Source organism: Echiichthys vipera (assembly GCF_963691815.1).
Source record: "Echiichthys vipera genome assembly, chromosome: 12".
NCBI classification, from domain to species: domain Eukaryota; kingdom Metazoa; phylum Chordata; class Actinopteri; order Perciformes; family Trachinidae; genus Echiichthys; species Echiichthys vipera.
This window is the reverse complement of record NC_139837.1, coordinates 4443070-4515158: the sequence shown is the minus strand read 5'-3', so window position 1 is coordinate 4515158 and position 72089 is coordinate 4443070. Positions and strand designations below refer to the sequence as shown.

General features: G+C 42.2%; 4 protein-coding genes across 4 annotated transcripts; 2 read left to right on the top strand and 2 right to left on the bottom strand.

Annotated features, from left to right (window-relative positions):
• Window positions 1-35343: 35343 nt before the first annotated feature.
• Window positions 35344-39260, bottom strand: pcare1 (photoreceptor cilium actin regulator 1; the record flags this gene model as incomplete). Its single annotated transcript, XM_083924506.1, has 2 exons — window positions 35344-35467; window positions 35899-39260. 2 exons carry the CDS (start codon window positions 39258-39260, stop codon window positions 35344-35346), a joined length of 3486 nt encoding a protein of 1161 aa, XP_083780632.1.
• Window positions 39261-43930: 4670 nt separating this feature from the next.
• Window positions 43931-46255, top strand: spdya (speedy/RINGO cell cycle regulator family member A; the record flags this gene model as incomplete). The annotated part of the gene is made up of 6 exons (XM_083923853.1): window positions 43931-44183; window positions 44310-44368; window positions 44446-44531; window positions 44652-44823; window positions 45005-45359; window positions 46108-46255. The coding sequence occupies 6 exons, from the start codon at window positions 43931-43933 to the stop codon at window positions 46167-46169; spliced, it is 987 nt and encodes a 328-aa protein (XP_083779979.1). The 3' UTR covers window positions 46170-46255.
• Window positions 46256-47273: 1018 nt separating this feature from the next.
• On the bottom strand, window positions 47274-51086 carry trmt61b (tRNA methyltransferase 61B; the record flags this gene model as incomplete). Its single annotated transcript, XM_083924397.1, has 7 exons — window positions 50243-51086; window positions 50016-50118; window positions 49306-49496; window positions 49004-49095; window positions 47558-47754; window positions 47404-47472; window positions 47274-47308 (listed from the first exon to the last, which is right to left on the bottom strand). The coding sequence occupies exons 1-7, from the start codon at window positions 51008-51010 to the stop codon at window positions 47274-47276; spliced, it is 1455 nt and encodes a 484-aa protein (XP_083780523.1). The 5' UTR covers window positions 51011-51086.
• Window positions 51087-52698: 1612 nt separating this feature from the next.
• Window positions 52699-68781, top strand: wdr43 (WD repeat domain 43). Its single transcript, XM_083924895.1, has 18 exons — window positions 52699-52907; window positions 54283-54417; window positions 54688-54809; window positions 57021-57141; window positions 57279-57397; window positions 57525-57627; window positions 58302-58366; window positions 59373-59532; window positions 60049-60135; window positions 60305-60421; window positions 61463-61612; window positions 61926-62012; window positions 62187-62218; window positions 62430-62493; window positions 63718-63831; window positions 65579-65648; window positions 67154-67215; window positions 67730-68781. Exons 1-18 carry the CDS (start codon window positions 52701-52703, stop codon window positions 67874-67876), a joined length of 1962 nt encoding a protein of 653 aa, XP_083781021.1. The 5' UTR covers window positions 52699-52700; the 3' UTR covers window positions 67877-68781.
• Window positions 68782-72089: the final 3308 nt, after the last annotated feature.

Genomic DNA, 72089 nt, shown 5'->3' with positions numbered 1-72089 from the left:
ACAGTACCGTCACATCATATCCGGTCTGGCCTTCTGAGATTTGTGACTCATTACTGCTGTTACATTCGCATGTGCTCTGTGTGAAATGAACATGATGAGATTTAGCACACTGGAGATTCTGGCATAAAACTATTGTGACCTTTATTCAACAAGAAAAAGGGTCTGCATACCTGATAGCTGTATTAGCTTGACTGGGGGTCATCCCTATGTTCCCTTATTCTTATGCTATGCTATGACAAGAGTGTGTTCTGGCTGATTGGCTAACTAGCTGGCTAATTTCTAATATCAGTGGCATCTCCTGGGGGTCATACCTATGTTCCTCGGGTCCTATGTTCCCCTGTTGCATAAGCCTGTGCCTCTGCTGATTTAATTTAGCATTTTGTTAGAGTTTACTGTTAAGGTCAGAGTTAGGGGGCAGTGTTAGGGTCTACATAGGCCTATTTGCCTGGGAATTCGGCACTGATTGTGGAAAAAATAACAGACCGGGGAACATAGGACCCTTTCTGTAAAAAGCGGGGAACATAGGACCTTTTTCTTCAAAAGGTTAGGATAATGAGAAACCATTACTTTTCTTGTTATTTAGTCTAAGACAAAAACCGAGAGGATCACCAAAATCACCAGAGTCTGATAATATATATTATATATTTTTACCAAAATTTGTGCCCTTCCATGATGTAGATGGAAAGAGTTGTTTACCTACAGATGCTGCTTCATGAAAAGAGAAGGGATCATCAAAGTCATTAATTCATCTTCTGGCCACCAAGGGTAGCAAAATGTCATAGCAATCCATCCAAGTTGTTGAGACATAAAATAAAAGTCAACTGTGTAGCATACCAGAGCTATCTTGCCCTTGCAAGATACAGTAGACGTCCTTTGAGGTGTGTTTTAGGGGTGTGTGTGTGTGTGTTTTCAGACGGGGCGTGTGACGAGCTCAGTGCAGTCGTGTTCGAGTAGAAATAGTTGCTGTAGTGCTTGTAGTTAGTGCATAGTGCATGATGCATGTCACTTCTGCTTGCTATCACTAGTGCTGATGAATGATGGACTGACCTACGCCTCCTTTGCTCGACCATGCACAGCCTGTCCGCATCTATCCGCCTGATGCACAAACGAAGGCAGCAGAATTGACAGACCCATCCAAGGCTTAACATTGAGCGACTGGGAGTAGCCACCTACCAACAACAGCTGCAGGCAGCCCTCAGCGCAGATTTGACAGACCAGTATCCACAGGACATTGAAATGCATTGGAACATCCTCTCTGCTACCTCAATCAAGAATTCATGCAAAGCCATCCTTGGTCACAAGAAGCGGAAACATCAAGACTGGTATGATGAGAATGATCAGGAAACCCAGCGGCTTATCAACCAGAGAACCAACAGCTTGCTGACTCTGGAGACACCAGGGGCTCTTTCTTTCAACAATATGAAGCAAGCACTCTACAAGAAAGGAATACAGTGCGACACCTAGGGCATCTTCAACTTATAATAGGACAGTTATAAGTTGTCTCTCCAAGTCACCTGAGGTAGTTAAAGCATTCTACAACTGTAACTTATTTTATTTCCCCTCCATTTTCCCCACTTGACATTATTCTAAGCAAGCACAGTTGTGATGTTTGTATTACTACAGTCGGCAGCCCTTACATTAGAGGAGGTATAAAAGTAGGCAATACAGAAAAAACAAAGATTCTGCAGCTAGTCGTAGTTCAGAGGACACGCATAAAAGAATACTATTACATACTTGTTAGTGTGCTTCTCTTCTTGTACTTTCCTGGGAATTCATGCCTCGGGGGTTTGCACTGCCACCACTTCTGTCCTTGTCTTTCTCTTCTTTTTTTATTGCAGCTACAGTACGGTCAACTTGTCAAGCAGTGGAATACACATGGGACACTTCAAATGTACAGTTTCTGACCTGGAATGTAAGAGGGCTCAAAGGTCCAGTTAAAACGGGGGTGTAATGGTACCTAATGCATTTGATAATGCTTACAACTCATAATTACTTTGAGAAACCTAAAAGGCTGCTATGCAAGGTTAAATATTGTATTTTATTCAGTGCAGAATACGATTAAAAGGAAGGAACAAGCTCTGCTTATTAGCAGCATAGCAAAATTAGATCAAAATACTCAGTTTCAATCTCCTGGGCTGTATAAAGAGAGGTCAGACCTGATGGTACAATACAGCCTATTTTCCTATTTGAGAAATCCGTTACATTCAAGTGGATTTGATAAAATCTATGAAGCTATGACTTCATCTGCTCTATAAAATGAAAATAAGTGAGGTTACATGGCTCATGTGGAACAACATTTCTATAACTTCCTGTGACAAAATTTGTTTCTCTGCTGAGAGTTTATGAGCTGTGTCTTTGTGTGTGTTATTTAGTAGTGGTTGAAAACCCTTTTAGCCCCTTAAAATGAAACAATATCCACTTGCGGCCTCATATCGTAGGCTTAATACGCCCACTAGAGGTGAGCAATGATTCAGCCTCTTAAGGATGTTTCATCTGATTAATTATCAGAGGCCCTGGAGGCTTAAAACGATTCAATACTTTACCAGAAAAAGAGCAAAAGCTGATACCTGATAATTTAGTGCAGCAGAAATCTGCTCTTTCTCTCCTCTTCCATTTCTCATCTCGTGACCACTCTTGGCTTATCTTTGTGACCCTGTTGGGGGGCTTAAACTGCAGCTTGTCTACCACTGATTTAGATGCTTCAAGCTTACTTTAGAGGTCCAAACAAAAACATGGCAATTGTGTTCCAACATAGATGAAAGTCAGGTCTAACTGGGTAACTGTGATTATGTGATTGTAGCAATCAGGAGGAAGACGTCCTTTACGTTATGCACAATCTCGTTCTATTAGACATTTAAAGTTGTGTCATGAACAGTGCAGGGAATAACACAAAGAATCAGACCCAAATGCAGACGAGGACACAGTGAACGGTTTAAACGAATATTTAATGTGTCCAACATTCAGCCTTTTATGGAGCAGAGCAGGTCATCAGTGGAATTGGATAGAGCTGGGTGGAACCACGCCTACCAGCTCCAGACAGACAAACACCACGAGAGGAGACACTTGCAGGGAACAACAGACACAGGGAGACAAACACAGGCACAAAAGGAAAGGGGGAGGCTGGCAGAACAGGGATCCTGACAAGTTGCTTGGACACTTTACACTGGAGGACTGCATTTGGCTTGGAATCATGTGGGATCAATCAGAAATCTCGAAAGAGTGGTTGGTTTTAATGTCGCTGTGTGGGAGTAGGCGGTCGGTAGAAAAATAAACAGCGGTTCCGAGGATTTAAGGTTTTAATCCATTAAATTTGAGATACCTTGTTTCTAGCGGCCTCTTTGGGGGTAAGATGTAACTTTAGACGAGCCTGTTCTTCCAGAGCCCTCCATCTTGTCACGTTTGCAGTCGCTATGCTTCTCGAATGTTCGCTCTTCACTTCAATTCGTTTTTGTTACCTTTTGTTTGGACTGGAAGTTGAACAGTCTTCTTTCTCTGTCCTCTGATCCTCCATTGTGAGTCAGCAGTAATGATCGATTGGGTTCCTAATGTCTTCTTTATTTATATTAAATTAAGTGTTTCTTATAATCAGACAAACTAATTCTTTTTTGGTAAGGAAGTTCTCTTACCTTAGCTTAGCTGACAGTTTCTGTTTTCTTCTGGGTAAGAGGTGTTTTAAAAAAAACAGCTGACCGGGTCGGGGAACATTACTTTGAAGTTTCCTGGCCCGGTCAGCTGTTTTTTAAAAACTGTCTGCTAAGCTAAGGTTAGAGAACAACCTTACCAAAAAATAATCAATTTGTCTGATTAGAAGAAACACTCAATTCAGCAGCAATGAAATAGACATGCGGCGATCAGAGACATTACAGGTAGCAAGTTCCCGATTTCCAATTACAACGAAACGCGGCATACGCTTTAGTGACTGGCTCCACCTGGGCGGACCAACTGCTGCTGAGTGACATAAAAACGTCACTAATAGAGTGGTGCATTTGAAAGTTGCACGGGAATGTCGCCACCGACACTCAAATGTATTTCTGGGCAAAGCAGCAAATACAAGTGCTCTCATTAGCGGGTCATTTTAACCATCACCGTTCTTTTAACTGACTCTTTGATAGATAGTAACTTAAGAGACATTTAACCAGATGAAAATATTATAGGTATAGGGATTATAACGTTAAAGGCGCTGCTCCTGATCAATGGGTTAAAAGACAAAGGAAAGCAAAACAAACCCCAACAAGCCAACAATACATACAATGTAAGTTTGCCCTTATTGCATGATAGTAACTGCAAATATTTCATTTATTTATAATGTAGTTATTAAGAAAGCATTGACATGCAGGGCTCTACTTTATGCCCATCCAATACGCCCGTCACACTCAGTATTTTAGAAGCCAATATGAAAAATAGAATGACCTGATATTACCCTCTCTTTCTCTCACACACACACACACACACACACGAATTTCACTATTATCATTACTTTAATTAATTAAACTTCAAGAGGCTGGCACCTCTGAATAAGAGAGCATACATTTACAGAGGTGAGTCCTAAGACGTGAAGTGGAATTAGAAGTGTAGAAGTGTCAAGGCTCTGTTATCGGACTAACTGGGCTGCGGGTGCACATTTAAATGGACAATTGTTATGACTTTTTCTCTAAAATAAGTGCCCATGTTTTGTTTTTTGTTCATTTCTAACTTTGTTCTAACCTTCAGCTCTCAGTCGTAAAGTCGTAATCAGTGAGCGATAGAAACCTTAGAACCGAATTATTTGTTTTAAACCAAGACACTGTCATTCAACACCTTTACTTATCTCTCATTCGCCACTTAACGACTTTCACGCTACAATTCATCTCCTATTTGAACTCGCTCTCAACATGACGGCTTCACCTTCAGCTGACAATTCCAATGCTATGCGTGTAAAGACCTCACCTGATACTTGAACTCTCAGACACTTTAACTTCATTTATCTCTCACGGCGGTGATATTTCCACTGTCATACCTCAACTGCTCTCAGCGACCAATGCTTTGTTTCCACTGCATGGTATGGCTCTGCTCTAATCATAATGACTCACTCTCTTTTGGCAATTTAGCAATTTTTTATTCACTCACCCTAGGTTTTTTTCTAAATGGCAACCCAGCAAAAACCACGCTGCACAATTGATGAAGTGCAGACGTTTCCAGTGTTTGGCTGCGGATTAAAGGATTCTGCTAGTGTCGCGTTGAAGACGATATCATGGCGGTTTCAGGATCAACTGGGAATGCCATCTGTAATATCTGTAGTGGACCTGGTACTTTTCACTGCTTACACCTGAAATGGAACAATCTTCTCTCAGTTTTTACACTTGAGCTTATATTCTGCATGGGTAATATATACAGTATGGACACAAAAGTGAACCAAATATTCTTTATGGACAGTGTTACGGCCATAGGGCTGATGGCCTCTGCCCTTAGAGCTCCGCTCCTTTGTCCTGCTCTGCTTCTTGTTTCTCCTCCTCCTCTCCAGTGCTCCAGGTGTTGCTGCATGGGACAAATCAGTGGGGGTGGAGTCTCCATTTATGGTCTGTCTCTGGCTCTCTCTCCCTCTGGATCTCAGTCTGTGGTAGACTGCTGGCGTGGCATGTCTTGTTGTATTGACAGGGGCACTAAGTAGACTCGGCCAGGGTTCCAGCCTCAAATACTGACAGTAGGCAAAGACGGGGACTGCTGTTTTGTGCTTTCGGTTTTGTTTTAGAGAGTTAGTGTGAGTCTCTTTGTTTTCCTGAATTTACTACTGTTATCTGTTTTACATTGTTTGAGTTAATTAATTGAATGAGGGTTGAGGTTAGTCTGGTTTAGTTTAGCTCTTTTGTTTCAGTTGGACAGCTCCACCTCCGGTCCATTTCTAGCTGATGTGTTTCCCTTTTGTTACTTTTTATATTGACAACTGTAAAAATAAACAGCAGTAGACAAAATACCAACTACATCTGTTTTTTTTATGTGCATCCCTTTTCCCCAGACGAGCTGGGACATAACACACTGATTCACTTAGACTAGAATGAATGAGCACTCAAGCTAACAGGAGCTTCAATGACTAACGATTTTGGTGTGTTCTTAGAACAGCTTCATTACAGGCCACTGAATAGAGTCCAATAGGGTTACTTTCTTTTTGTACAAGGATAAACACAGCAGCCAGCCAAGCAGCCAGCCACATTCGAGGTGTGCATTTATCTGTTCACCTGTACAAACAATAGAAGCAGATTTATTGATTTACCATGAATGAGGCAGGGATAAGCACATTAGAAATGGCATGCTTGCAAAAACCCTGACAACATCTAGGTAGTGACTTACACGCATACTAAAATAGAATGCCATACGCATGCACGCACACTATAAGTCAGTGCAATCAAGTTGTCTTTTCAAGCACACGAGGGATCGGCATTGTGCCTGTATTTGAGCCAAAAAGAAAGATAAGAGAAAATGTATCTGATTTATGTGAATACGAGGAAATATATCAAAGCACAAGATCAGCTATGAGAAAAATATCCATTCACCAGTCTAAAATTTACAATGAGATGTCTTTTTTTATTTGAAAGCTTTTTCATCATAGGTTTTCATCACTCTCATTCTAGTGTCCTAGCAGAGAAGGGCATTCTTTCTTCAGCACAGTGGTGATAGTGTCTAGACCATTGGCATGTCATTGGCACATGCTGAGTGCCACAGTGCATATGGAAAAGATATAGACGGCTTAAATAAGCTATAGTATATTCACTGTAGTGAAATAGCACATTCACTGGCCATCATGTTGGAGGTCTAACTCCAAAAAATGGCTGTGTTTGTAAAATTACAACCAAAAATTTGAACTCTTTAATCCATTTTCCTCAGCTGAGGGATGAAGTAACTGTGGCGGCAAGAGAAAGGTAGGCTGTCTTTCTCCCCACCCACATCCTAATCCTTCTCCGGAGGACTCCCAGGCCTGATGGGAAATGTAATCTCTCCAGGGTCTGGGTTTGCCTTGATTCTCCTGCCAGTTTGACATGTTGAGAATACTGCCAGGTGCATGAACAATCTCAGTTGGCTCCATTAAAAAGGAAAAGTGGTTCTACTCCATGCTCCTTCACATGTCCCTAACCCAGGGAGGGGATTTCATTTTGGCCACTTATAGCTGTGGAATTCTATCCCATTCTTTCAATCAACACCCAGAGCTCATGAGCACAGAGCAGGGTTGGAAGTCTCTTTAGTGTATTAGAGCAAGACTGGTATCTGTCGGGCTTTATTGCGTATTCATCTAGTTTGTCCGTAGAATGCTAGCTTAAATACTGGCTTGTAGTTGGTTGCTGACCTTAGCAACATTAATAAAAAACCTTTCCATTTAGCTGAGGGATGATCCCCCAAAATGGAACTTTGCATTCAACTAATTTACATCAAACATATCAATTCTTTTTTTTTTTTCTTGGACCATATTGTATGGTTGAGGTTAGGTAAAGATTGTGGCCAATGGCAAATCAATTATGGTTAAGACATTAGGTAAATGCAGCAATGTGAAGTTTAAGGAAAAGATGGTTACAAGCAAATATTGGCACAGAAACATTGGCATTGGACTTAATTTGTGTGGTGTGGAATGGTCCAATATTGTCATAATTACTGGGAATACTGAACTGAAAAGCTTCAGGTCAGTACATTAAGTATGTTGATATATGTCGTCTTGATTTAAGCACCACCACTTCTCCACTGAATCTTTTGGGCTCTTTATGATGAAACTGCAAAGTTCCCATAACTTGTCAAGCCGTTGAGAATTCCTAGGCGCCTGTTCTGCGTCGTCCTGTTCATTAGTCTGCTGCTGGCCATGCAGAGATGCAGGGCCAGGGAGACTCTCTTGACAGCTGAGACTGTCATGGCTGCACAGAGAAAAAGTTGACTGGAGCTCTGCTATAATATCTTCCCCCTCATCATCTACTACATCTAAAAGCACCACTCTTACTGCTCCTTCCGGTGGTAGTTCGCCCTTCTGCATGAGCTTGTCAGTGAAGAGAAGTTAGTTCTTACTCCTTAGGCCACCTGTATTTCCATTCCCTGCAGGCTATCATTGTGTGTAGTGTGTGTACATAGTTGGAACGACTGATCAGAGTTGAAGGAGAGAACGCACTTCACATCAAATGCTCCACCTGATTAAGACATTATCAGCCTATTGAATGGGCACTATCAGTTGTTATCACTACCAAAGATATGAGGCAGTAAGGCCCTACGCTACCTCCTAGTTGGCTCAGTAGGCTGTTATCATCTATGGGTAAGAGCACCCATCTGTGTCAATATTAGACAGCGCTTTAAGATGAAAGAGAGTCATTAAGCAGGAAGGTTGGGGTAGTGGATGGATAAAACATATGCTTTCACCTGAGAGACCAGTGTCCATGTCCCATGTGAAACAAAAAGTCTATATTAACTTTTTTAATAGGACACGATAACTTTGTTACCTAATGTTTCTTACGAAATGTTCTTAACTAACACTAAGGAACATAAGTATTTTAACGAAAACCACAATATTTTCCTAAACCTAACCAAGTAGTTTTGTTACCTAAATCTGACCAAGTGAAATTTGTTTTGTTTGCATTCACAACGAGACTCCCAAAGCGAGTGATTCTAAGGGGTCCTACCAAGCTAAAGGCGACTGTTACCGTGTACATAGATAATAATGACCTATGAAACCCACTATAAGTTGTAGCAGGCCCATTCTAATCCATATCTAAGAGGCTTGACAATGACAAAATATGTTAATGTCCACGCCCTATATAGCAGTGGTTCTCAACCAGGGGTCCTTGACGGAGTTCCAGGGGGTTCCCAGAAAAATGGGTAATCGTTTATTTTCACTATTTAAGAAGTGAGCCTAACCTGATTAAAAGTCTCCTCAAAGGTTTCACATCCTCCACAGTTATCTTCTCAATTGTAGTTGACAACTATAGAATTCTGATCTTAGTCATATCCAACAACCAAAATGTTCTCAGATGGAGGTCCCTTAAGGGAAATCTAATCAAATGGGGATCTTTGACCTAATGTGTATCAATTTAGGGGTCCTTGACCTAAAAAAGGAAGAGCGACACATGGAAGTGTCTTATAATCTAACACCCCTATCAGCCGGACAACATGCCTGGGCCTTCCATCGCTGTTCTATGATGTGACAATGCTATGGTTCAGGTTTGGTTCGGTTTAAGAACAAAAACAACTTGGTTAGGTTTTGGGAGACAGCAGGGTTTATGTGAAAATGATCACTTATAATATTCACTAATAACAATAATAGAATAACCCCTTGATTAGGCTTGGGGAGCAATTATGGAAGAATAGCACCCCCTGGGACAAAGTCCCTAGTTTTCCTGACTCAGATATCCGCCCAAATCTCCTCCCTCTGTGGACTTTATCATTCTATAATAACATCTTCCAACTTCCTCCTTTGCTCTGTGTGGACAGGATCATAATAGCTGGCTTGGCTGTAGTTTCGTCTGCCAACAGGGATGTTTGTTGGTCTCTTGTGAAATATGATGAATTCAGACTCTCACTAAAGTGTGTTCTGTATTCAGGAAATATCCAAAAGCCTTGTCTGTACCTGCTGATGCCTCTATTGCGGCCTCCCCATGTTTTCTCGAGAATCCTATCTCTGGGTTTGGTGGTAGTTGTCTGCCTCACATAGTGAGGTCACATAGGGAGTCATTTTGGCAGCTCCTGCCATCAAAGCTTGCCAGTCCTTTTCACATCGATTTGTACACGGTGCCAAACCGAGAAATGAAGCATGTTATCTGTGACTAATACAGTCCACCTCTGCTGTGGGATTATCTGACATCTCAGGCTTGGCTCTGTGCTGTCCACTGTGAGAAATGCTGCTGATGTACCTGAAACATCAACAAGCTGAAGCCAGAGCAGCTTTAAACCTGTGTGATATCTTAATAAACAGATTAGGGCATGGCACTGCAAGACACTAAGCTTCTTGGAGAGTTTGGTAAAATGTTGAACCACCTGCAGTCCCAGCAGGAGATACCACTGAATATCCAGTTTGGTTTGTATGATGAACAATAAAAAAAAGTGATGTTCTTGACATGGTGCATATGATATTTTGACCGAACCATTTTTAAAGGGACCTCACACGGGCAGTTGTTGTTTATATGATCCTGTATAAAACAATCTAAAATCAAAACCATTATAGCTAGGGCATTCATTCTTTACACAGCAGATAGATTGATCGATAGATAGATTGATAGATAGATAAAAACTTTATTGATCCCACAGGAAGATCAATAAGTCTCCTGTCTCTACTGTCATCAGCTTTGTGCTCATAATGAGGTAATCACATTATGTTATAAACTTTGTAAACGTTGACGTGTAAAAACCTCAGTTTCGATCGCAGTTGTAATTACCGCCATATTGCTAATAAAATATAGCATATCCCAGAGACTAAAAACTGTACATTGTACAGAAATTACAGCAGAAATAAAGCTGCTGAGAAAAATGTATAAATCTTTCAGATGAATGTTTTTTTGTGTTTATTTAGTAAAATCTGATGGAAAAAACAGGTCCAATTTTTGTATTTTCTTTTTATTCATGACACTATTTCAAAACTTGTATTTCTTATGATGGTTTACTAACTTAAATGAATGTTAGGGGTATGAATTACAAGAAATGACATCACAATAAGCAAAAATACCAATGTAGGCACTGGCAGACCATTCCCATTGCATAGTTCAAAGGGTTAATATGATAATGTTTAGACTATGGATGAAATGAGACATTAATCACATTGTTCTCATTTCAACTTTGATTTAAAGCAGAATTCTCTGAAGGCCCGCTCATGTATTAATTCATTTAAGGCACTCTTTTGTCCACGAGTCACACTTTCTCAGAGTCAGCTGAACCAACACAAGCAATATCTCCATAGACAGAAAACAAACACTCATGTCTTCCAACTATGCAGTTGACAAAACTGCAGATCTGTGGGTGTCAATTTATTTACAAAACACATCTGAGTTTAAGCTTGGAGTCAAATAGACTGTCCACGCTTACAGTTTGTTCATGCCCTGGGGGAGAACTACGCCGTTGCTCTATTATTATTATTCGCTCTGTTATTCCCGTTTGTTTTCTGCTGCTCCAGGGCTAAAAGACTAAAAGTTTGAATATGGAACAGATCACAGTTTGAGGAGTTAGAGAGAAGTGAATTTACCAGACCTCTGCAGCTCGCTCCTCATCTCGGCTTTAGGCTGGACGAGTGTCTCCAGCCACAGGCGAAACACACTGTCTACACTGTCTAGTTGCATTGTGGGTAATGTAAGCAATTGGTTTTGACAAGGAAGAACAATGCGTGTAACAGAAAAGTCTCTGGTTGTGCCCCATCACTTTTGATTTTAAACCGTCCATTGTGTGAGAACGTCAATTTTCTGTCACCTTCTCTGTGTTGTGAAAGGCGGCAGCTGTGCTTTCCCTCACAACTGTTCAGTGTTGAGCATGGACACGCTTAAGAGAGTGCGTTCATTGAAAATGTTAATTTATCCGTAACGGTGAACTGAACATATCAGTTTGCAACTTGTCTGACTTGCCGAAGGTACAGTGCTGAGATTTTTGCAAGGGCACCATCCTAAATTTGAAACGACACTTCGAGTTGAAGCATCCGACTTGTCTTGGAGCAGCTTATTTAAATAATAACAAATGTGAGGTAATTCACTCTTTTGGGACCATGGCCTTGGTTCAAAATTCAAAATTGTGAAGTGTTACGTAATATTTCATTTACCCTAGACAGTTTGTGTTAATGTTCAATCCTTCTGTTTTATAGTGGACAGCTCTTCTTACAGGTCTTTTTGTTAGATTAGATTACTTCCTGGGTCAGTTAGGTCAGTTAGTCTGTCCTGAAAACTCTCTGGAGCCGGCCAAGAGCATATTTCCCTCTTGGCGTCTCCTATCTTATTTTTTGCGAGTCCCAGACACACCTGCAATCTTAGAAGACAGCGTTCACTCTGTAACATGCTGCATTTCCTAGCTGGGGTGAATCCTTAATGTCATGTTGATGCATTATAGCCAATGAGATGATAGCACATCTCCTCTAATCTCTACAAGAATCTGAGAATGGAGGTGGCTTCACGCACTACTTTGTGTTGACGACTCTTCTGTTCTCCTTGGTCAAGTTATTAAACTCCTTCAGTATCAGACTTACAGGACTCTGGCGTTTTGTCTTCTTTTCTGGCACCACAATAAATTCTTCCCTAATATGAAGTATGAACGTGAACTAATTCATTTTAAGAGCACTTTGAGCTAGCTCTTCATTGTCGCCCCCCTCTACAATAATCAGAGAAAAAATTTGGGAGGGGATCACACCATCCATGACAGCAAGTTTGTTAGAGGCGACAATGGCCTCAACTGTATGTTCTACCCCCCTACTTCCGGCGAAAATCTTTGAATTCAAGTTTCGTGATTGTATCTTGCACAGTTGCTGTTGCTATAACTGTGAGAAAATCTGTCCACTGACAATAAGAGAGACAGACATAAACACCTAACAAAATACTCAAAACTGCCTCTGTTATAGGACCCTCTTTTTCCAGATAGATCATCAGTTAAGTGAGTGTCTTCCAGGACTTAAGAGATGAAGGGAGATTGGAAATGGGCCTGTGATTGTTAAGGATTTCAGGAACAAGGGTGAGTAGGGTTTTAATCTTTGCTCCTTTAACAGGCTGAGGGCACAATACCAGAGAAGAGAAAGTAGTAATGAGAGTGAACAGAGGGGGACCATAATGAGCTCGGCTTTGAGCGTGTAGAAGAGCCAGCATGTTGATTTAATGGCAAGTACTAATTTGTTGTATCTAGAGATACTGGGAGACTGCTTCAAACTGAGGAACTGCAGATGGATTACATGGCACAGGAAGAGCACGCTGAACAGGAACCTCAACTCTGATTATGCAAAAGGTTAATCATCTTTGATGAGTTTAATTTGTGATTAAGTTGTCTGTTGACATTAAACAATTTCTTTACGCAATTTATTATGGTAATCTTTCCATGTTTTCCGGCATTGTTTGTTGAACAACAATGTCACTTACAATTTTCAAGCCCCTTTCCGACTGGACGAAAGCTCACAAACACCAACAAACATCTGGCTTTTGTCTTTAGTGGGAAATGTTTCAAACAGCAGTCATTCCTGGACAAATGACTGCAGTATGTCACAGGTATTTATCGGATCCAGCTCCGATCGGCAGTGATGGAAACATGACACGTGTGCATGAAACTTCAGCGACAATCTCTGCCACAAATACTGTCCATCACCAACCAAGCAGGTACTGAGTCTGAAAGAGGCACTGAATAAGTCACACATAAACAAAGAGTTTAGTAACCCTTCTTTACTATGTTTTCATAAATACAGAAATACAAAACAGAAAGCCTACTTGAAATTGGAAATGAGTCTATCTCATATTTTCCTGCATTTAAAAGATCTGCACACCAGCTTGAGTGGAGAAAGGGTACTAGTTTCTAGAGCTGGGCGTTATGGAAATGATATGGGTGATTTCAGATCGGATCTGATAATGATATGTATCATGATACAGCATCATAAATAAATAGTCTGTATGAAACATTACGTTGTTCTATCGGAGCACTCTATTGGAGTGTCGGCTTCAGTGAATATGATCAAACAAATGTTGCAGACTGCACGTTTGATATACAGTATATGTACGATGAAATAATTCTCAGATCCCACCTGCCCTACAGTAACCCCTGTGTTCCCACCTTTCCCCATCACCTGACTTCCCCCACCCACCTGCTGTCCCATTTCCATTCATTGCCAGCGAGATTGCCCCTTGTGCGTTTCCCTATTATGATCCAGCCATTCTCTTTGCCTGTTAGGATCCATGCCTCCTTTTTGGACTCCTGCTCTGATCCCTATTGGATACATTTGCCCCACCTCCCATCCCTGTCTTATGGTCTCAGCGTTTTGGTTTCTGTTTTTACTGAGCCTTTATCAACTAAATGTATTCCATCCATTCATGTATTTTCCATGTTCCTCACAACATATTTAACTTTTAAAAACCTCAAGTGTATAAATGCACTGCTGTTCTTGATCAAACCATCAAACATTTCTACTCTTAAGAACTAAAGAAGAAACTTAAAAGAGGAGTAAAAGAAGCCATCTATTCAAAAGTAGAGAAACCATCGCTAAACAGAGGAGGAGGTCTGAGACACCACTTATCTCTAATTTACAATGCTGCCCTTTCATCTCTATTCAGGAGATTCAACAATCTAACCTCAAAGAACAACTGTTCACAAATGTCCTCCTGTGACTCCAACGACTGTTGTTAAGACTCAATAGAGCACTAACCAAGTCCAAACCTACTTCCCACCAACGACTGTCACTCTAACGACGGTCGTTGGCACTTGGACCACAAAGGGTTCCAGTGACATTATCGGCCTTGTGAAATACCTGGATCTCCACACCAGTTTGTTGGACCAGTCCCAGCCTGATCCTGGTCCTGGTCCAGTCCCTGGTCAGATGCGTACATGAACTGATGAAGCCTCTTGCATGAGAGGTGAAACATCTTCCTAGACAAATAACCAAGTCTAGCTGCTTTTGACTGAAATTGCTTTGGGGATAATAATCTGACTATACTAATTAGTTTAGGTCTTTGCTATTTATCCTTGATGTAATCATATTTGATGTCTGCCTCCATTATATTACCAGACTCTGATCGAAAATCCCACAGACGGGCCTGCAGGGGAATGTTTATTCTGCAAACAATAGAAGAGCATCTTATAGAAATGACTTACTTGTTTATCCATGCCGATCTGCCAACAAGTGCCATCTTTTCTTTATAATGTAAATCACAGGAACCAGCTGTTTCAGCTGAAAATAGCATATAAAGCAGCAGGACATCAGCAGCATTTTGGTATCACACTCAGGAGAAATGTTCACAATAATTGGTGAAAAATAAAGGGAGATAAAAACAATTTCCAGGGAGAGCGGTTAAGTTGCAGTTTTCCCTACTGCTGAGTAGTGCCCAGTGCTACAAGGCACAGTAGGTCCATTCTTATTAAAAATGTGTGCCAAGCCAGTAAATGCAGTTATCATAAAGAACCTTAAGACCAGGAAAACAGTCAGTAATATTGGTATGTGCGCCTACAAATCATTTCAGATCAGGACACAAACCTGAAATAAGGAAAAAGTCTGCCTCATTTCCTTATAGTTTAGTTTATTTTTGGCTTATATTTGGATCATGAGCATTAACTGAAACTTATTTCACTTGCTGTTTGCTCATTAACTTCTTCTTCTCAGATGAGCATCTCATCACATAATCCAGAACAGTTACATCGTCACACCAAATCTGACATGCCATGAGGGGCACTGTTAGGATACGGGCCAAAATGAATCCATTAATACAGTTTACTCAACGTCCAGTATTTGATCATGACAAGATGAGTAACAGAAGTGAAACAATCAACACGCTGACATACTGTACATCTTTTCCTGGGCCTGTATTCACAATACATTTGATCTTATGACAAGGAGGACTGCTTAATGCTGTAGCATTAAAGGTCCTTAGCTAAGAGTGTCCTCTTAAATCCTCTTCATAAAGCTGCACAGACCAAGTTTTAATAAGGAATTGGGAGAAGCATTAAGGCACGGTCAATACGCAAGATAAACCAAATATTTTTAAATCTAAGTGTCAATGATTATGAAACAAAGAGTAATATAGGATACTGACTAGTCAAGTATAAGTGCAGCTAATTGTCAGCCTCTTACATGTCTGTCAGATCTTTAACAATTATCTATGTGAGAAGCCTCATAATTATCAGACTACAATAACCATGGCTGATAGAGAGAGGTGCAAACTGGACCAACTTGTGCATGAAAGAAATTGCATTAAAATTTCAGTAAGTTGAGTAAGTAAAAGCCAAGAAAGAAGCGCGGGAAAACACATGCCTGGCCACAAATGCATCATTTAAAGTTTCTAAACTGTTGATACAATTACTAGGCGGATTGTCGGCAGCAGCCATTTTAGCATTATTTGTGATCTGCTGTAGTCGCCTTGACTGTTTCTACATGTTCACAGATAAAGGGGCTGGTTTTTAACCTGACTCCGCCAGATGGATTGATTTGCATTATCTGCATTTTCTCTGTATATCCATCTGGGAACTCTCGTTTGGAGATCTTTTGGGAAGGGGCTGATTGGATAAACTATCTGGATAAACTATCTATCACCAACATAAGGGCTAAAATCAACCAATCAGATCAACGAACTGTATCACGTATTTACAGTGTCAAGGCAAAGCTCAGAAAGTAAACAACATGTCCGTAAAGGATATTTTGTGTAACTCAAATTTACAGATAAAAGGCACAATTTCAGGTGCCCGGTCCATATTCCAACAGAAGGATCCAAGAGAAAAAAGTGTGAGCAAGCGGCTTCCTCAATAGCTGCGCTCATCTCATCCGTGGCAGCCTCCATTTTGTTTACACTGAACAGTCCCTTCTCGTTGCGTCACACTTTTACCTGCCTCAAAACCAACGCTGATTGGTTCGGTCGCTTGGCAAACTTCTCCAGATTTTCTCCACTGCACGTTACCAGACTGATCGGAGCGTAAACTACAATGGAGCTCGTGAGATCAGGATGGTCTCACAAGGCTAGCTGGTTGAAGCACTAAATGAAATACTCTTAAACCAAAAAATGAGGAATTTAAAATTAAAATTAAAATTAGGACTGGCACCCATTAGGGTTAGGGCCACTCTTAAATCAGCAAGTTAGGAGCTTCTTTTAACCTTAAGACGTTTTGTGAATATGGGCCCAGACAGGATTGAGTATAGCCCCTTTCACACAGAGATTTAACAATAGGGCCGTAATGAAGGTCCACTGTTAACGCTGGCTTTGTTTATTCTCACAGAACCAAGCAAAGGAAGTGTAATTACGCTGCAGTGTGTGATTTCACAAATAGCAGCCGGCGTCCTGAAAGGAAAAGAGGCGTCAGGCGGTGGTGGAGAGATGATCTGCACCATTAATCAACCATTGAAACCTGACCCCCCCGTAGACTTTCAATACTTCGGCTATTGTAGCACAATTATCAGTAGAGAGAAGGACAAAGATGGATTGTGTGTGTGTTTGAGAGAGGGAGGGAAGAGAAGGTGGACTATTGCATGCAATGTTTCTGTAAATTATTAATAACTTAGGCTACTCGGAACTCGGCTTTGTCAGATGTCGGCTCGGCGCTGTTCCAGTGCTCAGACTACCTCTGCTGCTGGCTCAGAGGCACAACTCTCCCCCATTTCGTTTTTGCGTGTTCAATAAAAGCACAACAGCCTTGCATCGACCAGGTTGTGTGAAAGGGGCTAGCGAAACTGAAAGCCCCGTGTGATTCGCAGGTAATCTCCCTATAGCTCAGACACAGAGGGGACACATGACAATATGAAATGCTGTGTACCTCCCAACAGCTTTCTGTTATTTTCACTGGATGACTATGAAAAACTTGAGTTGTGCTTCGGGAAAGGAGCCTTTTTTTTGTAGCCGATTTTATTCGCCAAAAATTTGCTGTGAAATATCCTTTGATTTTGTAAGGAAATGAAATGTATTGATGTCCTTTTTGTGTCTTGAAAAGCCATGAGAAGTCGGGCACTTTGTGTGCATGACACAGAAATAAAGAAATCCATCAAATATTAACTAATCACCCAGAGGATAGAGGTGAGCCACACAGCAAAAGCTTGAATAACATCCTCAGACTGATGATAGATTTATTGAATAAGGCAAATGGGTGAAGATCTAAAGATCATTGCCTTTACACCCGCCAGAGAATTATTTATTTCCAATTTCCTGTTTCCTCTGTTATATTTCTTTGACCTACTCATCGGGTATTCAGTTGTGACTCAGACATGATTCAAATGCAAACTAGTGTGTATCAACTAGTGTTGTGAGAGTGCATAGGGCATAGAGTAGGGAAGTCACGTGTACTGGAACATTGTTTTAATAGTGACACTGCAGGTGAGCGGAAAAAGAAGAAGCACAAAGGGTAGACAGCTACTGCGAGACTGGAGAGACAAGCTGAAGTAGAGGGAGGGGGAGGACTTGCTGGTGATCCAGCTCTGCATGAATCACTGTTCCTTAATCCTCAATGTGTTACTGTTGCTAATCAAGGAGTTTGAAGGGTAGTAGATTTCCCATTAATCTTGTATCGAGGCCGCCAATAGAAACTCTTTCAATCCTGAAACAGATACCGATACCTAGACTTATTAAACACTCATATACCCCCTCTTGCATTTTTCGTATATATATATAACAATAAACCGTAATGAGCAGTAACCGCGCATTTTCTACATAGGCCTATTTATTTGGAATGTATTCCACATATTGAAAGCAGGAGACGTAGTACAAGACAACAAAGCTCTGGTCCGTCGCCATCTTGGGTCCTCTTCCGTTCACCGTTTGGTAACATATCATCCTAATTTTTGTGCAGAGCCTGTTGATGAGAATATGTTGTTTGAGTGAATAGTTTATTCTGATTGGGTGCATGGTGCCTGTTAAAACGCCTATCAATCATTCTAACCGGACGTGCTAAATATAAGTGAACTATTATTTACAACCCATAGTCCGAGCATCTCATCTTCTGAACGCCACAGGATGCCGACTGTAACACACAAGCTGCGAGAAGTAAGTTACCCCACCCCTCTGTTTTTTTGTATCTCTGCGATCATCTCACGACCCATTCACTGTTTAACTTACTACTCCAGGCTGCGGCCGACAGTAACCTTACACATGCATTATAATTCTTCACGAAAATCTGGATATGGAGTTGGGGATGAGGATATGGCTGGATGGAAAATGAACTGAGAGAGCCCAGACTAATGCACATTTGCGGTTAGTCAGTATCGGCCCTTTTATGTTTTTCTACTTTTTTATATTTTAACATATACAAAGGATTCCCCCAGTTCCCCCTGAACTGTACAGCATACTTTATAGGGATACAAATGTATACAACAGAGTCCATTAAAACTCTCCATTCAAACCCAAAATAATGAAATCCTTGCAGCAGCAGCAGCAGATTCTCAGGGGCTAACTCTTTGGATTACATTACACTGAATAAAAAGTTAATGTCTGAGCTAAATTGAATTTTATTGCAGCTTTTAGAGCTTGCTTCTGTAAAGCTGGGAAACTTAATTTGAATTTGGAGCATAACTCTGACAGTCCAATATGCACAATTTTAAAATGATACATTTTTTGCTAAGATATATCCTTTGTGTTTGTTGAGAGTTATTTGGTCAGTCTGTCAGCCCACCACTTTGGACTAGAATGTAATATCACCGGTAAACCCTTTACTTATCTACCGCCATCATCATGCCAGTTGTACAGTACTTTAAATAGTTTACTCTATGTACCAATGACATTCCCATCAGCCTCAGTTTTGTGTTTATAGCTAATTAGCAAATGTTAACATGCTAAACTAAGATGGTGGACATGGTACACATTATACTATTGACTCATTAGCTAATTGGCAAACAAAAAACACTGGCCTTACGATAGTGCATCATGAAACTGGGCAGTGATTAGTCTTAACCACTCCAGCACCTGCTATCTCCCACTCCACCAGCAGCAACCCTTGCACGGCCCTCCAACAGTAGTGGTGTTATCCCACCAGATAAGGTCCCCTGTCAGTCACGGTGACCCCAGGGACATCGTGACATTTGGTGAGTAGAACAATGTCTCAGCTGCTAACGTGACCTTTCACAAAGGCAACACCATGTCGGATGAACCGCGGAGTTTCTCCCAACTGCATGAGGACAACGCCATCTCCGACAACTTAATCTGTGCTCTTGTAATGATGTTGTACATGTAAGTTTCTTCCATTTATCACCTCCTGTATTATTTTTGCACATCACCTTTAAGAGGGAAAGTGGTAGACGGGTGAGTGAAGGTGTTTTATGACAACATCTTGTGTTTTACACCTTCAGAGCGTCTATCTTGAGTTTGCTTTATAAAGAGAAAGGGTCATGTGTTCGGTCACTTGCAGCAGAAGAAAATAGTGAATTATATTCCTGGAAATAATCACCAACATTAAAGGACAGTAAGATGCCATGACGAGAATCCCTTTGCTAGCGCTGCCACCTAGTGCGCAGGAAAATGACTACACCCATTTTCCTGCAAGGTAATTGCACTTTTCAGTGTCACAGTGGGAAAATAAAAACAAAGCAGCTCAATAATAGAGCTAACTCACTTTATTCATTTCATATATAGCAGTAGCATTATCAAAAGAAAGAAGCATGCAAGTAAACTTTATTAATTGTATCTAATCAAGCCCACAGTATTGGTAGTCCAGCAGAGTTTACAGACCTTGAATGCTAATGGTATTATTGAGATGCAGAGCATGCCAGCACTGTGCTGGGACCCCAGCCTTCATGCAGTGAGTGAGTACAAAGCCCAGAGATGTGTGCACATACTCTGAACTAATAGCCTATACAACATATACACATACAATTTGTCTTTAAGGATGTAAGGGCCTCTATAAGCTTAGAAGTATATCCCTTACATGCTGATTCTGCATCCACCCTGCTCTGAATACCAATAAAGCTGACCTGCTTGCCCTTCCCCTTCCCCTTTCTTGGTATATGTTTTCACTATTGCTTGTTATCATACAGGCGACTGATTGAACCTGTTCCCGTTAATCATCAGTTCTCATCCAGTCATGATTTCGGCACTTAAGCAATCTAAAAGTTCAAACTATCATGTCACTGCAGATCTCTGATTGTGCTGTCTATATGCAAATGACCCATGCAATTCAACCGTGGCTTAGTATATAGGAGACTTTTGTCGGGAAGACTGTGCCAACCAACCTGTGTAACTGCACATCCCCAAGTCACATATTCAATAAGTTATAAATAAGCTTCCTCGGGTCATGTTTTTTATTTATTTATTTACAGCAGCCTTGCATAACAGCAATAACAATATTCAGCCACAATCTATTCAACCTAGTGTATGTGTGTTTACAGTTTCCTCTACCAGGAGCTTTATGATTCCCAACCCCCTCATACAGTTCATATTAGAGCACAGCATGCAAATCTCCCACATGATAGTGACACATGATTGGCTCTCACACAAGGAAGAGATGAGTAACATTTACATATAAATCCAATTAAATGCAATTTAATATTCCAGTTTTGATGGTTCAACAATTATAGGGCGTTATGTAACGTATACAACTGAAGAGGAGTGAAATATGCTTTAGAATCACACTCATACGTCGGCCACGATAATACGCTTTTAACGTTCTAACAAGAGCTTCTTCTGGCTCAGTATATACTTTCAACATTTATTTAAAAACAGTTAAAAACGCTGGAGCGTGGAGGGGTATATCTCATACTTCACCTTTTTTTAAAAAAGCACGATGCCCCCCCGCGTTTTGACATTTTACAAAAAGATAAAAGCTTGTATTTATTGGGCATATTTCTCTAGTGTAATAATTCAGACACATAGAAAGGGTGAGAACAGCAACACAGCAAAGACGAAATATTAAAAATATATAAATTTAACACAACAGACAAAACAAACAAAAATTGTTGTCAATCAGAATAACCTGTGTTCCTCTGGATGCTGTAACTAATATCCCAAACCATCTATAAGATGTTGCACCTTTATTAAATGTCAGAAAATGTCCCAAATATGATTCGTTTTGCTTCTGACATTATTAAGCCTCCCCAAATGTATTAACTTTATATATTATTTGACTTTGGCTTAAAACAGAACACCTTCTTCCTCTTTTAATTTACATTTTTAAAGATCAAGGAAATAATATGTTTCATAATACCGACCAAAGTGCATATAATTATATTATATATACAGAGACAGAGAGATAAAGATAACATTTAATCATTAATAACCGTGAAGTTGTATTTTGTGTTTCTCAAAACTGATGTATTGGTCATGTTAAGCTAGTTATCTCATCTCATCTTCAGCCTCTTATCCGGGGTCAGGTCGCGGGGGCAGCAGCTTTAGCAGGGGACCCCAATCTCCCCTTTCCCGGGCCACATTAACCAGCTCTAACTGGGGGATCCTGAGACGTCCCCAGGCCAGTGTGGAGATCTAATCTCTCCACCTGGTCCTGGGTCTTCCCCGAGGCCTCCTCCCAGCTGGACGTGCCTGGAACACCTCCCTAGGGAGGCGCCCAGGGGTCAGCCTTACCAGATGATCCTGAACCACCTCAAGTGGCTCCTTTCAACGCAAAGGAGCAGCGGCTCTACTCCGAGTTCCTCACGGATGCTGAACTTCTCCCCCTCTCTCTAAGGGACACTCCAGCCCCCCTCCTGAGGAAACACATTTCGGCCGCTTGTACCCACAAACTTAAGCTAGTTAACTAATAGAAAAATATTCCATCAGTCATATTTTATACGATATCATACCAACCTGTTTTATGAAGTTAAATAGAGCCTCATATTTCCTAAGATATTATACCTGTTGATGTAAATAAATACCGCCGTGCTCCATAAAGCGATCACTATTTGAACCAAAGGACGGCTGAAATATAGCTCTGAGGTGAGAAAAGCCCCATCTTTTCTTTTTATCTCCCCTCCAAGCCTTTCTGCACAGTCCCTAACAACACAACGCTGTCATCTTTCCTGCCTGCCTCTGATACCTGACGCTTGCGGGAAAATAATCTAATAATCAAGTCGTTTACATAAATATCAACACGTGGGGCAAACCAGTTTGAATGTTCCCAAGCAAGCAATCAACAAAAATTAGCATCATGAGACTCAGTGTGAGCTACATTGTTAAGAGATGAAAGAGTGTCAGCGCCTGAAGGCATGCGGATAACAAAACATGGAGCAGCTGATGTGCAGTAGATGAAAGACAGCGGTGTATGCAAGTAGTATGAAGATTCCTCTTGTGAATGCTTTTGCATATGAAGAAAGCACCTGACGGACATACTTTGAATACCATGTATTACGATGATAACTGATGATCGTTCTTTGTTATATGGCTTGTAATCAATATTTCAGAGTGTTTCAACTTCTCACTTCCTCTCCGTTCACTCGCATTTGTGAATAAAAAAGCCTCGTGGATCACTGTTACATCAATGCTACCTATGTTTTAGCCCTTATTGCTCGATGGAGGATATAAACAACTGTGATTTTGTCACATTGAAAGCAAGTCCTCTCAAAACCCTCATGTCTCACCCTCAGGTTCATGTTCTGCAGACTTATAATGAAACTACTCACCCTCCTCTGCTATCAAATCATATTTCTCTTAATGTAATACTACTAATATATTACTAAAAGAACTTTGTACTATTTTGAGCTACAGCTGTTGATAGTTTTGTACAGCTACAGTTTTTTCTTTTGCCCTTCTAATGCATTTTCGTACAACAAATACAACAATTTGTGAAGTTTTCCACATTTATTCAGTTTGTATTCCACGTATTAAAAGCAGGAGACATAATATGAGAAAGCGAAAATCCGCTTAAAGTGTAATTCCAACGCAAAATCATCCCATGGTCTTCTTCTGCACTTACATACATCAAATAAGCCATCGAGACAGTTTTTTTCCTGTAACAACTATTAAGGGAGAAATCAGGGAAAGACGCTAACAGCCGGATGTGGCTAACACTGATTAGCTTGAGGCAGTACGGTGAAGGCATTAAAACGTCTTTTTTAACCACTAATACTGCTCAAAATAACACCAAAAACTCTGCAGCAGCATGAGAAGAGTCCCTGCAGTGTTTTGAAAGACTTACTTACCTAATACTTACCTACTAGCTCCTCTCATAGTAGTCCATTCAAGTCAATTACCAAATGCAAACCAAAAGGAAGGAGCCCATTGGTGCGTTTTATGTGTAGGGATACTTATGATGCTACTGCAGAGGTTTGGTGTTATTTTGAGCAGTATTAGTGGTTAAAAAAGCCGTTTTAATGCCTTCACCATACTGTCCCAAGCTAATCAGTGTCAGCCACACCCGGCTGTTAGCGACAGGAGCGTACCTACGTTTCCCAGGTGCGATGTTCCCTGCTTTTCACAGAAAGGGTCCTATGTTCCCCGGTCTGTTATTTTTTTCTGTCAGTGCCAAACTCTCTTGCAAATAGGCCTATGTAGATCCTAACCCTAACAAAATGCTGAATTAAATCAGCAAAGGCAGAGGCTTATGGGACCAGGGAACATAGGACCCAGGGAACATAGGGATGACCCCTTAGCCACTCCTCCGGATATCTCCGTTAATAGTTTCTACACCAAAAAACTGTCTTGATGGCTTATTTGTTGTATGTAAGTGCCCCGGAATTAAACTTTTAGGAGGTCGTTGGTTGGCCGATGGGTTCCAAGACACAGTGGGGCCGGCGAGCGGGGTTTGTTTTACATTGCAGTCCATGTCCTGGACGTACTAAAACAAACCATGACCTCTTTTCTTACCTAACCAAGTCGTTTTGATGCCTTACCCTACTTGCCACCTTTTGTGGGCTAAAACTGGTCACATAATGGTATTTTTGGTGCCTAAACCTAACCGACACCAAAAAACAACCGTGACAATACACTGGTCATTTGCCCTCTCGCTGCCCACTTACAGTTGCCGTTTTGTAAGATAACATACACATTTTTGTGCGGAACTTGAGGTATGTTATCCTGTGAACCCGTTGATGAGAATACGTTGACAGTTACAGGTGCAGATACATCGGATGTAGTGATAATTATTTAGTGAATAATACAGCCTGCTTTCCCAGAGTGTCAAATACGTATGAAATGCACTGGGCTTTTAACAGCTGCTCTTATACCAGTCCATCTGATTTCCTTCGTATTTACACCATAAAAGAAGAGCTGTCTGGACGCTGCTATCTGATATGAATCAGTGGTGCAGGCATGTAGATGAGATGTGTGTGTGTGTGAGTCTTCTTGCCAAAAATCTCTGAATGTCTGCCATGCTTACCCCTCCCATTAGACCATGTTTTCTGCATCTCTGCATCTGCATCAGTACAGCCCAGCTGGAGCTCACCTTTAGGTTAGGGCCATTTGACACAGACGGTTATCAGATAGTATTATCTGGGAGCTGCCATGTTCGGACCAGCACTGGGCACACACAGGGCCTGATAAGAGGCATCCATGGCAGCTGGTGGGTCATGTATTTTCTAAGCCCCGCTGGACCGGAGAGTTCAGTAGTTGTAGCCATCCCGAGGAGTCAGGCTGTGTAAATGGGATAAAGAGAGACACTGTGGACTTATGTATTTGCTTTGGTTTCGGATTTTGTGTAATGGATGCAATCTGGGCCAGCTTAGCAAGATGGAGAGAGTTTTAGATAGTGATACTTTGGTTTATTACTGTATCGGTCAGAGATCCTGACTGCAATCATAGCTGTTGGAACATGAGTGCAGAATGGCCTTTCACTGCTAAATGCTACATTACAACCACATTTAAAGATACAAGAAGGAGCATTCTGAAACAGGTGGTCTGAAAGTTTGTCCCTTCCATGGAGCAAATATGGAGGTTGTGCTGTGTTGCATGTTGTTATGTACACATGCTATATTCTGTACATTAACGATGTTCCGTACACCTTACCCACATTGCTACTCGGACACCAGCTCCGTGGGAGATTTGGCTGTGTTAGGCTAGTAGCGCCTAATGTAGCCTTGAGCATCAAATGGCAAACTGCAAGTTATGGATTTTCAGATGAACATGTAGAGCATTTAGTAGCTAAAGAGAGACATTTCTCTCAGTCTTTGAGAAATTTGGGGATAAGTAATGCCTCCGCCAGTGTACTGGGTTTTCTCCGGGTTCTACGGTTTCCTCCCACAGTCCAAAGACGTGCAGGTGTTCGGTTCATTGTTGACTCTAAAATTGCCCGTAGGTGTGAATGTTTGTCTGTCTCTGTTCGTCTCTATGTGCCCTGTGATAGACTGGCGTCCTGTCCAGGGTGGACCCCGCCTCACGCCCGATGTCAGCTGGGATCGGCTCCAGCCCCTCCGCGACCCCGACAGGGACAAGCGGTTGAAGATGAATGAATGAATGAATGAATGAATGTACGGAGCATCATCTGTAAGCATGAAAATTTAAAATATTCAATTGATGTCATTAATATTAACTTTATGATCCTTTATTATACAACACTGCTGTAACAATGTCATTGCAGGCAGGATGACATGCAGAAAGCAAGTGTTGTGCCTGAACGTGTTCACTGAACAATAGTTCATTAACTTGTTCATATTCTGGGGTGAACGTGAACTGAACGTACTGTATTCTGCCTGATAAACATTACTGTGAACGTGTTCATTCTGGTGCCTATGAACTGCACGCTCTCTCAGTTTAACTTTGTTCAATAGGGCGCCAGATTTCTATAGAGCCCTCCAGGTGAAACCCAGGCCACACACCGTAAACAGACCTTAATATGCAGCGGAAAAAAACACTCAATCTGGCAACATGAGCAACCAGTGTCGCACCGCTGCATGCGCCATCGAAACAAAAAAATTACAAGGGGGCTGCAGCAGCAAGTAAGGGGGTCGTATGATCATTTAAACAAGTTGAATGACAAGTTGGGTGAGGATAGGGAAAACCTTACACAGAAAATCCGTATTTCAGTCACATCCACAGCAAACCTGAAACGGCACATTGAACTGAAGTACCCGACATTTCAAGGTCTGTGCAAGCAAATAAAAAAAAATCAAAAGACAGTCAAGACCGATCCTTGACCCAAATCCCATTAACTGGGTACAGTAGAGGCTCCATTGTCATCTCCCAGCCACAGCTGGACAACCTGGTGGTGCAATATATTGTCGGAGACCTGCAGCCCTTGAGTAAAGTGGAAAGCCCAACTTTCACACACTTAATTAAGGGGTTGCAGCCATTTACAAAGGTGCCATCGGTTAAAAGTTAAAACTGTTAAAATAATTGCTGTCTGTGGTTCTATATGGGCTAATTAAAAAAATAGCTTAAAAAAAAGAACTAGGAACTAGTTCAGTTGTGGAACTGTGAACTTAGTTAAAAATGTTGAATTATGAACTATGAACTGAACCATTTCTTTTGAAAACTTGTGAACTGAACTTTGTACTAGGTCATGTAGAAAGTTTCCCAAATCACATATTTTTAGATCAAACCAACATCTGAAAAAAAGTCCCTCACATGTACACTACCGCTGATGGAGACTGTATCCACCAGGAAACCACAACATTTGTTATTTAGTCACACTTAAATCGACCTGAATACGTTTGTGTTTCATAAAAAAGTGACTTGTGGAGATTCATGGACCATCCGTGATTTTAGTATGAACTATTACTAAGCAAGGTAGCCAACAGGTAGCTTAGTTACTGTAGCCTACGTAACATTATTAAGGTATTTTTCTGGGGGGTTTTCCAGTATGGGTGCTGCCCAACCCAATTTGTCATCCCAACTCGTCACATGCGACCGCTCCGTGAGGAACCCTAGGTTTCACTATGACGCTCCACTATAGTCGCTGTTGGAAAATGCCGTGAAATCAATCAAAACTGTGTGTTTAGGTTTAGGCAACAAAACCACTTGGTTAGGGTTAGGAAAGGATTGTGGATGTGGTTAAACTAAGAGTTTGTGTCATAAGTGACATAGGAGATGCAACCGCGACCTCCGGGGTGAAAGTCCTGTGTTTGTTTGACCCATCCATGACCTCGACCTGCTCCCTACAAGGACTTTGACACTCATTTAAATATGTCATGATGCATTTCATGAAGTCGATCAAAGGTGCCTTCTGTGTCAGTATCAAACGCCAAGGGCTGTGACAAAACGGCGGGTATTTGATGCTCTGGGAATGAGAACGGGAATCAGCCGGATCCAGAAAACGAATGCAAATTTTGGACCTGTGACATCCATTGAAGGACTGGAAAGGAAGGTGAATGTTAATTTCACCTCCCAACAAGCTGTGCAAACATGCACTAACAATGCGGAGTTGGCAATTATGAGAGAAACTCATTTCGTAAATATCACTTTAGCTTCATCTTATTAACAGAGAAATAAACATAATTCATCATCATTTAACTCATTATTTGCCTCCAGTGATTAATGTGCTACATTCCAGTCCATATTTTATATTGGCAGGAGTGTAGATGTGATGGTTATTGCGTTGTAAACTATAAAAAGTACAAAGTTCCTATTCTTCTCATGTTAAAGCCAGGGAACAGTGATGTCTTTGATTGCTGCGTTTAGGATAAAAATGGTTTCTAATGAGCTAAATCCAGAACAGGAGGGGACAAAAGCTGTATTCTCATACTGTATGGGTTTCACAGCAGGTTTGGTACGCTCCAGAAGCTACATTAAAGAAAATGCTCCCTTCAGAATAATAATGCATTATTATTATACACTCATACGTATTTTGTCCTGGCCTCCAGCCCTCCAAGGCAGCATTAAGACCACACCCCAATCAGGAATAAGTAGCAGAAATAACTACCTTTTCCAGTATGTGTTTAAAGAAAGTCAATGCTGTGGCAAATGCACCTGGGCATTGTACAGTACAACGGTTTCTATCAAGCATGGAAAAGTATTTTTAGGGAAATTGTACATACACTTTGCTGTCGAAGTTATCTACAACTCCCAAGGCGCATTTTGACGTGACATGAATTCAGGAACTATATGACACAGCGTGTTTTGTTCTTACCTGAAACCACACAGCTCTTTTTAATTTGCATACGTTCTGACTGGCTTCTTCGCAATAGTGGCCAAGGCTCATGGGTATTGTAGTGTTTTCAGCCTTCCACCATTCGAAAATGACGGACGAAACCAGTTTTCACAGAAATTTAGTTGAAATAATTAAAACTGGAGGCACTAACAGTAGCTCTGGAGGCTGATGTTTGCCAACTTAAGATGTATTGCTCTATAACTGACATTACAGAGTCATTTTACTGACCTTTGGGCTTTTCTCTACTGCTACTGCTACTCTACATTTTAACATTTAAAATATTTCCATAATTGGCCACACAAGCCAACAAGGCCTTACCGACCAACTAGAGCCTTGTTCATCAAAATTTCACTGTCAACTACTTCATAAATAATAAAATCAGATACCTGCAAATGTAATGGCATTCCCATTAGCCTAACAGCGTGTCCTAACAGTGAGCGTCAGCGATAAAATCGCTTTGATTACATTGTTTCCTACTGGAATGTCCTAACTGGACATGAGTAACGCAGCGCAATTCTGCAAGACGTTTGGCGTTGAACTTTTGGTCTGCCGCCCGGTTTCTATTTTGTTCCTGACGCACACGTTGAAAGTGCCGCGGAAGTGCCTCGATGGACGGAGAACAGTAGATCACGGAGTTGAAATGATCTATTATCATTATTATCATTTCACTACAAAACCTTAATACATGGGGCGTAGCTAAATAGGTTGAATAGGGAGGAAGTGGCTCTCGCTGCAGTGTGGCAGGTTTGGGCAGATAGGTGGCCTCTGTGATGTGACAGCGTTTACACTTTGTTAAACAAATTAGGAGTTTGCTGATGCAAGTGACATTTACCTGTTTTTCAGAGTCATATTTTACCACTTGTTCCAGTAATTCTATGAATAAGTGTGGACAGACAGCATCGACACGACAGTCTGGTGCTTGCGTGCTGTTAGGACACGTGTAAGCTATGCTTTGTGCTTAGCGCTAATTAGCAAATGCTAGCATGCTAACCTACTAAACTATGATGATAAGATTATACTTGCTAAATATCAACATGTTAGCATTATCATAGGGAGCATGCTTGCGTGCTTATGTAAGCATTTAGCTCAAAGCAATGCTTCAAAGAGCTGCTAGCTTGGCCTCAGTCCAGTTGTAATAATACATATTCAGTAACAAAAAAATAAATTCAGATCACATAAATAGAACATTCTTATCCTGGACTATACTTCATATAACAACTTCCCATTGTTTTTTTCCACTAGGTTATTGGATGTAAGTGTGTCTTTGTTGCGTTGTGAAGTCTAATTTACCACCCATTTGCCCTATTGAACAATTGATCTCAGTGGCAGACTTTATATAACAAAAACAACATTAAATTCAGAAAGGGTCGGATTATACATTATGAAGCAGTTTTTCTCATACTTGTTGTTTCATCCAGGCAATAGACAATAAAAATGAAAGCCAGTGGGCTCCTTTTATCAAATAGCTACCATTGAGACTCACCAGACTCTGTAAGATAGACCAGAGAACACAGGCAGACCACTTTACACAAAAAGTCAAAATGAAAATATGTGTGCTTTTTATAAATCCCTAAAATTTTCAAGTCCTACCATGTCTAAAAAAATAAAGTCATATCCAACAATGTAAATGTGAACTTAACGCCCCATCAGTCAGTCCCCAAGAGGAATTGCACATTGGTCAAACACAGGACCACTAATGCTTTATAATCACATATAATAATCAAAGTAAGTTGCTTTTTGTGGATCTATTTTTAAAGAAAAGTACAATTGTCGATGAAAAAGCAATGCAAGATGAATCTAAAAGCCCTATCCCCGACTCTCTGAGGGAATACTGAAAGATATAGAGTTGTACAATGAAGATGAGGAATATAACCAACGCCATTACTAATACATTTCTATGCCAACATTCTCTTATCAACATGATTATTTCATGCAATGCAATTCCTTCGGTATAATAATCCACACATTTGTATTCCTGTCCCTCAGGAGAGGATTCAGATCCAGCAGCAGATTAATATCATTCTTATATTTTCTTCATTTGACCATTTTGTTTCAGACGCAGCACGTCTCCTATTGTCTGAAACGTTAGGAGAATTTACTGGTATTCTTATAATCTAAGGAGAACGAAACCGAGTGAGATTACACCGCAGTGCATTTGCATTCCCTCGGTGTCTGTGCATCCTAACCAGGTTTCATATGACTGCAGAAGGATGGAAATGAATTGTGGGGTGAGACACTCCTCTGGTGGAGAACACGTTTCGCTGCAGGCATGGCTAATGTGACCGGTTCTTGTTACCTAATGAGAAAAACCTGAGGACAGATAGTTACTAATCCACCAATCAGATCACTGTGATTCAGTCACTTTAGTTAATGGGAAGCATAAGAAGTTTTTCTGCAAAAGATCCTTTATATCTAGTGGATAATAGAAAGGGAAAAGAATATATTGACTATGAATATGCGTGTTAATAGTATTTGTATTGCCATCTCCTTGCTCTGCTTCAGTGATCAATCTTTTCACCAGTGTATTTTAATTGGATTTGAATGAAGTCTATATTTAATAGTTAAATCATTTACTACAGATCAACTCTTAAGAGGGTTAAAATGGAAATACTGTAGAAACAGAATGTGATGATTTGCAAAACATTGAAGCCCCATATTTCAGTAAAGGTCCCACATATCAAATGTTGAAATTGAGAAATGTCTTTGAAACTAATAAATTATATGCACATTTTGAATGTGACGCTAGCAACGTGCTTCAAAAAGTTGGGACAATGGGAACAAAAGACTGGAAAAGTTGTGAAATTCCGAAGTAATTCACCAGTGGGACGTCTCACAATTAATCAGGTTAATTGGCAACAGGTCAGTAACACCACTGGGTATAAAACAAGCATCCCAGAGAGGCTGAGTCTTTCTGAAGTAAAGATGGGGAGGGGTTCACCACTCTGGGAAAGACTTTGCTGGCTTTTGGTACAACAATTTAAGACTAAATGTTGCTCAATGTAAACCGCAAAGAATTTCATCATCTACAGAATATAGTATTGCATTAGGGCACATGACATGGGTAACCTGCTCATCCGTAAAGGCACCATTCATGCTCAACATTTGGTATGTGCTGGCAAGTAGACCACATCTTTTTTCAGGGAAGGCTTTGCTTATTTAACCAAGATAATACCAAACCCCCATTCTGCACAACAGTATAGTCATGTCTGCTATGCTTAATGTAAAAAATTATATGATAACTTACTATTTATTAATAGAAAACAATCCAAAGACGTGCAGGTGTTCGGTTCATTGATGACTCTAAATCACCCGTAGGTGTGAATGGTTGTCTGTCTCTGTTCGTCTCTATGTGTCCTGTGATAGACTGGCGTCCTGTCCAGGGTGGACCCCGCCTCACGCCCGATGTCAGCTGGGATCGGCTCCAGCCCCCCGCGACCCAGACAGGGACAAGCGGTTGAAAATGAATGAATGAATGAATGAACCTATGAAGGAATATATGTTCCAATATTACAGGTATCTATCGATAAATAGATGTTTACTGCATTTGACCATCAATATGAACACAAAGTGTGTCAAAGTGGAACAAAACAAATGAGGCTGAGCATGAGAACATTTACTATTAGCTCCTTAGAGAGGAGTGCAGCACATCTTCTGACTCGCTGCACTAGCTAAGTCTTTTTGAAAAGAGAAAGCACCTTGGAACAGCTCCACTGACTGACGTGTGTGGAGCCAGAGAGAGCATTATGACTGAGCTCCTGCAGGGTCACGTCAGTGCACAGGCTGCAAGTTTGTATTCAACTCAGTGTGCATCATCTGGCAGCTTTATTTCCCATGATGGGGAATTATCAAAAGGATTGTTTTTAGCTGATCATCTTTGCAGCTTTCTGTCAGAGCTCAAACACACGCTACAAAATACACACACGCCACGGAAATACAAGTTATTAAAGTAGCAATAAAAGAACTACAATACCCAAGTCCAACTATTTGAAATTTAATCAATAGTTTGAGTAGGAGTTTCAGCTGTCAAACTCTATAATTACATTTCTGGGGTTTCCCTTTGTCGGCATTCATTCATTAATCTTTAACCGCTTGTCCCTGTCGGGGTTGCGGGGGTCTGGAGCTGATCCCAGTTGACATCGGGCGTGAGGCGGGGTCCACCCTGGACAGGACGCCAGTCTATCACAGGGCACATAGAGACGAACAGAGACAGACAACCATTCACACCTACGGGCAATTTAGAGTCATCAATGAACCGAACACCTGCACGTCTTTGGACTGTGGGAGGAAACCGGAGAACCCGGAGAAAACCCACGCAGACACGGGGAGAACATGCAAACTTCACACAGAAGGGCCCCAGCCGGGACGCCAACCAGGAACCCTCTCGCTGTGAGGCCACGTGTCGCCCTTTGTCAGCATTACAAATCTAAAAAATGTTAAAAGGTTGTAAGCATGTTTGAGTTTATACACTCAAAATGTTGATATTACGACAATTTCAGTCAAATGACTAAGAAAGCCAGTACAGTAGGCTACAAGTTCAAATATAAAGCTGTATCAATATTCTGAAAGATAAACTTTTGTTGACCCTAGTGATAAAAAAAAGCATAATCATGCATTATTTACTTTAATCCTCACATCAAAGATGTTCAGTTTTTGGTTGCCAATGTTGTGTTCTGTTGTTGTATTATTTTTATTCGTTAATTATTTAAAGTTTTAGAAGGAAACAGATGATTTATTCAATACAGGGGGAAAAACGATTTTCAGTGCAGCCTCATTGTAATGCATGATTCTATCAAAAGGCAAAAACACTGCAGGTCACAGTCACAGGTGTTGGAAAGGAAATAATTCCACTTTCATGTCTTCATCAGCTTGAAACAAGGCGCCCAATTTATTGTTATACACTTTCAAGTTTGTCATCAGAAACACTTGGCAGGGATTTGGTTCTTCTGGTTAAAGGAGTTGAGGACATTGTTGAGACATAATCATGAAGCTGTGTGCCTACAGATTATGAATCTGTTGGATACTTACAACAGAATCGAGCATGTTTTCCGCCCCTCCTAGTATTTAAACTGAGGATACTGTCAGTGAGCTAAGGGTCTGTACCACCGTTACCACTGCCCAGGACTTCTAGATCACAATTATCGCTTCTCCGTGTACAATTAAGTGACCTTTGTGTTCAGCTTTTCTCTGAAACAGTGACAGTAATTGAACTGCAAGGGAGCTGTGCTGTAGCTCTTGGTGGATTTGTTCAGCCTAAAGGCCTCGCTACACGCTTGTGCTGACCACAATTGGTCATTTGCAAATGTGGCTGAGGAAACAGAGCAAAATTATATGTTTGAACATCAGGCTAGCGTTTTCCGCAACATGAGCAAATCATTTACAAGTGAATCTACCAATCTGATAAAATAAGGGTATAAAATAGTAGATATTTTTCAAAAATTGCCACCTGCCTCTCATTCGTTTTTGCAGATAAATGTTCAATTCAAGAGACACGCGGTAAGACGCATACGTGGTTTCCCAAATGCTGGTATTGTTTGGACATTTTCTTAAAGGGGTGCTTCACAAATTTTACACATGAAGATCCGTTTAGTTGTAGCAGAGTACTACTCATCTGAGGCTATATATAGTCATCAAATCCTTTGCCTGCAGTGCAAACTGGAGTTTAATGGAGTATCATGTAGAAACATACTGTGTTCAGCTAGAGATATAGTTTTAACTAGCAAAGCATGATGGCTGCCTCATGTATCCTGCGTCTGTTTGGTCCGCTGGTTGTGCACATTTTTATAAATGAATGCTAAGCAATCGTTTACAGAAACACAACTCTGGCTTTATGGTGTTATAGGATTCTCCTGAGTTGCATCCTGGGTATTGTAGGATTCATTGTTTTTGGAGCTTGACTCAAATGGACTTAAAGGCTGCATACATTTGGCCATTTTAAAAAAATCGATTTAAAAAATGGAAGTGCTAAAGCGCTGCAGCCTCCTTCAAGTGATTTCACTGAAGCGCTTAGTTTAATAATTACATTATTTATTTATTAATAAAGGACATTATTAATGTTAATACAAATGGAGGGGATGCAAAATGTTTGTATGATGTTTTTATTATAAACAAATTGTAAAAATGAAAAAATACAATGGTTGAGTGTGGCCTTATTTTATAAGACAACAGCGAAACAACATCTCACAGAAAAAAACACAAGTTAATTATGATCATATGGTACTTCATTACGCTGACATTATTGCTTGGATTAATACTTTCTAAAAACAAATAAATGTGTATAATAAGAGTAAAATCCAATGGTTCATGGCACTGAAGTGAGCAAGTTAATTTCAGTTAATTCGAAGATATGGCTAATTTGCCAGTAATGGAGCATTTATTAACAGTTATTAATATTCTTGATTTTTTATCTTTTAAATCGATAAAAGCTGCAAAAAAGACACCCAGGTCTGTGAAGTATGATTAAACACCTGTACCTATTGTCTTGTTATGAAGCCATGTAATCAGTTCCATATATTGTAAACATGAAATTGTGTAAAATGTGTTTTTTTCTTTTAAATACATATATAAAAACAAATTCAAGAGCTCATGCCCAAACAGTACATATGCACAAGTATACATGTAAAGATGCACACCTTTTCCTTATAAACAGTGTAGAGTTGTGTTACCGCAGCAGGGTATAGACTTTGCTATTCCTCTCTTTGCAGCGGCATAAACACCTTCTTAAATTCCTGGTAAAGCCTGCTAATCCATAATCCCACTGGCCCTTCATTGGCCCCTTTAGTCTCTCTGCAAGGCCTGTCCAACAACACACAGGTCCGGGTGTGATGCAGAGCGTAGTGTAGCTCTGAGGTTTGATTGGCTTCCCCATAATTCCCTGTCAGTGGTTGGTACATCGTCCAGCCTATAAGAATGAATGGAGAGTGTTGTCAGTAGCAATTAGGGAAATGGACCAGGTTGATATGTGTCAGGTCTAAACACAAAGGGTACATGACTGAGATTAGCTTGTGAAGTGACTCAGTACACTCATTTATATAAGTCCAAACAGGTGCAAACCCCCCAAAAAGAGTTTTTGGAGTGTTACGACAGGCTATCATAACAAATAACCCTTACATACAATAAAAATGAATGCAGAATTCAACACAGAAAGGCAAGATAAATAGGGAAGGGAATTAAATACAGAGAGGTTAAAATGACTGCCTTTATTTCTATACTGTATGTGGTACTCTCTCTGTGATGTATTTATAATTCAAATGTTAAGTACTATCGTCACTGTCACAGCTGGTAAATGTGCAGTTTGATGACAGTCTTTGAAATGTACAGGTAAACACTCACCCCTGTAAGCATATTGATGGCTCACTCCCACAAGTCTCAGCCACTGAGATGCCTGGTGATCTTGGTGGCAGATTTAGACTTGGCCTTCGGTCGGAATGGCTACGTCGGATGAAGGGTCGCGGTCCTTGAACAGATACAGGAAACCTCCCGCGACTCCCCCAAGAACGTGTGAGGAAAGACACCCTGTTAGTGGTCCATGCTTGAGGGGGTCGAGGAACTGGACAAGGCTGAGCTTCAAACAGAGATGAGGATGCAGGGCAGAAGACTGAACGTGCATTACTGATCATCCGAGCATTAGATAAGTCTTCACTGCTGTTCTCCCTGGACCATCTTTGTACTTTTGGTGAGGCAGGAGGAGACGGTGCTTTGAAAGGGTAGGAGGATGGATTTGAACTTAAAATATTCTGCTTTGCAACAGGTGGGCTAGGGAGCCTCCCTTGAACTGCTGGTGGTGTGGGGGGTGTCCTGTTAACAGGGGGGCTAGCTGAAGAGGGTGGAGTAGTTTGCTTTTTGAAGGTTTGGGGACTGGGAAGTCTTCGATGTAGACTGCTTGGTGTAGAGGGTGTAGAGGGTAAGATTCGTCCCCTATATATGGGTGACGGGGCAGGTGGTTGGCTCCTAATTTCTGAAGAAGGAGGCACTGTAGACACTGTAGTGTTAGATTTAGGCACTGAAATGTTGCCACCATCTTGTATGTCTACTGATTCTTCTTGACTGGCAGATGGATTTGTTGCTACATAACTTGTTGACGATCTCTGTGCGTGTGAAGAGTGTCTTAGGTGTATGATCTTTTTGTCTTGCTGGCACAAGGAATATTTCTCATTTCCTGGGTCTACCTCCAGTTGGACGTCTAGTTGACTGACCTTTGAAGAAGCAGATGCGTCCTGTTGGTCTGATCTAGAAAGGGAATTAACCTTGGAAGCTTGTGGCAGGCCTCCTCTACTTGGCAGCACTGTCACTGATTGAACTGAGGCCCTCAGTCTTTGTGACACTGAAGCCCTTTTTAATGCAGGTGATTTTCTGACTTTTGTATTCCTTTCATCTGTTACACTAGTTGAAAGACTCTGGGCACTTTCAAAGGAATTGTCCATTAATACTTCCAGTGGAGGCGGAGGAAGACTATCCAAGTCTAAATCGCAGGTTTTCTCAGATGACATGGAGTCTGGTCTACAGCTGGTTATCCCGGTGCTAAGAACTGCTTCTACATTACCTAAACCAGGTAACACAGGAACACCACACTTCCGCACTCCTTTGAGAGGCCCCAGAACTTTAGGGCCTTCTAGATCTTCTATTCCTTGACTAAAAGTATCAATCAGTCTTTTGACTGAGTTCCTGCCTCTGTAAAGACCTGAAGATGGTCGCGGGGATGAAGGAGGACTAGGAGGTGGAGTGGCTTTTATAGGACCCTTGGTTGTATTCTTGTCCTTCACTTTATCTTCTTCCACATCTCTGGCTACTTCCTGTTTTTTACTGTTGCACCTTGTAAGGCCTGCTTTGTCAGGAAGTGGTTGGGGATTGCTGTTCTTCTTTATTGAGGGATGTTTGCGATTAATTGCTGGAGATTGTGCTGGTGAGCTTCCTTGATTTTTTTTTGATGGAGCAGTCTTTATGTTTCCAACTGCCTTACTTTTACTCATCCTCTGCAACCTCTGGTTTAAATCCTTCTGGGTCCTTTCTAGTTCAAGCAGAGTAGGATCTTCACCTTTGCTGCGCAGGGATTCTGCTGATTGGGAACGTCGCTCTCTAGTCACTTGGGTCTTTTTCACCTCTGCCTTCCGGATAGGTGCGGTTGTTTGAGGTCGCCTTGGAGATCGTTCCTCTTCTGTCCACTGGTGCCTATTGGTTTTTGGACTGCCAACTACCTTTGTTTTGGCACAAGCTTTCTGTGTTGGGACAAACTGTATCCTTCCACTTATAGCATTTTTCATTTTGAGAGTCATTTCAACATTTTGAGGATTCTCTATGCGTTTTGGAGGTAGGCGTTGTGGGTTTTGTTTATGGTCTACAGGTGAAGAATTTGATCGTTTTCTAAACCCAACATCCTCCAAACCTCTATCCATCTCCTCATCATCGTCGCCTTCCTCCCCATAATCTAAGGAGACTGATCCTAGCAATGAGTCTCTCTGGTAGTTAGCCATTATGGTACATGTGGAACTTAAAGAGTTAAGTGAGTTGAGGGAAACACTCGGACTTATTTGACTCATAAGCTTTTGCCTTGATACTCCTTGCCTAATGGTCATGGAGGTGTATCCTAAAGGACTGAAAGAAGTAGTTCTATTTGTCCCAGAGGACGCACAACTCCCTCGTCTATGGTGTCTGTCAGATCCAGCAAGGGATTCACTCTCTGCCCCAATACCACTGTCCTCACTAAAGAGAGCAGAATCCTCTGGCCCAGGCTTATGCAGAGAGGCCATTTCAATGCGAGATAAGAGCTGCATTAGCCTAGTCTCTACTGCACGTTTGACTTTCAGTTTCTCCTCTAAAAGCTCTGAGACAGAGGCAAAGTACTCCACTGCCTCCTCCAAAGCAGATTCTCCAATTCCACCAACAGTCTGGCTTACATTTCGCATTCTCTGTGTGGTGTACTGAAGCAGCTGCTGCAACAAATCCGGAGGGGGCTCAATATTAGCAGAGGCAGACTTCAAAGGTGGAGAAGATGAGAGGTTTTTCATTTGACTTGGCCAAGCAAGATGTTCTCCATTTTCTTTTAAAACCTTTTCTCCCTCGTCTGCCATTTCCTCCAGACCTTGAATTATTTCCTCGTAGCGTAGAGCCATAAAAGCAACCATAGTCTGCACAGACACCTGTGTTTGGGTTGCTTGTTCCAAAAGTCCCAGTAAAAAGTCATATTTGGTTATGCTAGGGTTCAAAAATGCATAAACAGCTTGGTGAGCTTTTACCAAAGGTTCTGGGAAGTCCACTTTCTGTTCTGGAGGTGGTTTGTCTTTGTCCTTGTCTTTCTTTTTTAGCCCTTTAACACCTCTGGTATTCTTCTTTTGTTTTCTGCCAGGCTTTTTTTCTGTCACGTCCTGCTTGTCAACATGTTTGTCCTTTCTCTGTGAAACTGTGTTGTCCATTCCTTGACTCCCCAGTTTATCCACATTTACTGCTTCAGGGGATACCTCTGTCACATATCTCTTTTTTTGTGGTGTCATATTTGCCTCTTTCTGGAATACCTGGGTTGGTCCAGCTGCTTTCCTCTCCTTTGTATCCCCATCTGTTGATCCAGTTGAATTACGATTCTCTCCGTCTTCGCCATGGGAATCTCTTGGGCTTTCATGAGGTGCAGGGGGAAGCATTCTCCCCTTCCTCATGGGACCCAAGGTCCCAAATTGGGTACCTTTGGATGGTGAGCACCCCATTTGCGATGTTCAAATACACGCTGATTTTTGTGTCCTCTTTGAGACACCAACACAGCACTGCAGTGAATGAACACTCAAGGTCCTTAGCCACCTGCTGTATCTGTCATTTTCAGATGGCTGAGGTTGTTGAGTCTGATAGGATCCCTCTCCGCAAGGATAATTCCAAAATAAAACACTGATAAATCCATTTTACAAATTTCCTCCACCTGTCATAGATAGGCAAAAAAAAATCCACAGATCCATGGTCATGTTTATAAAAAACCCCTTGTTGTGTGCTCTGAAACACATCCTTACAAAGGACAAGCCGCTGAGAGGATTAGTGAGGCTTTCAGTGAACTCCTCAGCACGCACATATGTCACGCTAAAGCATAGAAAACTCACCTACTTGTAAGACTATAAGCTCATTTGCGTAATGAGAGCTGTACGCATGTGGCTTTTTATAGCTGCAAAACAATATCTCCCTATTTGGCCCTATTGTCATTTCCATTGCAAGAAGACAGAAATGTACTAAATTTAAAAAAAAAAGTAAAAGTGTTCCCTTTTTAATCATTTGCAGTTGCAGTTATCTATCTATCTATCTATCTATCTATCTGTCTATCCATCTATCTATCTATCTATCTATCTATCTATCTATCTATCTATCTATCTATCTATCTATCTATCTATCTATCTGTCTGTCTGTCTGTCTGTCTGTCTGTCTGTCTGTCTCTATCTATCTATCTATACTGTATATATATATACATATGGTATCACTTGTGTTTTAATAAACATTAATAATGTCTACATTTAACATGTATCTAAAAACAGACTTGAATGCCTCATGTAGTGGCAGTCTACACTTAGTTATTTTGGTGATTTGCTGATCTTCTTTAAACTTCTATATTTAGCATCAGTTCACTGGAACAATAAAGCAAGCTTTGGAATAACTGGACCTATCTTTGTCCCTCTGTTCAAAACCATTCAATATCAGTTGTAACAGTATGTTTGTTTAATGTGTTTTGTATTTTTCTCTTAATTATAGGCCTACCAGCAGGATCCATTAGACTTTGTCTTTCTCTTTTTCTCTCTCCTTTTCTTCCTCCCCAACCGGTCAAGACACGTCCTCCACAGAGCTGGGTCTGTCCGACGTTCCTGTCTGTTATACGGAAGGTTTTCGTTGCCACTGTACTCTACGGGGGAATTGTTGGGTCTATCTCATCTCATCTCATCTTCAACCTCTTATGTGTCGGGTCGCGGGGGCAGCAGCTTAAACAGGGGACCCCAAACTTCCCTTCCCCGGGCCACATGAACCAGCTCTCACTAGGGGATCCCGAGGCGTTATCAGGCCAGTGTGGAGATATAATCTCTCCACCTGGTCCTGGGTCTACCCCGAGGCCTCCTCCCAGCTGGACGTGCCTGGAACACCTCCCTAGGGATGCGCCCAGGGTTCATCATTACTAGATGCCCGAACCCCCTCAACTGGCTCCTTTTTCAACGCAAAGGAGCAGCGGCTCTACTCCGAGTTCCTCACGGATGGCTGAACGTCTCCCCCTCTCTCTAAGGGAGACTCCAGCCCCCCTCCTGAGAAAACCCATTTCGGCCACTTGTACCCGCGACCTTAAATAAGTCATAGAGTGTGGTCTTTACCTACTCCGTAAAGTGTCCTGGGATAACTTTTGTGATGATTTGGCACTATAAGTAAAATTGAATTGAATTGAACTACATCATAGAAGAAGAAATAGGCCCACTGAGTTCAATTGGGCGGCTGTGGCTTAGTGGTAGAGTGGGTCGTCCTCCATTCGAGAGATGGCAGTTCAATCCCCAGCTCCCCTGGTCCACATGTCGAGGTGTCCTTGGGCAAGACACTGGACCCCGAATTGCTCCCTGTATCTGCGCATGGGTGTGTGAATGTGGTGTGAATAGTTAGATTAGATGTCCACTGCCATCAGTGTGAACGGGTGAATGTGACAAGTAGTGTGAAAGCGCCTTGAGTAGTCAGAAGACTTTTTTTTAGGAAGACTAGAAAGGCCTATATAAGTACAAGACCATTTAATTAGAAGTATTTCATAACAATTGAATGTATTTATTCTTTTAGTTTATCTTCATCTTAACGTTTCTTCGTGTAAATAAGTATTTCTACATGTTTAATATTTCTAAATAGTGGGGAAGCATGGGGTCTTTCGCCATTACTTGACAACGACGAGGAAGAGCGGCGCCCATTGGTCCTTGCGGCCCCGCGTGCAGGTGTGCTGCCGAGCGATTGGCGCGGGCCATGAAGCGCGTTCCTACCCCAAACTGCTGTCTTCTCAGGTCGGTACCCTGTTAGGGTTTATGGAGGCTCTGTTCCCAACTGTGATCTGTTTTAACCCCTTTAAGCGTTGTAATTGTTCGCATCCTCTCCTGTTCTCAAGGGCGTAACTCACCCCGGGCCGAGTGCGCTGACACCCGCGTTACCGACCCTGAAACACTGACATCTGCCGACCTTTGGCTCAACTCTGCCCCGTTCACTGAAGGTACGAACCGCGGAGGTGGGTCTGAGTTGAACACGTCCTTAGTTTTAAGGTTATTTTAACTTTAACACTTGTTTTCCAGGTTTATTGAGCCACAGCTAGCTTGGAAATTGCATTACGCGCAACGAAAATAACGTCAAAGTTAGCTTCCTACAAGTTTTGCTAGCTGGTTTAACGTTAGCATGTAAGCTATTGGATGTTGGTATCACTATGGGTGTTTAGTATCAAGTGTTTTATTTTACCTTACATCATATTAAACTCTAATATAATGGAATTAAATACACGTTCATTGTTAACTAAAGTATATCCTTTGAATGATTTAAAGTTGGGCTTTTATTGTGAAGGGCAGACACGGATGTTGGAGGGTTGTTGCGCTGCTGTTGTCGCGTGTGATCTTGGATGTATCAAGAGAAAAGGTGATTAAATAAAACCACGGGGACTGTAGTCTGAACCAGTGTGGAATAAGACGGCAACATACTTTATTACAAACTCACACCCGACAGCAGCAGCGCGACAACTCAACCCCTTCCGTTGCTGCCCTTCACAATAAAAGCCCGGCTTAAAATCTCTTAAAGCACAGGTGTTGAGCCATATTCAACACCCCTGCCGTGAAATGCACCCCCTCGCATTATAGGTGATATTCTGGATCAGAAGGCTGTTGTTTCCACCTATAGGAGTAGTTCATATATACAGTTATATATATATATATATATATATATATATATATATATATATATATATATATATATATATACACACACACACACACACAGGTAACCCACAACGGTCAGTTCATTGGTTACTTACAGTCTTTAAACTATTTTAAAGCGTTTAAAATCACAAACTTGGATAATAGCGAACACAAAACGACACCTTTTTGTATGTTCTGTGGAAATATACTGCAGCCATAATTACAAAGTGAATAAAATGGATCTTTTGATCAAGTTGAATGTATTTGACTCAGTGTTTCCTAAATATAATCCCAGCTTTTCTTGCAATTCACAGGTTCAAAAGTGTGGGCTTTTAGTTTGGTTACCGGTATATATAAACTACTCCTATAGGTGGAAACAACAGCCTTCTGATCCAGAATCTCACCTATAATGCGAGGGGCTGCATTTCACGGCAGGGGTGCTGAATACTGCACAACACCAGTACTCAAACTGTGGTACTTGAAGGAATCTCCAAAATTAAAAAAAGGAAGCAATAACTAAATAAATATAATACTAAATTTAAAATAAGTTTAGCATTTCCTGTCATATTTTTGTTTCTGCAGTTTACCAAAACTTTACCGTTCCTTTGCAACCCCATCTGTGATAAGTTACCTACAGTGTCTCAACCGCATTTTAAGAACTCAAAGGGATCTCTACATTCATTACTAAATTAATATAATACTAAGACTTTTAGGATCCTTGAAATGTAATTTAAAATAAGTTTAGCATTTCCTGTCATATTTTTGTTGCTGGAAAGTTTCCAGCAATTTTCTAAAAATGTAGCGCCCCTTTGCAACCATTGATAGGTTACCTTCAGGGTTTCAACCACGTTTTAAGAATGCTATAGGTAACTGGAAGGTAGGAAATCAATGACACCTCTAGGTATGTTTGATCAAATATGTTAGTCGTGTAATTAAAGCCGAATTAAGAGCTTAACTGTGATGGCAAGAGAGTCAGCAGAGGTGAAATGATTGGTTTAAAAACACTGACATGTCAGTTCTGATGTTCTTCTACAGCGTGGCTGTGGCTGAAGACAGTCAACAATAAATAATCTGATTAGGACTAAACCTTCCTGTCTGTAGCTAAATAGTGTATTTTAACATTGGTCTTAGAAGTGGGACTTCAGAGAGCCTGGTATGTCATGTACAAAGTATGAGAACCACTGATCTAATATGATTTAATGTAAAATAAGACACTTCTTAAACCCAACTCCCAAAGTGATACTAATGTCAATAACATAGCTTACATACGTATCTGTTTGAGATGTATGAAAATCAGGTAGGCTCCTATGTTTACTACCTTACTTACCTAATGATGTTTTGTGAGTATTGAACGAGAAGCAGTAAGAAGAAACCTTCTTTTGGTTTTGCAGCTAAGCATTTAATGTTCATTCATGAAGCTCATACCTCTCCTCCATTTCCTCCCAGAACACACCACAGAACTCTCCGCTCCAGATGATCCAAATTTAAGTATGATGAAGCACACACACAGTTGGTGCCAGGCGTCCCCTTCAATCACTTTCGGAGTCAAACCCGGCAGCTCCCACTCCCTCCAAATCAGAAGAGGTCTCCGGCTCAAAAGAGCCAAAGGCCATGGTGCTCAGGGTCCACCAGGGAAGAGCCAGCCCGGCCAGCGCAGGGATGAGATCCTTTTTGCCAAAATGACCATGCCCCCAACTATTGTCATCAAGCGGCAGGAAATGGCGTCGTTCTTTAGACTTTTGGGTAAATGAACAGTTCCAAGAAAAAGCATGTTTCAGTTCAGAGACATCAAAGTGATAAATCTTACTTTTAAACTTGAAAGAATTAATATTGATGCCATTTGTACTAAATAATTCTGTTTGGTTACAGATGATGACCTGATCCACGACTTCCTGTGGATGGACTGTTGCTGTAAATTGACTGACAAGGTAAAGTGTTAAAAAAAGATTTGGTGAAAAGTGACAATATCTCTTACTGACTCTAACTTCGCTTCCTAATTCATCAGTACCTTCTAGCCATGACCTTTGTATACTTCAAAAGGGCCCACTTCACTATTGCAGAATACACCAGGAAGAATTTTTTCATTGCACTGTAAGTTTTAAAGAAAATGAAATCATGCATTTCCATCTTATTATCATAAAATGTGAGCCATGTGCCTTTACTGCTGAAACAACTGTAACCCTAAATCTGGCTCGTGTGCTCCACCTCTAGGTATCTTGCCCACACCATGGAGGAGGATGAGGAGGAGAGTAAGTATGAGATTTTTCCATGGGCGCTGGGCAAGAACTGGAGGAAGCAGTTTCCCTGCTTCCTCAAGCAGCGCGACAAATTGTGGGCTCGAGTCGAGTACAGAGCGGCTGTCAGCCGGCGCTGCTGCGAAGAGGTATGCACACGTATAATTGCCCGAGGAGAATGATAAATGGTGTTTCTCTGGGACTCTTTAAGGGTCTTGTTTTTGCTGCACTGTGCAGTTTTATTGTGTTGGTTTGATGACAGAAATTCCATCTATATTGTTTTTTTGTGTTTTTCCCCCCATTCTGTGTCCTCCCATCCCTGTCCTCCAGGTGATGGCCATTGTGTCCTCTCACTTTGTGTGGCAGCGAGAGCGGTCAGAGCACCACAGCGGCGCCCAGCGGCAATACGGGGACCGAGGCGAAACTCGTATTCCCCGTGGGCCCTTGGCCTCCCCGGTTTCCTGTGCCCTCTGTAACCGTGGAACTGAGTTTGACCAGGGCCTAGAAGCCTCTTCTCCCTCCAGAGGCTCTGTGCAGACCCCAGACCCGGACTTTTCACATCCCTTCACCTCTGCACTGAGTTTGGAGATCACTCCACCCAGGGTTGCGGTCTCTCGCAGGAAGGCAGTGAAGACTAAAGACAAGGCACAACATTCCTTCTGCTGCTGTGCTGATGAAGTTCCAAGTAGGTGTTGCATTTTCCCAAAAGTAAAAGGCTGAGATGATTGCAAAAAAAAAAATTAGATTTGAATTGTAAAGAAAAGCTTCACGGTTATGCCTGTGAGATGTGCAGACTGCACAGAGCCGGTGCAGAAAGCAGCGTTGATCAAAACGTGTGCGTGCGGGACGTGCGAGTGAAAAACATGTCTGATGTGTTTGCGGTCTAGATGGGTAAGAGGAGTGCCTCGAGCTGCAGCTTTGTTAATGAAAGCTCACTTTCATTTATTCATTCATTCATCTTCAACCGCTTGTCCCTGTCGGGGTCTCGGGGGCTGGAGCCGATCCCAGCTGACATTGGGTGTTAGGCGGGGTCCACCCTGGACAGGACGCCAGTCTATCGCAGGGCACATAGAGACGAACAGAGACAGACAACCATTCACACCTACGGGCAGTTTTAGAGTAATCAATGAATCATTTAACACGTGCATGTCTTTGGATCGTGGGAGGAGAACCTGGAGAAAACCCACGCAGACACGGGGGAGAACATGCAAACTCCACACAGAAGGGCCCAAGCCTGGGATTCGAACCAGTAAACCTTCTTGTTGTGAGGCGACACTGCTGACCGCCACACTACAACTTAATTTGTGTGAAGATGTGCTTTAGCTGGATTACACCTAGGAGATATGTACGAATGTGAAACTGGGGAGGGAAATATGATCTTTCGTGTTTCAAGTTGCACTAAAGCACATGTTTCTATTCTCTGTCTTTGTTAGGGGTTGAGTCTTCCTGCGGGTCCACATACGACACCTCCATGGACTGGATCAGCGAGGAGTAGAGCCGCGTCAGCACTGCTGACCCATGTGTTCTGTGCATCGCTGTGTCCTCTTTCATACTACTTTTACTCCGAAGTAAAGGTCTGAATCACTCACACTACTTTTGCGTTTACCTTTTAATGCCAACGCGGTACTTAACGTCGACATGACAGGTCGAACGAATGCTAACCATTTAAGTGACTGCAAGAATGAGCTAATTCATTCATTTAGTCCATACATCATACTCTGAAGGAAACTTGAAAGACGATAAGTATTGTAAATGTGTGTTTACCTGCACTGAGTTATTGGTATTTATTTATATATTTATTTATTTATTTATGTATGAACTGAAACACTTCTGGATTTTTTTGACAAGCACTTATCTTTTCACAGATATTAAAGTGGTTCGGCTAAAATGTCACACATTCTGTCACATACTGGGATTGTACTGGCTGTTTTTTTAAGTATTGTTGCCAACGTGCCTGTTTCATGATCCAACACTGCCTCTTGAGTTCTGAATAAAGGCTTGAACTTCAGTTTGTCTTTTATTGACACAAGTGTGCGGTGAATCATCTCGATCCCTATCTGCAGAGACAATTCCACTTAATTCACTATATTCTATATATCATTATAGTCTGGGATTTTTGACTTGGTGTCGTGGTCAGCACTGTCTCCTCACAGCGAGAGAGTTCCTGGTTTCAATCCCGGCTGGGGCCCTTCTGTGTGGCGTTTGCATGTTCTCCCGTGTCTGCGTGGGTTTTCTCCGGGTTCTCCGGTTTCCTCCCACAGTCCAAAGACAAACAGGTGTTTGGTTCATTGATGACTCTAAAATTGCCCGTAGGTGTGAATGGTTGTCTGTCTCTGTTAGTCTCTATGTGCCCTGTGATAGACTGGCGTCCTGTACCCCGCCTCACGCCCGTTGTCAGCTGGGATCGGCTCCAGCCCCCCGTGACCCCGACAGGGACAAGTGGTTGAAGATGAATGAATGAATGAATGAATGATTTACAGTTGACTGAACATGTCACGACTGTGACATTTTGACCAGTTTTTTATTTTTCAAATGATTTACAGTAATATTTTAAGTTGATATGTAACAATATTTGTTGTCCGGGGTTCCTTACAGGCAGCTACCGCACACACTTCCTCAGTTTCACCAAGAATGCTGAAAAAGAAAGAAGCAGACAATGAGCATTTATGTACAACACCGTAGATGCACGCTGTTGTTGGCTGGGACTAGAAATGTGCCATATATCTGACCTGTGTGGCTCATTTGTTGAGGATGAGGTCTGGCGATGTATGGGACACTCCCGAAGGCTGGGTGTTCTTCTGAAATATAACAATGTCAAGTAAAGGACATGTTATCCACATGTATGACACAAGCACAGTGGTCTGTCGTGTCACTTTAAATCACCTTTGTCCAACTCATCCGATGTCTCCTCATCCCTCTGGTCTTCGTCCAGGTTCGCTTTCCTGACGCAGTATTTTCCGTCCTTCTGGACGGCCGGAGCCACCAACCAATCTCGGATTGGAACCTCGATGATGCGTTCACACCGCAAAGGGAGCGCCTTACATCGAATGCCTTCCAGCAGGTCGGTGACCTGTGTTATACTGTCGTACAGAGAGGGATGGTCAGTGTAAAGTGAGAATGCAGACAGTGAACACAGGTGAACACCATCAGTGCTGCAGGTTGTGTCCAAGGCAACACGAGCATGGTTCTCATCACTGCTATTTTATTTTTCATTTCATTCATTCATCTTCCCCCTATTGGGGTCGCGGGGGGCTGGAGCCGATCCCAGCTGACATCGGACATGAGGCGAGGTTCACCCTGGACAGGACGCCGGTTTAACGCAGGGCACAGAGACAGACAACCATTCACACCTACGGGCAATTTTAGAGTCATCCATGAACCAAATTCGAACCAGGAACCCTCTCGCTGTGAGGCGACAGTGCTAACGACCACACCCCCGCGTGTTCTGTCTTAATCATGTTTGAGTAAAGACACATTCCACTTTAAAGCAAAAGTTTGACAATTTGGGAAATGCACTGATTTGCTTCTTTGCCAAGCGTTAGATGAGAAGATCCACAGCATTTTCATGTCTCTACAGTATTTATGAAGCTGGAGTCAGCACAGAGCAAAGACTGGGTACAGGTGGAAACAGCTAGCCTGGCTCCAGCTTTTGATTGGGAATGTATCTTGTTTAATTTGTACCCCCCAAAAAATGAGGGTTATGTGCCGGACTATTTCCTGGCTGGGAGCCGTAACTTCTGGAATCATTGCCAGGCAGACAGTACAGACCACAGCTTGTAAGTTTTTAAACTTAAATGAAATAAATTACATATTAAAAAGTAATGTATGCACGTCTTTTGACTGTGGGAGGAAACCGGAGAACTAGGTTCATTGATGACTCTAAATCACCCGTAGGTGTGAATGGTTGTCTGTCTTTGTTTGTCTCTATGTGCCCTGTGATAGACTGGCGTCCTGTCCAGGGTGAACCCCGCCTCACGCCCGATGTCAGCTGGGATCGGCTCCAGCCCCCCGTGACCCCGACAGGGACAAGAGGTTGAAGATGAATGAATGAAAGTAGTGTATGCGTATGTTACTTTCTACAGACTCTGTCTAGCTGTTTCCCACCGTTTTCAGTGTCTTGCACAAAGCTACCATGAGCTAACCATCTCCTGGCTGTAGTGTCTTGTTGAGTGGAGAGTGGTATCAATCTTTTCATCTAACTCATGGCAAGAAATTAAATACGTTTCCCTAAATGCGCTTTTTCAGAGCTTAATGTAAGCATCCTTATGTACATAGGCCCCCTCGTCTCATCAGGTTTGAAAAGTGACGGTAAACACTGGAGTCACACACTTGGCGAGGTAGACCGCGCACACAGCTCCAGAATGCAGATGTTGAATCACAGTGGGTAAAACCAGGTGAGGGTTGGTCAGGTCCAGAGCAGCCTGCAACAGACAGAATCCATGGGATGAATGAGCAGGTGTCACAAAATCTCATTTCTGGAGACTTCATACACACAACAGTGCTGAGGGGTATGACCAATAACTAAAGCACTGTATTTATACATTCAGAAAATGACAACCACCACCCGGTACTACACTTAATCAGCTGTTGCTGTTAGTTTAAACGGTTCCCCCTTTAAAACCAACACTGACCGCATTGAATCCCTTAGCAGCCAGCAGCGAGGAAGCGGTGCCGAGGTCAGCGTTGTGAAACTGGACGTTGTCGGGCCACTCCTCCCCCCGTCGCAGACGCCATGATGTCCTCCAGCGCTGGTAGTTCTGTACAGCCCTCTTGTGGTGGTCCTCCCTGACCTCCACACTCAGCACGCTGCCCTTAGAGCCAACTGGGTAACACAATGTATACATGTCAACTGTGTCACCTTCAGGTAGACGTTTATCATAGCATGCATGAAGAGACTGTTGGTCAGTATCGGCCTAGCACAGACATGTCAGCGTCGACATGTTTTCCGATATGAAAACCTCTTTTTTTAAAACATTTCCAGCTGGGAGGAGGCCTCGGGGAAGACCCAGGACCAGGTGGAGAGATTATATCTCCACACTGGCCCGGGAACGCCTCGGGATCCCCCAGTTAGAGCTGGTTAATGTGGCCCGGGAAAGGGAAGTTTGGGGTCCCCTGCTAAAGCTGCTGCCCCTGCGACCCGACCCCGGATAAGAGGTTGAAGATGAGATGAGATGAAGAATGTTACTATAACAGCTGCTGTATAGGTACTCAGTGAATTTCCCTCCCGTAAAATTGGCACGGGTCTTACAGTATTCCATGATATGTTAACCATTTAACCACCGTCCTTAATCACACTAATAGAAGACAGTCAGATTGAGAGGATGACAGCACGGGTGCAGACCTGCTCTGGACAGGAACAGAGACATGCCCCCGGACCCAGAGCCCGACTCCAACACGCAGTCTCCCTCTGTGACATCCATCATCATTAGCATAATATTTGCATCCTTGGGGGGGGGGGGGAGAGGGAGAAAGATACAAAATATCTGTAAGAACAAAAGTTCAATAATCTTGAGAAAGAAAGCATGTGGGATTACGACACACACACACACACACACACACACACTGTACCTTAGGGTAGGAGATGGCTGGCCCCCTCCTCATATACAGCACATAATCCTCCAGACTGGCCCGGCGTACGAAGATGGACGCCCACCTGCTTGTTTTTACAAAGCAACCCGCGGGCTTCCCGGCTATGTCGTCGTGCAGGATGATCCCCCAGGGGCTCATGAGACGTGTCCCTGTCTGAAGCTCGAACATCTTCTTGAACGCCACCTGTCCCTTCTTACGGTACTCTGCGACAAGCAGCTCCCCAAACACGAGCAACTGCTCCCCAGGAAGGGTGGGCGGTGTCGTTTTATTTTCATCATGAAATGCTTTGTTCAACCCTGTGTCTAAAGTGATTGTCTCCATAGCTGCATCTGATGCACAGTGGGTCTCTGAATCGAGTGCCTCATGCCCACTTTCCTCTTGCATGCCCGGTACCTGGATGTTTGTGTCTTCTACGGGGTCCTGCTGGTTCTGCTCCCTCAGCTGCATCACCTCAGGGCTCAGGGCATCCTGGGGCAGGAGGCCAGTGATCCTCTCCAGGGGCGACAGCGGTCTCCTCCCTCTGGACAGCAGACCTTGCCTGGAGGTCAGCTTGGAGCGCAGGCGTGAGGAGTCTGAGGGGTCCCCTTCATTCTCGTTGCATTTAACAGAAGCAGTGGAAAAACTTCTTGTCTCCCTCCTACATTTATGGACCAAGTACCTGCTGCTGAGATGTGTTTGACTGCACCTGCTGATTCTCACCAGTCTGCGCATAAACAGGAGTCCAGCAAAGGGCATTTGCGCAGCCATTACTTCAGCTTATAACCTATTAACACATAGACTTAGGTAAAGGCTGTGGTGCCATCTAGTGAATTAAAAGCAGATAAACGATATAAAATGGCTGCTGTGTTTGTTAAATATATGAATCCCTGCAGAAATAAACAACTCAAAGCTACTGTGATAATAATAATAATAATAATAATAATAATAATAATAATAATAATAATAATAATTCACTCACTATATTACAAACAGTGTCACAACTGACAGTGAGCTCATCCTCCACCCGGTTGTACTTACAAGGAGGTCGCCATGCTGGAAAAACCATAAACACACGTGAGCGACGTCATAACTGAGCGACAGGTGTAGTCGCTTACATCCACCAGCAGAGGGAGATATTATACCTATTATTTTTTAAATATATAGTTGAATACACAGCCGCTTTTATCGGACTATTTTGTTTCCTGCCCGTGTCATTAATTGCAGAACAACAACTTCGGATAATTCACTACAACACGTCATGAAACTCCTCAGTTTGGGAGAATATGTGTTGCGCACTTACATTCACAAAGTCTAAAACAACGTCGCCGAATAGGTTTTTGTGTCTTTCTTATGAAGACATTACATTTTCGTATTCATTTAAAAGCAAATCTACCCTATTTACATTTATTAATTAGCTTGGTTTTGTTCGTTTAACTGTATTCGTCTAACGATACTCGGGTATTTACGGTAAAGTCCCGAGAACCTCATTTGTTTTTGATGCGTTCATGTGCTGTCAAAAAGTCGTAATTATGGGAAATCGGATATCCAAGAGAGTTCTGCAGAGATAAACACTTACCTGTGGTATTTATTGGGGGCTATAAAACATATCGGAATACTTGGGTGTATGCTGTGATGTTTTACTTAAAGTACTTCAATTCAACTCTATTCAATTTTATTTATAGTGCCATATCATAACAAAAGGCGGCAGTAGCTCAGTTGGGGCGGCAGTAGCTCAGTCCATAGGTGACTTGGCTGGGAACTGTAGGGTCGCTGGTTCAAGTCCCTGTGTGGACTATGTATGGAGCGTGGACTGGTGGCTGGAGAGGTGCCAGTTCATCTCCTGGGCACTGCCGAGGTGCTGTTGAACAAGGCACCGAACCCCCAACTGCTCGGGACGCCAGTCACTGGCAGCCCCCTCGCTCTGACATCTCTCCTTAATTGCATGTATAGGTCCTGTCTGTGCGTGTGTATTGGGCCTGTGTGTGTAACATAATTAATAATAAGAGTGAAAAAATTAAATTTCCCCATTGCGGGATATATAAAGTTCTTCTCTGGGCACTTTACAGACTAGGTATAGTCTATGACTTATTTATGATTTACATAGACCCAACAAGTATATATATATATATATATATATATATATATATATATATATATATATATATATATATATATAACAACAACAAAACATACAGTACATGTTATACTATATATGTTATACTATATGTCACTGTCCATTACACTCTGATGTAAAGTCACTACACATCTGGTTTTCCACAGTTTCATACAGATGCTTTAGATGCTGCCTTTTCCGAGGATGACTTGAAGGCATCCTGCTTGTTGTGTGGCAGCAGCCAATGGGAGGGCGGTGCTTTTCGACTCGCTAACGCGCATGCCCCCCGAGGTCCACACGTGGTTTGTGTAAACCACGCACGCAGACGCAAGCAGCGGCTCAGAAATGGCGGCCGATACTGGCAGCTCTTCTCTGCAGCTACCCTGCGTTTTTTCACCAAAATCACGACAGTACCTGGCGTTGTGTGCGCAGGATGGCAGACTTCGCATCTGGAACACAGACAGTAAAACACTTCACCAAGAATACGTGCCTTCAGCCCATTTGAGTGCCACTTGTATCTGCATATCCTGGGGACCATGCCGGACAGTGAAGGTACGTGAGGCTGCTCTGGAGTTAGCTTCGGGAGCTAGCGAGGCCCGAGCAAGCTGGCATTAAAATTTCACGTAGAGGTGCATGCAATAAACCCAGAAACGTGTCACCGTTACCAAAGGAAACTACTAAGGAAGCTTGAGACCTTTGGTTATGTGTTAATGCAGACGCTAGCATTTATCTGACACACTTGAGTTAGTGTAGTAGCCACGTTAGCAGCTAGCTCTCGACAGCTGCGTAGGACGCACATGTTAGTCCCACATGGTAGTGAAGAAAACACGGAGAATGTCTTAATTTGGTATTTACCCATGAGCTAACGCTAAAGAGTACTCACAGCAACTACATTTACCTGCCCACTTATTCATAGTCTGTATAAACCGTGAGTATTGTGATTAAAGTCGTTATTTAAGCTAGCGTTAGCTCGTCACAGCTCCTGAAGCTCGTGCCACCATGACACCTCTGGGTGGAGAGGTGCAGAAAGTTTTGACTGAAGTGAATCTGACGTTTATATAAGTTTGTAAAGCCTTTCACAGCAGTAGATTATTTTAGTTCATGACATTTACATTACATTTATTTAGATTCAGATCCAGTTCATAAATCCCACACAGGGGAAATAACTGGGCTCAGTGCTTCAGACAAACACCAGAAAAAAACACAGAAAATAAACATTATCATAATAAAATACATTTTATTATATTGGGACAGAATAAACAATACTTTGAAATTAAAACAGTCAATCCACTACAATGCAATTTGATATTAAGGTGCAAGTAACCAGCTACCTGTTGATTAAGTTGCACTATTAAGGAATCAAATCATTCTTGTATTCACATTACATTTACATATATATATATATATAGATATATATATAGATATGTAAATGGATGAATTTGATTAGGTAAAAGCCATTTCCCCCTGGCCTTGTTTCTGCTGTGCCTCAGTGAATCTAATTATGCTTTTTTAAATACTGTATGAATATGTACATATGTCTATTTCTTCCCTTTTTAGATTTAACTTAATTGCTTATTTTTGCTATTTTTAATCTTATTTTGTAATATTCTGTTGCTGCTGTGACACAAGAATTTCCCCGTCTGCGGGACATTAAAGGTTTTCTGATGGGACGCTTCTATTGTCTATTATATTGTACATTATCCACTACTTACCAGTGGTTCAAGCAAGCTATTTTTTTATTCTTATTTGGTAGCAGTCAGTCAATGGCATTTGCCTTTATCAGCTGTTAATGTGCTGGTGTACCGTCTCAAACGGGCCGGTTTAATACATGTAAAGACGGTGCTTCCCAAACTGAACCAAGCATGTGTCGTACTTATACCTTTAACCTACGATATTAAGGTAACATTTCAAATGTGCCGCGTTTCAGGAGGGGCCTCAGAGGAAGAAGAGGAAATCGGAGGCAGTGCAGGTGGAGGAGAAGCCGGACCTGTTGGCGATGGGCACAGCAGCTGGCGGTGTCCTCATCTACAGTACAGCGAAGGGAGCACTGCACTGTACCCTGGTGAGTCCCAAACACACCCTGGCTATAAAAGGGGAATCAAATGTAATATGCTACGAAGAAGGTATTTAAAAAAAAAAACTGGGATAGGTTATTTCTTGCAGTTTCCAAAACTATATCTTAGTATGTGTCGAACCCGAAACCTGGAAATTAATTTGTGCGTGTGTGCCGGAGGATATGATCCTGTTAAAGTGGATTTTTTTGCATTAGTGTTCAGTTTTGAATAACAGGATCACTTGTTCACCACTAACTGCCATTTTCTGTCTCTGCCAGGATGGAGGCCACAGCGGAGGAGTGAATTGTGTCCAGTGGCACCCTGAAGACAGTTTATTATACAGCGGTTCAGATGATACAAACATTATAGAGTGGGACCTGCAGACAGGCAAGGCGCGGAGGTCAGTTTCTGATTTATGAGCGATACAATGTGTTTAAAGAACGAATGTAGAGAGAGAGAGAGCGCCTCAGTCTGTAGGACACAGGGTTCCTACGCAGTATGGAATTAATGATTCATTAATTATAAGTAATTTCCAAGTCTGGAAAAAGGGAAAAGAGTACGGGACAAAATTTGTATTGTTTCCAGACTATTATCTCATCTCATATTCAACCACTTATCCGGGGACGGGTCGCGGGAGCAGCAGCTCCAGCAGGGGACCCCAAACTTTCCCCTGGTCCACATTAACCAGCTCTAACTGGGGGATCCCAAGCAATCCCAGGCCAGTGTGGAGATCTAATCTCTCCTCCTAGTCCTGGGTCTTCCCAGAGGCCTCTTCCCAGCTGGACGTGCCTGGAACACCTCCCTAATGGCGCCCAGGTGGCATCCTTACTAGATGATCCTGAACCACCTCATACGGATCAAAACAAGTTGACTAATGCAACATAGCCTACCTGTAGATGATGTGAAACTAATCAAGTTGGCTGTGGAAGGGTAAAACGGTCGTGAGAAGAGCATTGTGTCCAGGAACACATCATCTTATGGCGCTTCACCAATTTAGTTGTAATTTTCTCCAGAGCCCTGTTGGCCTCGTTTGACCACAAAAACCCACAGCCCGATCATTGCTGTGCGCTGGTGTTACAGAGCGTGTCTTTTTGATCACAAGTGGTTTTTGACAAGCGCAGACACAGGCTCGCAGAGAACAAATCAACCAGACAACAACCAAGTTTCCTTTTGGCTGTTTATAGAATTAACATCAATTAGCGTGACATAACCCGCTGCCGGTGACACTTGTCATTGTGAGCAGTGCAAACAAAAGTCAGGGACGGCTAAAAGGAGAAGCCTGCAACCTGAATCTTTTCTACGCTGCTCTCTGCTAATATTAAACCCGTTGTCCTCTCTTCCAACTTGCTTGGTACTGATTGAGCCCTTTGCTTGAACTCTACCCACCTGTAAAAACTCTGCACAAACTTATTTTGACCCAACACTGTGACACGCTGCTCTAACAGCATAGCAAACATACGACGTGATGATCTCCTAATGCATCTCGTCCCATGATCCGTGTAGATTTCGCTGTACACGGACTGCTCAAATCTTACTTTCCTCAAAACAAATATATTTCATAATCTTTTGAAGGTATTAGTGTAGGCGCTCTTCATATTAGGCAAGGTGGCCTCAGAATTCCCCACTATAATGGTGGAGAAACCCTAAACCTCTCCACCAATCACAGACGTCTGTGTATGACGTTTGTGGACAGAGGAAGGTTGGTCATGGGCTGTTGTCATAGACGGTTTTAGATCAAGGTATGGTAGACCCTCTGTTCATCTCCAAACATGGACCAACAATAAAAGTCCAATAGCAGGACTGTCGAGGTGTCGTCCACCTGCAAAAGACGGCAACCTCTTTTAACCCGAAGCACCTCTGCTGACCTTAATTCCTGTCAGCGTGAGCATCATTTGAAACTACAGACTGTAACTTCTTTTGGACTACTTATAAACACGTGTGCCAGTGCTCAAAAGGCCGATTAACAGAAAATATCTCCACCCTTTCTTGTGATGTCAGCGTCACCGTAGCAAGCCTTCAGCCAAACGAGCGTACAGGGTTCAAATCTATGGTACGGCTTGTGTCACTGTGAAGCCTTTCAGGGGCTGTTATGGATGCAAACTAATGCCAGTTCTACTTCAGATGTCAGGAGCTGACACCTCTCCTGCTAACACTGAAATACACCAACAAGCCATAACATTGAAGGCTCTACCACCATGCATTCAGCATCACCATATTTCATCATAAATACAATTGCTCTGGTGATTTAGTAGCAGTACAGTCAGCAGATACAATCATAAGCTGTAATGCCACCATGAATCTTCCCTTGATGCTCACTAAATCCCATTTGTGCTCTCTTAAAATGGTTTGAAGAGTGGTCAGTGTTTTGCACATTGCTTACTGTATTCAAGTGGAGTGCAATAGTAAAACGTATGCAATGTAGTTTTAAAGTTTAATGCTATTTCACATAAATATAAGAAAAGATAAATGCTCAGATAAAGTGCTACTTGGATCTGACAATGGAGAACAAATAGGAGCTTCTGGTGCTCCCTATCTGTTAAATAATGTCAACAATGGTAGAAATTAAATCCCATAAAATGCATACGTACCAACTCTTTATTTCTTTCCACAGTAAGTGGAAGGCGGACCGGGCAGCAGTGACCAGTTTGTGTGTGAGCCCTGATGGCAAACTGCTGCTCTCAGCTGGACTGATAATCAAGATGTGGGACTTGGACACCAAGGAGGTTTACAGGGTGAGTGTCAGCCGATTTACATTCATATATTTTGAGTGATTTATTGTTATTACAGAATCTGTGCGCGCGGAAATTGATCCTGGTGCAGTTGAAGTTGATTTAACCTCCCTGCTCTTTTGTCATTATTGCCTCTGCAGAAGTTCACAGGCCACTCCACAGCTGTGACGACCCTGCGCTTTGCCACCTCGCGACCTCCTGACAGCAATGGTCTCTATTTCCTGTCTGGCGCTGCACACGATCGACTGCTCAGTGTTTGGTGAGTCCACCTGTCATTGCCGGTGCCCATGTCCAGTTGTCGGTGGACATCATTTGAAACGTACTGCTGTTGTCTGGCTTTGCCATGCTTGTTTTCATGGAACTGACGTGAAATTGTGTCACTGCAGGCAAGTACGAGAAGATGGAAAGGACAAGAACTCAGTGGTGTCTTTCACACTGACGGACGAGCCACAGCACATAGACCTTGTCACATCCAGCAGCAAGGAAGAGGTCAGAGTGGAGAATGCTTTTTACATTGCATTCATTTGGAAGGCGTCTTAGGGCGCACTCACACTGTCCAACCGTACCGTGCCCAAACAGGTTTTACGGGTAAAGCCTAGTTCATTATATGTGCGCCTGTTCGGACATGTATATAAAAAAAAAGACGGACCATGAGCGGACATTTAAAACAATGGCGGCGAAAGGTTCACGTTGGTGTGATGCGGAGGTGGAGTGTTTACTGCAGATTTGGTCGGATGAAAATATTCAAAAACAGTCGACAAGATGTACAAAAACTCGGAGGTCTACGGAAAGATTTGTCAACAAAGCCACGCATCGCAATGCGTGTGACGTGTTTCGGCGTGATGACGTAAAGGCAGCAAGAAGCATTCGTCGAGGCCCCAGCAGTGCGAGTACAAACGGGCCTGGGCTGAAGGGGGAGAGGGAGGGGGGGGATAAGTACCCTAAAGCACGGGGCACAGAACGAACGGACAGTGTGAGTGCGCCCATAATGTATAACAGGCGTGTATATAACAGTTAAGAGTTATTTGGAGAGAGCGTGGTGTTTAAGCACTCGCTAATGTCGCCTCTGAAGTATTCTTCGCTGTAGTGGAGTCATGTTGGAGATATACAAATATAGTATGTTATGTATGTACTTTATGCAAATGTTTGTTTGTTTTACACAGGCGGTGAGGCTGGCAGTGGTGTGTAAGGATGGGCAGCTGCATCTCTTCGAGCACTTTTTAAATGGGTAAGCCCTTAAAACACTGCATACTGTACAAGGCAACATATTGCTGTGTAAGGAAGAGTAAAGTTATTGGGGGGAAGCAATACAGTTCTCTTGTATAAGAGACATTGATGTATTCCACTCATACGTTTTGGCCTGTTCCCTCTCCTGAGCGTGTCCATACCTCAGTGTTTGACTTTTAAAAAAAGCATCTCAACTGAAAGGGTGTATTGCTCTTTTGAAATATGTTTGAACTACGCTGTTAAAACAGGTGTATTTTTAGCTGCAGAGCCTCTTCATCGAGGCTAAAAGTCATTTTAATTTTTGTTCACATACTCACATTTGGCATGTTCACCCTCTAATGGCTGTTAAGGGAAATTGCACTGCCAGCAGATGACCCTGATCAAGAAACATTTACTTCATCTCTGCAGCAACTCCATTTTTGTTTCGAATAACACGTCTGTGCTGGGCGCTGGGGATTCCTGAAAACACTTGAGATTTAATGTGGTGTTTTGTGCTTTTTCCTGAGGAGTTGGAAACTCTCAAAGGGAATTAATAGAGAATATATATGAGAATTAACAGGAATAAACATTTTTATGGGGATTTTTTTACTGGCTGTATTTGCCATGCACTGCCATAACATGTACAGATTATTAGCATCTTGCAAACTACTGCAGGGCTTTTCAGGCCACGCCTCCTGCATGCACTTTGTATTCATTTTATTCAATGTTGATATTTTTGGTTCAAAGAGAGAATGCATTAAAGTTCTACTTAAAAAGGTCATTAGTGTTGTGAAATCCCAAATGTTTTCATGCATATCTGCTTTTGAGAATACACAATTTGTTTATATTTGTATATGACATGGTAAATACAGTTATAAGTGCTGAAAATGCTTGAATATGCACCTTGTGCTTGAAGCTGCCTTTGGAAAAACCGTAGGGACCCTGTAAACACATTTTCTATAATATTCATCTCAGAGTTCAGTGCACAAGGCCGTGCTCATGGCCCGTCTAAACATCTATTCACACAGGCCCTGTAAGAAGCCGCTGTCACCCTCGTGTACGGTGCAGATGTCTGACACAAAGGACTCACCGGTCCCAATCCCACTGCTGGCTGCCGGCCTTGGAGCCGACACGCGGACTGTGGTGCTGGCCTACGGCAACCACCTACAGCCTGTGATGGAGAAAGTGGTAAATACACAGGAGGCTGCCGAAATGCATGCGTGTTTCAGTACCAGGATTAGACCACTGTGAAGATTTTATTGGGCGGCCATGTTTTGTACAATTTATAGTAAAGTACTTCTTCCCCATTTCTCCATTTAATAGAAGAGTTGATGTTCCTGGTGTATGTACGAAAGCATGTACACTACAGTAGTACCGTACAAAAAGGAAATAATAAATGCATGGTTGTGACTTGTATTCCACATGCTAATTTTACAGTATTACTTAATGCGTGACAAGTATGTGTCAGCTGTCATGTGAAGTTTTGTTCTGGCTGTTTTTTAGCCTGGACACGTTACATTCCTGATCTTGCTTTCAGTCTGTATTGGTGAATTGTCTACTTTTAATCAGCTTTTGTAGCTTCAGAGAAATGATGTAGTTCTTCTTCTTATTATTATTATTATTATTATGATGATGAGCCTTTAAAAGCCTGTATTAACCAACCTCTTGATTTACCTGCCCTGCTCAATCTTCCTATCTGTGCAGGAGATCAACACAGCAGAGAGACATGTCTGTTTGACCCGGGATGTTCAGACCAGCTTGTCCCTTTCCATGGAGACCGCTGTTTCCAAGGTAACGATCAAGTCTTATTCTATTTTATACAAGTCCAGTAAACTGCTGTGGCCTGGTCATGTTTATCCGGACTATATGTTCCTATTTGCCGATCAGTGGGCACTGTAAATTAATTAAAGCCATAACTGTGAGTGGAGATGAAAACCGTAGATTCTGTTTTGTGTTCCAGGTGAAAACCCCTATTGTCAACTCCAAAAGCAAACTGCTGGTCCCAGGGCTTCCTGGTCACCAAGCCCCAGTCAAGGGAACCTCAGAGAAGAGGAAAAAAGACACCGACACAAAAGAGGTGGGTTCGGCGTTGAACGTGATGCACTGCAGCTTTCGGTTTCTTTGTTTTCTCACTCTGATGGCTTTTCGGCTAAGACGCCAAACAATTTACTGAATACTATTTAGTGAACATTGTTTGTTCCACAGTGTTGCTGCAGGGATTAGTCACACACCAATCATAATAAGCCAGAAGATGTTCTTAGAAGAAATATGAAGGAAAGCAGGCATACCTTTATTAGTCCCTTGAGGGGAAATTACATTTGTCCATGTTACACGTGGACCTGAAATACAGACATGCAGCACAACAATACCTATACACATGAATTATATAGAGAAATGTCCCATTGACAGGTGCCCCGACCGGATTCTGTGCCTTGCTCAAGTGCATCTTGGCAGTGCCCAGGAGGCAGACTCTCAGCTTTGATGAGAATTTGATGGGGATTTATGAGTGCAAAAAATGCATAAATGCAAAAAACTTGTATTTGAGTCGTTCTTATATCATTGTGCCCAAATTTCACTGCCTGCCCTAGAGCCACGGTGCAGGGTTCATGCTTGCACAAGCACTTCTGCCTCCTGCTGTGGCTGTGACACTGACGGCAGCAGCAGGCTGCAGGATCCACGGGCAGCTATTATACGGAACACACACCACACACTCGTTTATTGAGACTTTGATCCAACATGCATGACAGGCAGGCATGCTTGTGCACAAAGTAAGCCCTGCCAGAAAAAAGAACAATGAGCCAGTCTTTGTCTCATGGCCAAAGCCCCCACAGACTGCTCACCCATCTTAATAGACGTGATCAAAAACATAGTTTAACTGTAAGAGTTTTCTGTGGAGAAAACCTTAAATCTATTCTTCAGGTTGCACTGAATAAAAACACTTATTCACGTATGAGAATTTGTAAGCATAGTGCTAGCTTGCCATTAGGCTTTTTTAAGCTTCAGACTAGTTTTCTGTTATGTGGTATTGGTGTTATACCTGGGTAAGACCGATATATTCAGAGTGTGAACCGATATCGTCCAATTTCTGTTTCACTAAAATATCTCTGTTCTCCTGTAGATGTCAATCGCGGAGCGCCTGGGTGAAATTGATCTGTCTACAGTCTCCACTGAGAAGGGGGCTCCTAAAGGGACGGCCTCTTTACAGACGGACAATTTTGCAGTGCTGCTGGTGCAGGGCCTGGAGAGCCACGACGCTAACATCCTTAATGTAAGTATTCTTCAGAGTTTGAGATCGCAAATAAAGCTTTCCGTTTTGATAGACGAAAACCAATGTTTGTTTTGGCCAAAGATTTGGCTCATCTGCCGCTCGAAGGTTAAAAATACATGGACTACCCGCCACAAGTTCAATTGATTTGGGTGTGAACATTTTTAACTCAATCCCCAAAACATATTTCAAACAAAGTCTGAATTTTTAGGCTTCCATAAGCACAAACTTGTAAAAACATTATAGCTCATCTTACCACTTTAAATCTGTTAAGTTGTCTTAATAACGTTGCTTTTTTCCCCTCTCGCTCCCACAGAAAGTTTTTCAGACTCGTAAAGAGATGGTGATAAAGAAAACTGTTGCTCGGTTACCCCTCCCTGTTGTTTTACCTTTAGTGGAAGAGGTAAGTCGATGTTCAAACCACTGTGTATTCCTCTGTGACATGTGTCGAGACTTAATTTTTTGTGTCTTCTCTAAGCTGCATTAACTTGCTGTCACTGTCAGGATTTCTAAGTGAAGGTGTGTTCAATGATTTACTGCAGTTTTAAATCAGCCCTTTTTATCTCTTCTCCTGTAGATCACAAATAGGCTCCAGGGGCACCCTTTTACGTAAGTCAAAGCTCGACAGATCAACTGAGCATTTAATTGCCTTCAGATGGCCGCGTTTGCACACATTAAGTCACTAATACAGACAGTGTTGTTAGTGCTGCTGCTTTAATACTTTCCATTATAAAAACCAAGAGCCTCATCACGTAGATGTATACAATCATGCAGTTCTGGTTCCCACTTGACATTATATTAATTTCCTTCCTTCCTACAGGGCAGTTTTAATGGTACGGTGGCTCAAGGCTGTACTGATGCACCACACATCTTACCTGGCATCGGTGAGTCCACTTTACCAACATCACAGCCTGTCTGTGCTGCCGTGATGCAGCCACCAGACTCCTGTTAGTTGGCGCTTGTTTGACTTGTGCTGTAGGGCCTTCAGTACAGACCCACGCTTAAAGTGTAATTCCAGCGTGAAATCATCCCAAGGTCTTTTTCAGCAAATACACTCATCAAATAAGCCATCCAGAGAGAGAGAGAGAGATACTTTTTTTAGTGTATAATGTTGTATATTCTGGGGAGTCGCTTACAGGCGGACGTGGCTAACACTGATTAGCTCAGAGCTTTAAGGTGAAGGCATTAAAAAGTCTTTTTTTAACCACTTATACTGCTCACAATAACAGCAAACCTCTGCAGCAGCATGAGAAGAGTCCAACACATAAACAAAGCACCAACAACGTAGTTAGTGAACCCGGAGTTTATTAAGAGTGTTTGAAAGACTTATCAACTGGCCCCTGAACCAGCTCCTCTCATAGTGAAGTCCATTCAAGCTGATTACCAAATGCAATCCCAAAGGAAGGAGCCCATTGATGATTTATTCTAGCAAAACACGTAATCGTTGTGAAACATAAGTTAATAATAGATGTAAAAGGTTTGGAAAAGTCCCATACAGCACATGCACAAAAAACAACACGCATACAAACAAACGCACGGCCCTTCTGTGCATATGTCCTCCCTCTGTTGACATTCATTTTAATCTTAGATCTACAGCCACCCCCACCAGCACCAGCACCACCACCACACAGCAGAAAGTATGCGATTGCCTCTGACCGCCTGTCCATTTGTGTCAATACAACCAGTATATCTCCATAACCAGCAGATGAACATCCATTTATTATGCACATTGACGCTGCGAAGACAGCAATTCCTATTGATTTTTTTGGAACCCTGTGACCTTCACCATAGCGACATCAGCAAGCTTACATTTTAATTTTCAGATGACCTGTCCCTTGACCTGTGAGGCCTTACAGACAGAACATTTGCTTTTCAGGTTGAGCAAACACCAAGTGTAACCTATAAACTATTGTCTACTGCTCAGTACGATTTTAGAATTGAATTGCAGTCAGCGGGGCTAGCCTTATGTATACATTATAGGAAAGCAATATTTGACGTGGGAGGTAAGACCTTGGCAGAGGTCTGCCCATCGAGCGCTGTCTATTTTGACTGTTTCCTGCTGCTGAAATGTTTTTACATCCAACTGATTCATCTGTGTATTCCAACAGCTGCCGGACCTGGTGACCCAGCTGGGCGTGCTCTATCACATGATTGAGAGCAGAGTGAAGATCTTCCACAAACTAACAAAGCTGCATGGGAAACTGTATCTCCTGATGACACAGGTAGGTGTCAACACAGTATCTCTGCCTGGTTAAATGACTGGACTCTGATGTTGTAGGTATGAGTTGGGTGGTAGGGGTGGCTTAGAATCACCGCTCGATGCTCATATAGTACCCAACAGCACCCCCAAAGTGTAAAAGGCCTTTCCAACTCACTGCTTGAAACATGACTGGACATTCTTGAGTCCCAAAACATCCCCCGTGTGCTGAGATTCTTGTCTTTGTAATTCTGTGCAATTCTGCTGCTGCCAGAACATTTTTGTTGTCACTCTTATGTCCACACTACGAGTGTTAAAGTAACAGGGTACAAGTCATTTTTTAATGGATGACAAGCACCCCGACACTACAATGACCGAGAGAGACTGAAAGGTACGCTTTAAATCAACAACTCTGGAGCGGCCTGTCAATAAAATGACAATAGCCGGTCCACCTTACCGAGCCTGCGCCGTCGTCGTTGCTAGCTTCCAGACTAACAAGCTGCCTCCTTTTACTTTAACAAGAAGGTAGCAAGCAAGGCACAGGGACTTGGCTTAGAGGACACGCAACGCAACCATACATTTTAGCATAGTTTCTTCCTCTCATGTCACGCTTAAGCCAAGTGGGGAGTCAATCAATGCCCTTGGGGAAACCATGACCAACCATCCAAACTACTGTTTCATACTGCTCTTGTCCTTGTCCCGACAGCATCTCTGGCACATGATTAGGACTTCTTCATGTTTAGCTGCACATATTTAATTCAACTTTTACAAAAACATTAAGTACATTCGTCAGTGTACTGTTATTTATCTTTAACTTTGAGTCAAGACTTGGGCTTTCCAACCCACTCCTCAGGCACATCTGCCCCACAATGACTGTTGTCTTCCAAAAATTCACTGATGATAGTGGGAAAAGTTCTTTCCACATCTTCCTGGATTGAGCGATCTGTTTATGAAAGTAGACAGAGATTTCTTTCAAACTTGTTTTCGCTGTGCCCCTGACATCAGCATCACAACAAATGTGAACAAAGATGCATCTGCAGATTGTACAAGGACGAGAACCTACAGGGACTGTTATCAGTTCCGTTGACAGCTCCTGACCTTGCGGAGAAGGTAGTCAGCGGGCAACGTGATGGGAACGGACAGATTCCTTGTGGGTTCAGACTGGCTGTGTGCTTGGAATCATCCACACAGTGAATTCACACATGGCTTTATATTGTCCCAGTGCAATTTCAGAATCCCCAACGTGCTGCGTAAAATTATAGCGCTGTGAACGTGAGCAAATCTTGGAAATTGCCTGTTGCATCAGTGAAGTCACCGCTGGAGGCTTCTCTGGCAGGGATGGGACTTCACAGGATCTTTATTCATAACTTCTTTGACAAAGAATGCACATCAGTGCCTCTGCTCCTCTCAACACCTAATCCAATGAAGGTGACTCGAAAACAGAGAGCCGCTTATTGGATCAGGTGTGCAACAACAGGGCTTAGGAGAGCCTGTGGGCTTTGAGGACTGGGCCGATGAACAAACACATACGAGATTTTATCCTGCCGAAGAGCATGTACCTAGCTCAAGTGCAACATTCAACAGCAGATGTCCTTTTGTCAACCTAGAAATGGCTCTGTATTGTATCAAGTGCCCTCTTTATGTGAAAATGCATTTAATTAAAACGTGATGTGTGGATACAAACTGAAAAGTAAAGAACTATAATATAAAATAGAATCATGGTCTGCACAGATCTGTCATTGGGTCTCTAATGTCTCCCCTTTCACCACTAGGTGGCGACAAGTGACAGCAGCAACACAGTTCCAGATGTTGACCACACAGCTAAGCTGGTGTATGAAGAAGGTAAGTGTTTGTTCTTGTTGTCTTTCTTTCTGTTCTCTCTTAGTAAGCCTCAGTTTCCCACCTGTCCTCATTCTTTAAAACCCTTTTCCTTGGTGGCATCACATTTTCTGAGGCCCCTCCATCTCATGCAGCGCCTTGGTCCATCTGTCGGTCCCAGTGATGTTTCAGTGTCCGTTATGCAGTGAGAGTGGCAGCTGACTAAAATACAGGGGTCTTATTTTGGTCTGTAATTCATCAGTTGTACATTTCAGCTGCGAGATTGACGGGAGTGACTTAAAGCCACTGCTGTCCTACCGGTCGCTGCCCTGCCTGACTGAGGGTTATTTTGACTGGCATTCATTATCTTGCCAATTCACCTTAAGTCATTCAGGAAGCATCCTGAAAGATTGAAGTTTAGATTTATGAAGCCAGCGTTGCCCATCATGCAGCTGCTCTCGGCGATGCACCGCACGCAAACATGACTTCTGTTGCCTGGCAACCTGACCGACAACGTTGAGATCCTCCCCTTTGAGTGGCACAACAAGGCCCCATTTTGTTCACTCTCATTTCTCATTACTGCACTGTATAAGATGCTTTATTGAGCCACGTAGAAAATTGTCTTTCATGAAATAATTAAGCCGCGCTCAGAGTTCCCATACCCCTGTCAGTGGTCCAGGATGTGAAGGTTTTATTAAAAAAAGAAAAGTTTATAAAGGGAGCAGATGAGCAGGGGGTTGTTACAGTCCTGTGCGGTTGCTGCTGTGCACTGGCCTTATTATGGGTCCAACGTGGGAATCTGACAGGAAGCTTCAGAGTTGTCAGACTAGTGTTGTGTGGTCGGCATGTACTGCCAGAGTGGGTTGTTTAATCGATGTTTCAGTTGCAAACAGTTATTGTGCTTTTTAATTGTACTGACTGTTGCCTGAATAGGTAATATTAATTATACACTGATGAACCATACTGTAGCATGAGCTGGCACAATTAGAGTAGCTGAAGAGACGTTTGTCAGAATACGGGATTGGATTTAGGCCTCGATAAATGTGCGACAGTCGTCCATGAGTGATGCAGATGGGTGCCAAAAGGATTCATGTTATGGAAAAGCCACTTTTTCAAAAGATAAGGTGTCGTCTGATGGTGGCACAGGAATAAACAATGTCCGGGCTCCACTTTAACAATGTCAGTCTGCCTTTCTTGATACTTACCTCTGCCTCATGTTCCTGTTCCACAGCATAGAAGCATATTTACAGGTATGACATACAATAGTAGGATACTTTAAAAATAGCTGCAGACGATGCCTCAGCAAATCATATTGACATTCTTCCCTCATGCACTGCAGAGTCTGTATTTTTGTCCAAACCAAATGGCCCCTCTACGTTATTGAAATGCAGATATCTTCTCTCTGCCACACGATGGCTAAACACAAGTGGAAGGATGTGGGGGGGCTTGTACCAGCATCGATGTGGGGCAGAAAGTTACGCAGTATGTGCCTATTGATGGATTTGTTTTCCTTTGTGTCCCATTTACAGAATCATCTGATGAAGATGAGGCCTCTGGTGACGAAGGTCTTCGGGATGATGAGGACTCTGACGTAAGTTAACGAGACAGATCAAGAAGTGTCTGCTCAAAGTGAGCAAAGCTAAAGGTTTAAAAAAAAAGACAGAAATTACCAGTAATGTTCCCACTGGAGGTGTCAGTCACAAGTTTTTTCACAATGCATTATATCCAAAGTCTGCCACAATACAATTTGGATTAGATTCAGAGGCCTGCGATGGATACGAGTCAACATTGTTTGCCAGTTTAACACAATCGCTGACTTATCAACTCAAAAACAAGAAAAATATGATTATTACTGAGCTCCTCCGGACATTTAAATGGACAACAAACTATTATTTTTAATAAGAATAAATATAACGGGGCAATTTCAGAATAAAAGCACATCCTGAAAACATGCATTCATATGTTTTACTCCGCATCAATGATGGATGTATCGTTAAACTTCTAGTTCCCACTGTAAATTAGTGCATCTTCACAAAGTGGCATTTCATCAGGCTGTTCATCTTGGAGAAGAGCACTAAAATGTTTTGTATTTTTGTCCTCTTCAGAACTGGGAAGAGGAGGAGTTGATGGAGACGATGGACGAAAACAAAGAGGAACAAGCAGACGAGGAAGAGGAGGATCCGGACAAAACAGATTCCAAAGCCAACGGAGAGGAAGAAATGGAGCGCGGGAACGAGAGCGAAGAGGAGTGAGAACGAGTGAAGAGAAACTGCCAATCAAACCTAAAAATGGACCTGAAAGAGTTATATATACTTTCATTTTATTTTCATGCTTTTGATTTTATTATCAGAACAAAGTAGGGTTTTACAAAAAATCAAGGGACACGTGGCGTTGACACGTGGGCAGCTTTTCCCCCCGTGCCTCGCCACAACACACTTCAGCCACAACGGTGTTGTCACGCTCCCTGTCTTCCCTTCCTTCCCCCCCCCCCATCTGAGGAGCAGATGCATCCGTGTGGGGAGCAGGGCAAAACACTCAGCAACAATGGAATTAATGCAAGTTCCCCTTCTGCTCTGTTCAGTCCGCATCCCAGCTCTATGACCTCATGAGCTCGCATTGAAAACGACTGAAACTATTTGCCGGCATTTCAGTTTGCCTACACCGCAATCTGCATTCCAAATTTTATGTTATGTAATAAATACTATTAGAGTATATTGTATAGCCATCTTAACAGTAGATGAGACAGCACTCTGTCTGTGATCGCTCTATTCTAACACGACTGTAGGCCTCCTGAAACATGCCTCGTTCAGCAGAGTCCACATGCAAACGCATCACAGGTTGAGAGCTGGGATGCAGCCCCCCCACCAGCCCGCAGCTGTTTGTTGTACAGAATACTGCTTGATCCACAGGTGGGCCTGCCAGCCCCACACAATGTAAATCTGTATGTACAGCGGAGTGTTTGTATGAGCTCTTCCCTCAACAGCTATCCCCCAGAAAAGCTTGGGATTAAACAGACTCCTGTAAAGTCTCCCGAATGCTGTTTTTTGTTTGTTTTTTAAAAATGTTAACAGGTTTATTGCAGCCCCCTCTTCTTTTAACTGTCTATTGTTCTATCGTGCGTTTAATTTCCGGGCATTCCCCCGATGCCCACTGCCTTGAACCCATAGTCACAGAAGCAAAGGAAAAAGAGACGAGGAAGAAAATGTGACCTTTGCTCAAATAGGTGAATAAATGGGTTTTCAAAATGGTTTGCTGTGTCTGATGGAGGGGGGGGGGTTAGAAGGTGAGAGGGAAAAGTCCTTACTGAATAAATAATGGGACTCTCCAGGGCCAATATCCTGAAGGCACAAGATGTTTAAAAAACCAAATGCCTGCCTGTTAGAGGTCTGACATTTGTTCAGGTGTTGACATGCAGTTGAGTGGGTGGTATGGATACGGTTCTCTAGCACGGTTTGCATTGGCTAATTTCATTATGGTGCTGGTATATATTATTAGATGGTACATATTGATGTGTTCTTGGCTTATCAAGCAAACTGAATAGACAAAAGGTACTTAATTGAAATCCAATTCATATTGAAATCCAATACTGCGAGTTCTGTTTTGCAGAGGCACCGTCGCTGCATCCAGGGCTTAGCGTCACCCAAGATGATCTTAAAAGGGCTGGAACTATAAAATACTATCAATTAATCTGCTGATTATACAGTAGCTTATAAAATGGTGAAATATGTCCATCTCTGTTTCTCAAAGTCCATGTTTAAATATGTAGTCCTGTCCCAAAGATATTCACTTTAATATGATAGAAAAGCAGGAAATCTGCATTTCTTTAAAAGGCTGAAATCAGCATTTTTGCTTTAAGCGAATAATTGATAATCAAAAGATTTGAGAGTTGTCTCCTCACTTCTAACAATCAATAGCAAACAGAAAGCCAGATCGCTAGTTTTAAGTAATTCATTTTCATAAAGGAGGTTTACAAAGTGACTGCACTGAAGTTACTATGACAGGCTGTCAGAGGGGAACCCTGAGGGACTTCTCTCACTTCTCCAGACATATTACACTTAATTGTAATATGTGTAATATTAATTTTAGCCTGATTTTCCATCAAATTTACCTCAGAAATGACAGTAAGTGTCCTATAACCTTGAATATAGAGTTAGCCACTCAGATTTAGTTGTTGTCTCTAGGCAGAAAAAAAGGCAACAGCTCTCTGCTCTCATTGGTTGGGACTTCACAAACAGGACAGCAGACCTAAGTGTGTGTGGTAATGTAGAAAGTGACGGGTAAATCAGCCAATCATAATTTGGTATTGCAGTGGGCGGGACAAAAAAAAAAACCTTTCTATGCCAGGGGTGTCCAGTCCTGCTCCCTGAGGGCCACCGCCCTGCATGTTTTAGGTTTCTCTGTGCTCTGACACACCTGATTCTAACGATGTGCTCGTTATCAAGCAGCTGAAGCTCGTCACAGGTTTGATAATCGTTAGACTCAGGTGTGTTAGAGCAGGGAGAAACTCAAACATGCAGGGCAGTGGCTCTCCAGGAGCAGGACCGGACAACCCTGCTCTACTACGTCCAAAAGGTCTCTAACATGGAGACTGGTCAGTGAGCGAGTGTGACATGACAGCCCAGCCTGGTCCAAAGGAGTGTTTCCAAAAGCAAGATTACCACTTAGACCTGAGGCCAGTTCCATTAAGCGAGTTTAAATAAATTTCGGTTAGCCTCACTAATTTACAGTTGAGCAGTTTACTTCAGTAACTCTGGCTTAATTTAGGGAAATTCTGTTAGGGTGAGAAGTTCAGCATCCGTGAGGAACTCGGAGTAGAGCCGCTGCTCCTTTGCGTTGAAAGGAGCCAGTTGAGGTGGTTCAGGATCATCTAGTAAAGATGCCCCCTGAGCGCCTCCCTAGGGAGGTGTTCCAGGTATGTCCAGCTGGGAGGAGGCCTCGGGGAAGACCCAGGACCAGGTGGAGAGATAATATCTCCACACTGGCCTGGGAACGCCTCGGGATCCCCCAGTTAGAGCTGGTTAATGTGTCCCGGGAAAGGGAAGTTTGGGGTCCCCTGCTAAAGCTGCTGCCCCCGCGACCCGACCCCGGATAAGAGGCTGAAGATGAGATGAGATGAGATGAGGTAAGTGAGACCCACTTTGTTTTTTACAAATGTATTTTTTGTCAGTTAGTTTTTTCAGCACATCAAAACAAACACAGAGTAGACATTACATGCTCGAGACCTTTAAAATTATGATTGTTGTGGAAATGGATTTCTTCAATAAAGATCAACAAACAGGATCAGCTTTTTCCTCTGCAGACAAAAATACGTTCACCCCTGCGTCTTTACAAAGCCCAGAGTATAGCAGGAATGACACCCATCCAACTTGTGCCGAAGTACAGACAGGACGCGCTAAGCCTCGGTTGGGTGACGTCTTTAGACCAAACAAAAACATGTCTTAGACATTACACTTCTGGACATTCTGAACCTCTCTCATCCCAAGGTCTCTAACAGAGTGCAGATGCACACATATGCCATTACAACCATCAAGAGTTAGTTATTTGCATTATCCATTAAGAAGGTGAGACAGAGGAGACACTGAACTGCGTCTGACCTGACAAAACTATGATTATGAATTACAAATATCCAAAATTCCAACAACATTATATACTAATATAACAGTTAAGTAAGCGGTGATATGTTGGCTGTTTAAACAAGAAAGGTCCGTCCTCGGATCTGCACCCCTGGTCTTAATGCATTACAGAGCTGGTAAATCAAAGAAGCTCTACACTTTTCAGTCACATCTTTTACATTCACTTTAGGATAGCTTCTAATTATTTCCCAAAAATGTCCCAAATTACACCAATATTTATAAAAGGTATGGAGTTTTCCTTTAATATCAAATGTTTCTATGGTCAGGCACTGAGAGAGGTTTCCACACAGTGTTCTGTTCAACATATGTTCTTTAAAACACTCTGCAATAATAATAAAAAACAAAACTAAAGGCCATTTTTGACCCATGAAGCATTTTCCCCATATGTTCTGTCTTTCTAAATGTAATTCAAATAAATAAAACAGACATCCAGAACTAAAGAGAAAACGCATGAGGGGTAGAAGTCTAATCTGAAGGTCTTTAAAACACTATTCCCACCATATGGAGGCTATTTGTCACTGTGGAGCGGTTCAATTCAACTGATGGAGAACTATAGAACTAGTGTCTAGAAATCCTCGCTGGGGAATAAAAAACACTGGCTGGGGTCATATTTGATATTTCAAAGTTGTTTTTTAAAAACATCATGTTGCATCTCACACATCTTGTACATTAATTGTCCGCACTTAGAAAAATAAGTCACATTACTAATACATGGCTTGACATTTCGCTGCTAAAAGTTCTCTTCTGCTTTGGTAATTGCGATGTTTTTATCACCTTGTTGATTTATTGTATACTATATTTACATATTTACTTATTTATATTTATACGACGT

Coding starts and splice junctions, on each gene's coding strand:
- wdr43 (XM_083924895.1), top strand. CDS start 52,701: ATGGCGGCCGATACTGGCAGCTCTTCTCTGCAGCTACCCTGCGTTTTT. Junction 52,908..54,282: donor GACCATGCCGGACAGTGAAG/GTACGTGAGGCT, acceptor GCCGCGTTTCAG/GAGGGGCCTCAGAGGAAGAA. Junction 63,832..65,578: donor TGTATCTCCTGATGACACAG/GTAGGTGTCAAC, acceptor TTTCACCACTAG/GTGGCGACAAGTGACAGCAG.